The sequence below is a fragment of the Bombina bombina genome, chromosome 5 (genome assembly GCF_027579735.1).
Source record: "Bombina bombina isolate aBomBom1 chromosome 5, aBomBom1.pri, whole genome shotgun sequence".
Lineage (NCBI taxonomy): Eukaryota > Metazoa > Chordata > Amphibia > Anura > Bombinatoridae > Bombina > Bombina bombina.
Window position 1 is genome coordinate 1037251604 of NC_069503.1, and position 72089 is coordinate 1037323692.

Here is a 72089-nt window from a genome sequence, read left to right on the forward strand (position 1 = left end):
TCTGAACATTTTGGTAAGCCAATCAAAATGTGCAGCCACCAATCAACAGTTATTTCCAGGCTCCTGAACCTACCTAGGTATACTTTTCAACAAAGGCTACCAAGAGAACAAAGCAAAATAGATAAAAGAAGTAAATTGGAAAGCTATTTAAAATGACATGCTCTGATTTATAAAATAAAAAAATTGGTTTCATGTCCCTTTAATAGAGAAAAAACATGTATATGAAAACAGAGGAGATTGTACGGTACTATACGCTGAAAGCAGAGTAATGCAATTTGTATTGGCTGAAAGATTTAATTTTTAAAGTGTGCCCCTGCTAACTTCTCGCTCCCCAGTAAAGTCTTTCTCTCCAGTGAGCTCCATTGCTTTCTATCGAAACATCTCGCAATTCGCAGGAACAGACCCTTTTTTTATAGAATTCCCTGAGGTCAGCACCTGCAAGTGTCAGTGTGGCTTTTCACATCTGACCCAGCTAAATTGTAATAATCAGGTCAATAGTAATCAGTGATTATCTCCTTTTTTGTCATCCATGTAAGGAGAAGTGATTATCTTATTCATACTTGGCCCACAAAGAGCAGGTAATTCATAGAGTAGTAACTCATTTCCACATGTCAGAAATACAAAGCAGCGATTAAGTCCTACATATGCAGAACAAAAATAGTAAGTAACCCCTGAGATGTGAATATATAGAGGTTATCAGCCATTTTAACCAATCACATGTACAGCAAGGCTAAGCTTCTCCTTCGCAGAGTACAGCTAGTGGGAGGAGCTTTCTTGCTACTCTAAAGTACATTAATATTAAATAATAATTAATTCATGATTCCTTCTTCCCTTTCAAAATTCAGTCGAACAACTTGATGGAAAATGATCTTAAATATAAAATCTTGGTATAGCTCAGAATAAAAAACAATTGTAGCCCTTAAAGCTCAAAGTAAATAAATAGCCTATTTTATGTCTACCAATTAACTAACTATGCAACTCATGTTTCAGACAGGCAGAAAGCAGAAAATAAAACTTTCCATCACATCTCATCAAACAAACCAACAGCAATGAGTTATCCCTCCCAGTGCAAACATCACAAACAATTCTTCAACTTATTATTTTGAGAACATGCAGAAAATAATGGTACATTTCAGTTTACATTAAATGTAGCTTCTATGGACATTCATTTATTTCCTCTTTTTCATATAACATAAAAAAAACTAAATGCAATAAATATTGTATAGATTAAATATATTCAAAGCGAGGGCATGAACTTTTGTTAAAGCTTTCTGATTGAAATCACCAAGACAACTAACTGAACCCTTTTAGGCATCCAATGCATTTGTTCCTATCCAATAGCCTAATAACATCAGAAAAAAAACCACATTCCTTTAAATATGAGCACAGCAAATACCCCAGTGCAATTTGTAAGATATTGAGATATTTCCAATGTTGTTACAGTTAATATTTTTGTTTATTATATTACAAGAGTAGATACTATTCTGGTCATTTTATATTTTCTTTTCCAAGGCTTTATAAGAAACAATTGTTCTCATCTGTTCTTCTATGTGCTTAGAGATCTACAGTGGATTAATCTATTATCCTCTCTGTGGACTCTGATTCTCTGACTTGTTTTATTGCAAGTTTGAGATCCTTTCAACCCATAGCATACATTGAAAAAAAAAGTGAATCTACAGCTGACCCTGCTCAGTGTCACGGTCCTACTCTCGGTTTGCTTCATTTTGTTTATAGTGACTTAAAGAGAACTTTTTTGTGTGTGCATTAAGTAGGCAATTAAGTAATGCATCGCAAAAGATCTGTATATAAAAGAAATGTGTTAAAATGTTTTAAAATCATTTAACACTTTCATTTTGTTTACACAATTTACAAGATTTGTCAAATCAAAAGCTGTTGAAAAGCAATCATTAAAAAGTAATCATGATGCTCTGGTCTTCTTTGATGTTCGGGCAAATGTAAAGGAGCTTTTGCTCTGCTCAAAGCAATCACTGTGTAGAATGTTGCATGAATAATACATTTTGAAATACTTAAGTACGATGAAATACTTGTATCGTCGGAGTTAAAAAACAAAATTTTCAGAGGTATTTTACAGCAAGACATGCAAAATAATACATATTTTGCAATGTTGTTTTATTTTTATTCATTAAGGACTAGCACCTAGATTACAAGTTTTGCACTGTAGAGGGTTACATTATTTCACCCTTAATAATGCTGCATTGCAAGTTTCTAAAAAGCTGCCTTGTGCGTGCGATATGGTGGTGATGAGCTCCATACCACACAAAATTTAAGGGCTGAGAATACGTGCTTGTGCACGCTTTCCCCATAGAAATCAATAAGGAGAAGGTGTTAGAAAAAAAACCTAACACCTGAAGTGCGGAATGGCAATCTCCGTAACGCAACCCCATTGATGTCTATGGGGAAAAAAATTAAACCTAACACCCTAACATAAACCCAAAGTCTAAACACCCCTAATCTGCTGCCCCCGACATCGCCGACACCAAAATAAAGTTATTAACCCCTAATCTGCCACTCCCGACATCGCCTCCACTAATAAAAGTTACTAACTCCTCCCCTGCACCCCAACATCGCTGACACTATAATAAAGATATTAACCCCTATTCTGCCACTCAACGACATCGCTGCCACTAAATAAAGTTATTAACCCCTAAATCTTTGGCCTCCCTCATCACCACCACTAAATAAACCTATTAACCCCTAAGCCACCAGCCCCCCACATCGCAAAAAACTAAATTAAACTATTAACCCATAAACCTAAAAACCCCCTAACTTTAAATAACATTATAATATTAGATAGAAGATGCCGCCTGGATGAATATAGAAGACGCCGCCTGAAAGGATGAAGACTTCTTGCTGCCTGGATGTCCAGACTTCAGAAACTGTAAGTGGATCGTCGGGGGTTAGTGTTTAACTTTTTTTGGGTTGTTTTTTTTTAGATTAGGGTTTGGGCTTTTTTAAAAGAGCTAAATGCCCATTTCAGGGCAATGCAAAAAAGCTTAATGCCCTTTTAAGGGAAATGCCCATACAAATGCCATTTTAAGGGTAATGGGTAGCTTAGGTTTTTCGTTAGAGTTAGGTTTTTTACTTTGGGGGGTTGGTTGGGTGGTGGGTTTTACTGTTGGGGGGTATTGTATTTTTTTACAGGTAAAAGAGCTGATTTATTTAGGGCAATGCCCTACAAAAGGCCCTTTTAAGGGTTATTGGTAATTTATTGTAGGCTAGGGTTTTTTTTTTGGGGAGGGGGGGGTTATTTTTATAGGGCTATTAGATTAGGTGTAATTGTTTTTATTTTGGATAATTTTGTTTGTCATTTTTCATAATTTAGTGTTCGTTATTTTTTGTAATTTAGTGTTTGTTATTTTTTGTAATATAGTATTTGTTATATTTTGTAATTTTAGATTTTTTTTTTTTTTAATAGTGCTAGGTTTTATTTATTGTGTAATTTAAACTCACCATTCCTGAAGTCAGGCAGAGAGGGTCTTCTTCCTGGCGGCTCCATCATCTTCTATCTTCATCTGGAGTGAAGGCGGCGGAGAGCGGAGGTGCGGAGCTGTGTTCCCGATGCCTGGATCCTGAGCGGCGGCAGTCCTCAGCTGGCATGGAGGCTCCCCTTCATGCAATCGTCCATCGCACACTGAAGATTGAATGCAAGGGACCCAATATGTATTGCTGTATCTTGCATTCCTATTGGCTGAACTTTTTAAATCAGTCAATAGGATGAGAGCTACTGAAATCTTATTGGCTGATTTGAACAGCCAATAGGGTTTCAGTAGCTCTAATCCTATTGGCTGATTTCAAAATGTCAGCCAATAGGAATGCAAGGTACCCCAAATTGATTTTGTTAGCTTTAGTGTACAACGGATATCGGATGAAGAGGAGCCTCCATGCTATCGAGGACCATCGCCGCCGAGGACCGCCGTTGAGGATCCACGCTTATTTAGGTTGTTTAGGTAAAAGAGCTGTTTAACTTAGGGCAATGTCCTACAAAAGTCCTTTTATGGGCTATTGGTAGTTTAGTATTAGATTAAGGGGTGTTTTTATTTTGGGGGGGATTTTTTATTTTTATAGGAGTATTAGTTTAGGCTTCATTTTTTAATTTGGATAGCTAAAAGAAAACAGTCACATCTGTAAGATTTAGGATTTTCATAAAGCAGTATTTGCTCATACCTCAGGAGTAATAACACTTTATTTAATGGGAAGTTTGAGGATTTTAATCAGTAATTTAATATAAGGGGTAGACTTGATTTATATTCTAGTAATTTTTATGTCTAGTTTCTGTGTACATGATCCAGGGTTCCCAAAGTTCGATAGGCTGTTCCCTAGTGGACATTAGGTCCACAGTTGAACTAGACATCCTGTAAAAGTAATCTATTATCTACTCTACTAGGTGGAAACTTGGAGGTACTGTCTTCCAGAATCTAGCAATGACTAACCTTACTGCCGTACATGCTAATGCTATTAGTTTGTTTTGTTTGGAAGTGAATCTCTCTATCGGAAACTGTAGAAGTGCTTGTTCAGGCAGGATATCTACTTCTTTCTCAAATATTTTACTTAATAAGGAAGCTGTGTTTTTCCAGTATGGTTGGATTTTGTTGCAGTGCCACCACATATGAGTGTAACTACCCTCTTTTCCACATCCTCTAAAGCAGAGGTCGTTATTTATACCTCCCATCTTGCAAAGTTTAGATGGATAAAGGTACCATCTAAATGATGATTTAAGATAGTTTTCTTGCAGTGAATAGTTAAGGGAGAAGGAAGTGCCCCACTTTAGTGTTTGAAGCCAGAGTTGAATCGACCATTCTTTCCCTAATTTATTTTCCCATTTATGCATCAGGGGTGTTTTAGTGTTGGGGTCAATTATGTTAAACACAGTATATAGTCAAGCTATTGAACCTTGTAGTATATTGTTTGCTAAGCATATAATTTCAAAGGAGCTAAGGTTATGTAGAGGTGAATTTCCTAAAGTCTCTAGCACTTTGGATCTTAATTGCAGATAGTGGAACCAGGTGTGTCTGTCAGATGGGTCTAAGTCATTGTATTGTTGGTTGTTAGAAACTTCCCATTAACAAGGGTGTCTGCTATTTTTTTAAAAAAGGCCTCTGTTTGCCCATTTGCTTTGTACAATTTTATCTTTCAAAGTATTAAGATCTATTATTGGGGTAGCTACTGAAGTGGTGTTTAGTAAAGGAAATGTTAGTGTAGTTTTGTCCCATATAAATAATGTGTGAGAAATCGCTATGACATTTTTCCCTAGTCGTGGTCTATTTATTTGAGGGGTCCACAGTAATTTAGCAATATCATCTACTCTAATGAAGTCAGCATCTATGTGTATCCATTGTATATCACTAGTAGTGTTATGCCACAGTGAGGTCTGTGCCATTCTTGCGGCATTGTAGTAGGAAGTCAGGTGAGGGATACACATGCAACCTCCTGTTCTGTCTAGTCATTATATGTTTATTGATCCTAGCTATTTTATTATTCAATATAAAAGTTATATGGCTAACTTTTATTGTGTTGATTCTATAGAACTACCTGTAATATCTGGGCAATCCCTAATCCTATTTGCTAGAGGTTCAATACATAGGGCGAATAACAGAGGGAATAAAGGGCATCCCTGCCTCGTTCCATTTTGGATTGCTATAGTTTTGGATTGGTAACCTGCCAATCAAACATAAGCTGCTGGGGTAGAGTATAAAGATTTGATGGCGTTATAGAATTCTCTTTTGATTCCGACCTATTCTAGTAGGGCACGCATATACCTCCAATCTACCCTATCGAATACCTTCTCCGCATCTAATGAAAGAAGCAGAGAAGGCACTCTCTTTATCGAAGCAAAGTTTATCAGGTCAAAAACTTTGCGGACATTAGGGCCTATCTATCAAGCTCTGAATGGAGCTTGATGCCCCGTGTTTCTGGCGAGCCTGCAGGCTTGCCAGAAACAGCAGTTATGAAGCAGCGGTCACAAAGACCACTGCTTTATAACCTGTCCGCCTGCTCTGAGCAGGCAGACAGACATCGCTGGAAATCAACCCGATCGAGTACGATCGGGTTGACACCCCCAGCTGGCGGCCCATTGTCTGCGAGTCTGCAGGGGGCGGTGTTGCACCGCCGTATTCAGCGAGGTCTGGCAGACCTGATCCGCACTGTTGGATCAGGTCCGCCAGATCTTGAAAATAGAGGCCATGGTCTGGTGTTTCTCTTGGTTTAATAAACCCCACTTGGTCAGAATGAATTAGTGATGTTAAGGGTCCATTTAGTCTATTATCTAGTATTTTTGTGAACAATTTGATATCTTGGTTTATTAGTGATATGGGTCTATAGTTTTGCAATGTTGTTTATTTATTTCTGGTTTGGGAATAACTGAAATTCTTGTTAAGAGCATTTCATTGGGGATTTTGCTACCTTGCATGATGGCGTTAAAGATTGTGACTAGTTGGGGGGCTATTACATTTTTGAATGCTTTATAAAATATTCCTGTATATCCATCTGGTCCAGGTATTTTATTATGTTTTAAGTCTTTAATGACAGATAGTACCTCAGCTAAAGTGATTGGTGAGTTTAGGGTTAGTGTATCCTCAGAGGGCAAGGGGAAGCTTACTATCCTTCATAAATTTATCTAAAGCTGGTGTTTTGTTAGTCTCTTTGGAATGATTAGGCAAATTATAGTCATAGGAGTCTGCAAACAAATTGGCTATTTCTGACCGATCATTAGTCATAATTCCATTTGTGATTTGTAATTGAGGAACTGCAGTGGCTCTCATGATTTCTTTTAATCTATTTGCCAGCATTCTGTCTGGCTTGTTCACATTTATGAAATAGTGGGTCTCTAATATTTTGATAGCTCTAGTAGCATCTTCCGTTAGTAAGTTATCTAATTCTTTATTTTTGTTTCAGCAATTTAGCTGTTTCTCTGTTTGGGTAATTTATTTCATGTTGTTTTAAGTCTTTAGTTTCTCTTTTTAATGTCTCTAGTTTATGTCTATGGGCTTTATTATGTTTTGATGATTCTTCCAGAAGGTCACCCCTTAAGAGCTCCCCACACAAATATATATATATATATTTCTATGGATTGGGTCATGTTTGTTTGTAATTTCTAAATGATTAGTTTATCCCCTAGTAATCTAGGGTTAAGGACCCACCCTCGTGTTCTGTTATGATTAATGATGCCTATAATGGTTACTTCAACCAGAGCATGATCTGACCAGGAGCATGTATGAATGTTTGCCTTAGTTAATAGCAGGATTAGTATTTGACTCAACAGTACATAATCTATTCTGGAATAGGACCCATGCACCAGAGAGTAGAATGTATAGTCTCTTGTGTTTTTGTTAATCATCCTCCAGGCATTTACTAGGTTATGGTATAAAAGAATATCGCCTAGGGCATTTTGGTTGTGTTCACACCTTTGTTGCACTTGTGTTGTGTTTTTGGACCTATCTATTTGGTTATTAAGAGTTAGATTAAAATCCCCACCTATGATCATTTTATATTTTTTTATATCTAAAGTAAGTTGTTTGCTTACTTTAGACATAAAAGAGGATTGGTTTTCATTAGGTGCATATATATATTGCCTAGAATTACTGGTGTGTTGTGGATTAATCCCCTAACTATTAAGCACCTCCTCTCTCTACCTGTAATTATTTCCTCCTCCTTAAAGTTGAGAGATGCATATAGTAGAATAGAAACACCTCTGTGTTTCTTAGGGCTAATAGCATGATACTGTTGTGGATCTGATTTATCTCAATATTTGGGAGTGCTAACTTTGGTGAAGTGTGTTTCTTGGAGCATTATAATTTGTGCGTTTAATGATTTATATTCTGTAAGTGCTTTTTTGCGTTTAATATTAGAATGCAGATCTCGTACATTATGGGAAATTATTTTAATGGATGTCTTAGATAAAACGTGAAAATTGTTGCACATATTGAGCTTTCAATATCCTAGGAAAATGTGTGTTAATAAAAGATTTTTCTGGCCTTGACCCAACTTTTATTTGTGTTGGCAAAGAGACAACAAAGATGGAAAGTGTGACTTGAGTATAAATTATTAGTGTTAAACTCAGGTAAAGTGTATTCCTAGTCCTCTTAATAGTAATTAAATGTGACATGACACTGAGTATATCTTCTCTATTATGGTCTGTAAACATTATAGTAATCATTCAGAACATAAACATACATAATAACAGTTTTTTAGAAAAACAACGAATTGCACCACTCATATATCCGTGACCAGCCCAATTTAAATTCCCTGATTATTCAGTATATATCAGGAAAGATAGTGCTTGGGGGGAAAAAAGGTGTATAAATTGTTTTATGAAACAGGAAACTGTAAGACCATTGGCCCACATTTGTATCCCCTTGTCCAGCACCAGAGCATAAGGTCTATTGTATCCTAATCGTTTTCCCAGTGATAGAAGAGACCACAAATTATGGTTCCCTAAACCTCCTAAACAACTTAACAATTATACATTGTTACAATGTTAAAAATAAGATGAATACATTAATATACTAAGCAAATACTTTAAATTAGAAGCCAAACAGCTCAAAAATAGATTTAGATTAAGAGGTTATCCCCAAAATAGCCTGAAAAAAGCATACACAGTAGCCTTCAAAAATAATAGGGATGAATTATTATACAAAGCTCAAGATGAAGATACAACCAACATGATCAGATTCATCTCCACATATAATAATAAATGTCAAAATGTAAGGGCAATTTTACAAAAGCATTGGCCAGTTCTAACAATTGACAAAGACATTATTCATTTTGTGGGAGATAGACCTCTCATGACAGCTCGAAGGGCCCCCAACCTCAAAGATATACTGGTGCATAGTCACTACACAAAAGATGTAAAAAGATAATGGCTACAACAATACCATGAGAGAGATTGCAATATCAGATGTAAGAGATGCTCAGTATGTACGAACATGCAAGAAGGCAGATTTTTTGTTGACAAATATGGTAAGACTTTTAAAATAAAAGGGAAAATTAACTGTCGAAGTGAAGGTATTAATTATTTAGTCTTTTGTAATTGCCCGATGTATTACGTTGGGAAAACCTATAGGGAACTCAAGGAACGTATAAAAGAACAGAAAAGGGACATATCAAATGAAATTAAAACTAGTAGCATAGCTAGACATTTAAAAAAATTTCATGAAAGTAATGAACATAAACTAAAGTTTTTGGGTCTAGAAAAGGTGGACCTGTCCATTAGAGGGGGGAACCTTGATAATTTACTCCTACAAAAGGAGTGTAGGTGGATATTTGACCTTAAATCTTTAAAACCATTTGGGTTAAACGAAGAAATTAATTACGCTCCATTTCTATAAAAAGTGTAAGAGAACAAAATAAGGAATCTGTTAAAATTATTCCCAAATTATTACTGACTTAGAATTATTAAATATTTAAGTCTGTTAAAATTATGCAAAGAAAAAGAATCGTGTGCAATTTCATATCAGAATAAGTATTAATTTTCCTTTGTATATTTTTGCAAAATCATATGGGATTAAAAAGTATTCAAAAATTCTTATGATTTGTTGGTAAAAGTAGAATTACTATAAAATGATAATTCTTAAAATTGTACATGATTGCAAGATTGTATAAAACTTCAAATGCTAATGAGTGTATTTTTTGACTTAAATAACTCCTAAAACAAATAGAAGATTGGATATCTGAACGGACATATACTAAGGTGTCGTTTTCATTTCACCTGTATGGGCGGAGAAACTATACGGCTTAAAAGTCAGGTAACTGACGAATGAGAAACAAGCCAGATGAAGCCCTGTTCTTTGACATACCAATGAGGGTGAAACGCGCGTCGCAAGCTAGAAGCAATCAGTTTCTGTGAGAGTAACAGCTGAACCCTCCATGTTGTTTGCTAACCGGAGACAGTAAATCACAGGAGTGGTTGAGTAGCAGGTACACTCACGGATGGGAAACCGCCACAGAAACGGAATGGAAAGGAGCTGGCCGACTACAGCTGCATTGTAAGTAGGAGTGAAAGCAAAGTCACTGAGGATCTACAATCAAGGTAAGCACAGTAAAATAAAAGCTGCGTTCTCTACTTGCTTGAAATAATAAGCAGGGAGGAATACTATAAGCCTACCTGGTGAGGCGTTGTCTGCATGCAATACAAGCAAAGATTTTAAGACAAGTGATAATGACTCAGAATTTGCATATACCTACAATATAACTAATACCTGTGAGCAAAATACCCGTGAGTGTTTTATAAATACCTTGCAATTATCTCCCACTGAAGATTGCAACAAAGTAAATGTGGAGCATAAATTAGAAGTTAAAAGTATGGGACTTTAAACATCAGAACCCTCTATGAAACTTCCTCTTTTTTTCTCCCAGTCTACTGGGATTTTTTTCGGTATACCGATAATTTAAAGTGGGCCCACATTGAATACTTTGTAATATATGTCTGTGTTTTCTCTTGTAGCAATAAAGTATTTGCTTCGTTTATTAATTTATTCATCTTATTTTTAACATTGTAACAATATATAATTGTTAAGTTGTTTAGGAGGTTTAGGGAACCAAAATTTGTGGTCTCTTCTATCACTGGGAAAATGATTAGGGTACAATAGACCTTATGCTCTGGTGCTGCACAAAGGGATACAAATGTGGGCCAATGGTCTTACATTTTCTTGTTTCATAAAACAATACATAATAACAATTTAAACATAACAAGTAAATAGTCGAACAGCAGCAGTGTAGTGTTTGCTACTAACTTAGTAACCAAGGGTATAAAGGAGAGTTGGGGATGAGAATAGGGAAGGGAGGGAATGGGAGGGAGGCAAAATGATGGAGGACTCATTTTCTGTGAGAAAAAAGAGGGTTGGTGGGGGTTGAGTATATCTCATAAAGCATATATTATTAAATATATACCAAGATAATATAACAGACAACAATAGAAGATTAATTGTCTAACCATTCTGTACAACTTTGGAAATTATAGAACCTTACTAGTATCCCAAAACACTAGGAACTCATAATTAGTTAGAGTTTAATAAACTGACATCAGATACTTCATTCAGGTAACTTGTGCCTCAACTTCTTGTGTCTGGTCTGCCCAGTCTATGGATCTTAATTCTCTGAGGTCTTTCCTCAATTTCTTCTATTTTCCCACTGGTGTCCATTCTTGCTGAAATGGCTTTCTTTGTGGCTTTGGTTGGGATGCTGGGTCTGGCTGGTCTGATAGTAGTCACAATTTTTTGAAGAATGTATTGGCCCTCTTCTAGAGTGGAACAAGAATATGTGGTGTTTTGGTGGGTAAACATAAGTTTAAAGGGAAAGTTCCATCTGTACTTAATCTGTGTGTTGGTAAGAAATGTTAATATAGGTTTTAGTTCTCTGTGTCTTCTGAGTGTGATTGGAGATAGATCAGTATATATCTGTAAGTGATGGCCTTCATATGTGATCATTGGGGCAGATCTTGCAGCTTTAATTATCTGGTCCTTGATGTGAAAATAATGGAGTTTCACTATAACATCTCTAGCTTGAGACATTTGTGGAGGATTGGAGAGGGTTCTGTGTGCTCTATCCATTAAAAAAATGGTGACATTAGTTTTAGGTAGCAGATGCTGGAACATTTGTGTGAGTGTGTTTGGAAGGTTAGAGTAGCTTTCTGGGAGATTTCTAATACGTAGATTTGATCTTCTTGATCTGTTTTCAAGATCTTCCAATTGATCCTCTAGTCTTTTAATCTGAGATGATTGGTCCTGAATGGAACTATGGATGTTGGGTATCTCTTCTACTATTTCGTCCAGTTTTTCTTTAATATCTGTAGTTCGCCCTCCTATCTCCGGTATGTCATGTTTTAGATCAGCTAATGCTGTTTTCAGCTCTTCTTGAAAAAGGGCCTTTATCTGTACCAATAGTTCTTTATTTGGAGTGGTTAGCTGAGTAGGGTCCGTAGGTTCTTCAGTTGTTGATGGAGTCTGACTTCCAGCTGGTGATAATGAAGCCTCCATTGTTCTCTGTTTAAGTTGGGAGGGAAAAAGGCTACCTTCACCGTCTGTGATTTATTCTTCGTTTATGAGACAGTGGTAGGCTCCGATATTCTAGCGATGTTGAGGAAGTATAACTGCTTATGGTTGAAAGAGTCCTCAGGAGTGTTAAATTAGATCATGTACCTGTCAGAAGGAACATTGGGTGGTAATTATACCTTGGAATTAAACTTTACATAATGTTGCTGCTGTTCCACTGCTCTACGGTTTAGGGCATATTAAGGCATTTGGGCTTTTTTAAAAGAACTAAATGCCTTTTTCAGGGCAATGCAAAAGAGCTAAATTCCCATACAAACGCCCTTTCCAGGGCAATGGGTAGCTTAGGTTTTTGTTAGAGTAAGGTTTTTTACTTTGGGGGGTTGGTTGGGTGGTGGGTTTTACTGTTGGGGGTCTTTGCATTTTTTTTACAGGTAAAAGAGCTTATTTCTTTAGGGCAATGCCCTACAAAAGGCCCTCTTAAGGGTTTTTTTTCATAGGGCTATTAGATTAGGTGTAATTGTTTTTATTTTGGATAATTTTGTTTGTTATTTGTTGTAATTTAAGGTTTGTTATTTTTTGTAATTTAGTGTTTATTATTTTTGTAATTTATTATTTGTTATGTTTTGTAATTTTAGAATTATTTTTTTTAGTAGTGTTTGGTTTTAGTTAAAGTGTAATTTGAACCCAGCGTTCCTGAAGTTCGGCGTAGAATGTCTTCTTCCAGGCAGCTCCATCATCTTCTATCTTCATCCAGAGTGAAGGTGCGGAGCTGTGTTCCTGATGCATGGATCCTCAGCAGTGGTGGTCCTCAGCGGCGTGGAGGCTCCTATTCATGCGATCATCCGTCGCACACTGAAGATTGAATTCAAGGTAACCCATATTTATTGGTGTACCTTGCATTCCTATTGGCTGAAATTTTTAAATCAGTCAATAGGATGAGAGCTGTTGGGGGTAATTGGTAATTTGTTTAGGTAAAATAGGTAATAAAACTGAGGCAATGCCCTACAAAAGCCCTTTAAGGGCTATTGATAGTTTAGTATTAGATTAAGGGGTGTTTTTATTTTAGGGGGCTTTTTATTTTTATATGGGCATTGGTTTAGGTTTAATTTTTTTTTTCGACAGGCTTATCGCCTAGTTTATATATATATATATATATATATATATATATATATATATATATATATATATATATATATATATATATAAAGATTCCAGTTGAGCCCAGCACACTTCAGCATTTAACAACTACCGGCTATGCATTTCAATATAATAACAAAGAGTAAATATATATATCTCCCCATCACTAAATAAAGTTATTAACCCCTAAACCTCTGGCTTCCCACATCACCGCCAGTAAATAAACCTATTAACCCCTAAACCGCCAGCTCCCACATCACAAAAAACTAAATTAAACTATTAACCCCTAAACCTAAAAAACCCCTAACTTTAAATTAAAATGTCAATAAAAAATAGAAGACACCACCTGGATGGATGAAGACATCGCCACCTGGATGAATAATTCTCACCGCCTGGATGTCCGGACTTCAGAAACTGTAAGTGGATCATCAGGGGTTAGTGTTATGGTTTCTTTTAACTATTTTTGGGTTTAGGGTCTGGGCTTTTTTAAAAGAGCTAAATGCCCTTTCCAGGGCAATGCAAAAGAGCTAAATGCCCTTTTAAGGGCAATGCCCATACAAATGCCCTTTTCAGGGCAATGGGTAGCTTAGGTTTTTGTTAGAATTAGGTTTTTTATTTTGGGGGGTTGGTTAGGTGGTGGGTTTTACTGTTAGGGGGTCTTTGTATTTTATTTACAGGTAAAAGAGCTGATTTCTTTAAGGCAATGCCCTAGAAAATGCCCTTTTAAGGGCTATTGGTAGTTTATTGTAGGCTAGTTTGTTTTTTTTTGGGGGGGGGGGGGTTATTTTTATAGGGCTATTAGATTAGGTACCTTGCATTCAATCGGATGATGATGAGTCTCCATGCCGCCGAGGACAGCTCCGCACCTCCGCGCCACCAGTGAGGACCGCCGCTGAGGATCCACAGCTCCGCACCTCCTCTTTGCACCGCCTTCGCTCAGGATGAAGATAGCCGATGATGGAGTCATCTGGAAGAAGACCTTCTCCACCAGACTTCAGGAATGGTGAGTACCTATTTGGGGCTTAGTGTTAGGATTTTTTTTTTTTAAGATTAAGGATTTAATGGGCTGGAAATTAGCGGATTGCCCTTTTAAGGGCAGTAAAAGAGCTGAATGCTTTTTTAAGGTCAATGTCCATACAAATGCCCCATTTAGGGGCAATTGGTAGTTTAGTTTTTTTTTAGTTAGTTTTTTATTTTGAGGGTTTGGTGGGTGGGGGTTTTTACTGTTGTGGGTAATTGATAATTTGTTTAGGTAAAAGAGCTGTTTAACTTAGGGCAATGCCCTACAAAAGCTATTTTAAGGGCTATTGGTAGTTTAGTATTAGATTAATGGGTGTTTTTATTTTGGAGGAGATTTTTTATTTTTATAGGGGTATTAGTTTAGGTTTCATTTTTTTATTTTGGATAGCTTTGTTTTTTTTCTATAATTTTACATTTTTAATTTTTTTGTAATTTTAGCTTTGGGGGTTGCAGTTTTTTTTAAAATAGACTGCTTAGTATATATATAAAAAGATTCCAGTTGAGCCCAGCACACTTCAGCATTCAACAACTACCGGGGTGCATTTCAATATAATAACAAAGAGTATATTATATCTTAAAGTAAAATAAAGTTTTTTTTTTAAAAGAAATATTTTACAAGTGATTTAAAGGGATATGGTATATGATAAGGTGTTGGACTGTGAAGGATTCAAAAGTGTATATGTATATATGTGTGTGAGTACATATGTATGTATGTGTGTGTGTGTGTGCGTACATATGTATGTATGTGTGTGTGTGTGTGCGTACATATGTATGTATGTGTGTGTGTGTGAGTACATATGTATGTATGTGTGAGTACATATGTATGTATGTGTGTGTGTGTGTGCAGTTTTCTAAACTTATATCTCAATAGAAAATCATAGTTTAAATGTTAATGAACTCCACTATTTGACCTTTGGGTTAGCGCACCTTTAATTTAGAGCACTTTTGGCTTAGGACACCTAGCATATAGCACTCAACCATATCCAACATTTCCAAGTATTTATACGTACCTGCATAGAAGTCTATTATGTGAGATATTTAGCTTACCTGTTCTATCTGACTTCCAGACGTTAGGGCACCCTAGCTTTACTCAAGCACTAACATATTACTTTTAACTTCAAATATGAGTGCTCCACTTGTAATCTAGACTATTTTTTTTTTAATTATGCACTAGTAAGGTTACTGCTTTTGTCTAAAGACACCCTTCTCAACAGTGTTTTGATATTAAAATGTCACTATGGACACAGGTGTCATAAAAGTTCCAGCAGTCAATAAGCAGCATTTATAAATATAGGTAGCTGTTCAAGTTAACTTAACCCCTTAGATCTCAGAGAAAACTGAAATTAATTAGTAAAGAATGCAAGGTAGGCCCTACTTAAAGGCACAGTCAACACCAGAATTTTTGTTGTTTAAAAATATAGATAATCCCTTTATTACCCATTCCCCAGTTTTGCATAACCAAGACAGTTATAATAATACACTTTTTACCTCTGTGATTACCTTGTTTCTAAACCTCTGCAAACTGCCCCCTTATTTCAGTTCTTTTGACAGACTTGCATTTTAGCCAATCAGTGCTTATTCCTAGGTAACTCCATGTGCATGAGCATAATGTTATCTATATGACACACATGAACTAACACCCTCCAGTTGTGAAAAACTGTCAAAATACATTTAGATAAGAGGCGGCCTTCAAGGTCTAAGAAATCAGCATATGAGCCTACCTAGGTTTAGCTTTTAACTAAGAATACCAGCAGAACAAAGCAAAATTGGTGATAAAAGTAAATTTTAAAGATGTTTAACATTACACGCCCTATCGGAATCATGAAAGTTTATTTTGGTCTTGACTGTCCCTTTAAAAAGGCAATCAATTCAAAAAGTAATTCTTTGTTCAGCTATGCATGGAAAAAAGAAAACAAACATGAAAAATAGATGTGAATTTCTTTCATTATTTTACTTGTTTACTTTCAATAACGTTTGTCAAACGCTACACTTTTTAACTATTTAAAACACATTTTTATATTTTGTGTGGATTTGACAGTTTTTTTTTTTTTTGAAAGTCTGTTTTGTTTTTTTACCATAATCCATTTGCCTAGTTTAATAGAAAATAAAAAATTAAAAATCATCACACTTCAAATCATACTTTTAAACCATAGGTTTTATAAACAAATGAAATACAATCATCTAAATGCTCATTTATGATTGCAATGAAGGATTTTCATTTTCAAAGAGTTAGATTAATACTAAATCGTAAACATATGAGAAGGAAAGAAATACAGAAAAAGAAAGACAGAAAAACAGAAAAAAAGAAAGAAAGAACACAATAGAGAAAGAACAAATACAAGAAAGAATAAAAGAAAGAAAGGAAAGAAAGAAATATAATTTTTCATACAATTAATCAATTCAAATTGAAATATAGATGCACCTATATTCAGGGAATATTGCTAATATAAATAAGTTATATTCTAGTCCTTGCAAAGCCCTCAGTGGAATCTTCTTGCTGCTCTCCTAAATCTTTATGAACAGATTATCTAGCAATTAGATAAGAATAGATACAGCTCAGGTTATTAAACAGATTTGGAGCATCAGCACAACAAATCCATATCCTGAAATCTGTAAACTGCTAATTGATTTAAATAAAAACAATTAAATGAAAGGCCCCTAATCAACGATAAATTAGGGAACATAAGGAACCATTAACTATAAATTAACATAGGTAGATAATAATAAAATTATTATTGTCATCAGGGACATCTCACAGTGCATGAATACTGCAGTAAGCTTTTACAAAAGCTACAGTAATGCTTACTAATTGAATTATATAGAAATGTGCATGTGTGTAGATTGTAGAAAATATATGAAGGTAAACTATTTTAAAAACAGAGTTTTATTTTTAAGACTGAATAAACAATTTTTAAAATGATGTTTACTGAGTGGGTGAGTGTTATTTTATTTACAGAACATTGCTATATCATTTAGTGATGATTTCCCTTTAAATTCTAGCTATAATTGTATATTTCCTGCAATTCTCAAAGACATGAACCAGATAAGAATTAAAAGCCAACTATAGTGTGATATTTCCTGAACTTTAAGTTTAATTAGTTCTTAGGATAACATCATGCATTTATCCTACAATATAAACCCTCTTACAGTTTTTGTCCTTACAACATTTATGGGATGTGTATCTCATTACTCAACAACCCCCTACTGTAAATAAGTGCTATTGCAAATTATTAGGATCCTACTACCCACCAAATTGAGATCATGGCCCCATGTTCTGGTGTTGTAGTATATTTTCCAGAATTTACTTGAGTTCATCTCTTATCAGGGAGGCAGATTATCCTAATGGGACTCCTCAGATTCTATAGGTCCACTAGTTATTCTGTTCGGTAAAGAATAAAGAGATGCTTTAGGGAATTACATTCACAGTAACATAAAAAGTGGTGAAGTTGGAAAGGCAGCTGAAGCCAATGAATTTGGAGCAGCAGGATAGACCTATTATTGAGTAAACTTAGACACTTCACAGATGCTAAGGAGACACTTTTTCCATGTCAAGTACAATGGGAAGCTTTTTTTTAAAGCTAAATTACTCTTATATGTGGATTTCCTGATAGAGAGTGAGAAGTTTAGACAGTCTCTGTTACAGAGAGGATATCGGCCCAAGACCATTAATCAAGCTCTTTTAGAGGTCACTCGTATGGATCAGGCCGCTTTGATAAGTGAGAAGACCCCACATAGACAAAGTATGTTTGACCATGCAATACCAGATTTTTCTACTACTTTTAGCCCCCAATTCAATGAAATATGTGGCATTATCAAAAAGCATTTGCTCATAGTCTCGGCCGAGGGTAGCCTGAAGGACTACATTAATGGGGGTTGCAACTTCGTACGTACAAGAGGTTGCACCTTAGGCAACAGTCTGTCTCCTAGCCAACTGAGGAAAACAGAAATACAAACTAGTAGTTGGCTTTACAGTAAAGGGTCATTTCAAATGCAATTTTGGCAACTGTGTTGCCTTCTCTTATGTACAAACGGGATCAACTTTTCAATCCAAAGCTTCTAACAGAGTATATCGACATGAGTGCTGCAGCACTTATGTAGTTTACCTAATTGAATGTGTGAGCTGTAGGCTCCAGTACACAGGATGTACTACCAGGGAGGCCAGAACACGAGTTAGGGAACACTTAGATGATATTAAAAACAAAGTCGAATGTTCAGATTTATCACAACATTTTATTAATTATCACAATCAAGATGTTTCCTCTTTTAGCTGGCAAGTCATTAAGATAGTGCGTCTTAAGCAAAGAGGAGGCAACAGAAATAGCTGGCTTCTCTACAGAGAGGCATTTTGGATCTTCCAGTTGGAAACAAGAAGACCACTAGGATTAAACATTGAGGGGGATGTCATTAACATTTGGAAGCGAAACTGAATGATTAAACCCAATGTCCCTGTATCACATGAGATACCTTAAAAAACAAAGTTCTTCTTTTTTTATACTGACTAAACTTAGAGATAATTGTATAACTGTTCAAATGCAATTCCATAAGTTAAATCTATTTATAGTACCATCTGTTCTTATGTGTGAATATTTTGGTTTGTACCTATTGTCTACAGGCAATTGTTCAGTGTTTACATTTAATGACTTATTTGAGCATATGCTGATATTTATAAGAAACATACATCTTTAGAACTTTATGTATAAAAACACATGCTCTTGGTAATCACTTGACATTGTTTTTTGTTTTTTTTTACCTAATGGTTAACAAGAATGTTCACACTGAAGAATATTTACTTTAAGGTATAGATTTAATGGGTATATGCTGGGTGAATACATGTATAGCCTTAGAACCCTATGTGCAGAAATATACAATGCTGATAATTGTTTATTTCACTGTGTTCTATATTATCTAACAGTTAGCAGAAAGTTTGTATATAAAAATGTTTTTTCTAAGGTATATACTTATGAGATGTGTTGATAGTATATATGTAATTGCATGAAACAATGTTACAAGTTAACTCAACAGACCAATAATACCTTATATAAACGTAACACTCCTGTTTTACATCTAATATGTCAGGATGGTAATCCATGAGTTAAATTTCACAAGTAGTTCCAATCAGAGCAATCAATGGATCAGCAAATAAGACTTCAGCTTATCCTATAGCCATTTTGTCTATTAAGTATTTAAGGAGGGCAGTAAAAAAAAAGTTTTTTTTATGTCTATGAATAAGGCCAGGGGGCCGAAACGCGTAAGACATTACAAGGATCGCTGATGTTCTATGGCTTTTACTCTTATATGTGGTCTAATAGTTGAGTATCAGCATGTCTTTTATATGAAAAATCAGTTTGCTGAACTTTAAACTGATGACAATGGTTGGGTTTAGATTGTAGTGGACAGAGATAAGACATAATTTCATTATTGGACCCAGGCATCCCAAAGTTTTGAGCCAGCTCTGAAAGGGATACAGACTAAAAAGAGAATAAAAAGAAGAGATAGAAAAAGTGGAAAGGAGGAAGAAGCTATAGCTCAAGGTTGCCTACAGTTTCTTTTATGCAAATTCTCATCTCTCTCTACTACATAGACATTTTCTCACATTTCCAGGTGTCTCTTTTCAGTATTCTCTATGTAAATACAACATATACTGTTTATCTGCAACTTTATATGCATAACTCTAGATTACAAGTGGAGCGATACACTTTACGTAAGTGGATTGGCTGATTGGAACAGCCAAGAGAATGCCAGCTCAATCCTATTGGCTGATTGGATCAGCCAATAGGATTGAACTTCAATCCTATTGGCTGATTGCATCAGCCAATAGGATTTTTTCTACATTAATTCCGATTGGCTGATAGAATTCTATCAGCCAGTCGGAATTGAAGTAACGCCATCTTGGATAACGTCATTTAAAGGAACCTTCATTCAGTGTTAGCCGTCGGAAGGAAGAGGATGCTCCGTGTCGGATGTCTTGAAGATGGACCCGCTCCACGCCGGATGGATGAAGATAGAAGATGCCATCTGGATGAAGACTTCTGCCCCTCTGGAGGACCACTTCGCCTGGCTTGGATGAAGACTTCTCCCAGCTTCGTTGAGAACTTCGGCCCGGTTGGATGAAGACTTCTCCCGGTAAGATGATCTTCAAGGGGTTAGTGCTAGTTTTTTTAAAGGGGTATTGGGTGGGTTTTAGAGTAGGGTTGGTTGTGTGGGTGGTGGGTTTTAATGTTGGGGGGGATTTGTAATTTTTTTTACAGGTAAAAGAGTTGATTACTTTGGGGCAATGCCCTGCAAATGGCCCTTTTAAGGGCTATTTGTAATTTAGTGTAGGGTAGGGCTTTTTTATTTGGGGGGGGCTTTTTTATTTTGTTAAGGGGATTAGATTAGGTGTAATTAGTTAATCTTGTAATTTGTTTATTATTTTCTGTAATTTAGTGGGTTTTTTTGTACTTTAGCTAATTTTATTTAATTGTATTTAATTGTATTTAATTTAGGGAATTATTTTAATTATAGTGTAGTGTTAGGTGTTAGTGTAACTTAGGTTAGGTTTTATTTTACAGGTAAATTTGTATTTTTTTTAGCTAGGTAGTTAATAACTATTTAGTAACTATTCTACCTAGTTAAAATAAATACAAACTTGCCTGTAAAATAAAACTAAAACCTAAGATAGCTGCAATGTAACTATTAGTTATATTGTAGCTAGCTTAGAATTTATTTTAAAGGTAAGTATTTAGTTTTAAATAGGAATAATTTAGTTAATGATAGGAATTTTAATTAGATTTATTTAAATTATATTTAAGTTAGGGGGGGTTAGGGTTAGATTTAGGTTTAGGGGTTAATAAATTTAGAATAGTGGCGGCGATGTTAGGGGTTAATAAATATAATGTAGGTGGTGACAATGTTGGGGGAAGTGGATTAGGGGATCATAAGTATAATGTAGGTGGTGGCGGTGTCTGGAGTGGCATATTAGGGGTCAATAGTTAAAATGTAGGTATCGGCGATGTCGAGGGCGGCAGATTAGGGGTTAATAAGTGTAGGTAGGTGGTGGCGACATTGGGGGCGGCAGATTAGGGGTTAATAAATATAATGTAGGTGGCGGCGATGTTGGGGGCAGCAGATTAGGGGTTCATAAGTATAATGTAGGTTGCGGCGGTGTCCAGAGTGGCAGATTAGTGGTTAATAGTTATAATGTAGGTGTCGGCGATGTCGAGGGCGGCAGATTAGGGGTTAATAAGTGTAAGATTAAGGGTGTTTAGACTTGGGGTTCATGTTAGGGTGTTTGTTATAGACATAAAATGTATTTCCCCATAGTAATCAATGGGGCTGCATTAAGGAGTTTTACGCTGCTTTTTTGCAGGTGTTAGGCTATTTTTCAGCCGGCTCTCCCCATTGATTTCTATGGGGAAATCGTGCACAAGCACGTTACACCAGCTCACTGCAAACGTAAGCAGCGCTGGTATTGGAGTGCGGTAATTAGCAAAATTTTGCTCAATGCTCACTTATTGTCTGGTTTGTAATAACCCGTAATACCTGCGCTGTCTGTAAGTGAGCGGTGAGCATAAACTGCTCATTAGCACCGCACAGCCTCTAACTCAAAACTCGTAATCTAGGTGTTATTTAGGTAATTTGAAAATAAACAGTAGAGAATGGATGTTTATGTAGACATCCGGTTCGAAACAAAGCTCTGTGCAAAACATATTAGGGGGTGCAGAGACTTAGTAGTCTCTCTCCATGTTCTCTTTTTTAACTTGCAGTATGAACATCCTGACCACTGCATTCATTTGAACCTCGCTGTAGCTTTATTTAACCTTTACCTTAAATTTAAATTTGATATTGGTTGACAAATGGTGTCACGGTAACGTAATCCAGTTTAATTCTACTTGCAGCTATTGGGATCTGCTCATAATTTACTCATATACACGCTTAGTCCTTTTTTATGTAGCACCTGCTATTTTTAAATGATGTTGGCTGACAATTTGTGTCGCCATAGACTAGTTTTCAGCACTTTTACTCATTGCTAATTGGGAAGTTAGGATTGTTATTCCCCGGCGACATTGAATCCTTTAGCTAATATTTGGATTTGCTAACCGTATGACTTAGGGACTATTTGATCCAGACACTCGTGAACACTATTATATGTTCCTACCAGTTAGTGGACAATAGAGTACGGCCAGTTTGGTGAACCATATAGATATTCACACAGCATATGTACTTACGGCCCTTCATAGATGGGTCTGAGTCACGCCCCTTGTTACATTCCAATACCCTGTACTGCACTATATCAAATTTACGAATAGGGATGTACTGATAATGGGGATGACCAGATGCCTTCAACTACATTCAGTAGTAGTACATTACATGCACTTGGGAACAACATAATTTATGTAAGAACTTATCTGATAAATTCATTTCTTTCATATTGGCAAGAGTCCATGAGCTAGTGACGTATGGGATATACAATCCTACCAGGAGGGGCAAAGTTTGCCAAACCTCAAAATGCCTATAAATACACCCCCCTCACCACACCCACAATTCAGTTTAACGAATAGCAAAGTAGTGGGGTGATAAAGAAAGGAGTAAAAAGCATCAACAATGGAATCTGGAAATAATTGTGCTTTATACAAAAAAATCATAACCACCATAAAAAAGGGTGGGTCTCATGGACTCTTGCCAATATGAAATAAATGAATTTATCAGGTAAGTTCTTACATGAATTATGTTTTCTTTCATGTAAGTGGCAAGAGTCCATGAGCTAGTGATGTATGGGATATCAAATACCCAAGATGTGGAACTCCACGCAAGAGTCACTAGAGCGGGAGGGATAAAAATAAACAACAGCCATATGCTGAAAAATTAATCCACAACCCAAAATATAAGTTATTCTGATAAAGAAAAGAAACACTTAAAACATCAATAGAAGAATCAAACTGAAACATCTGCCTGAAGAACTTTTCTACCAAAAACTTATTCTGAAAAAGCAAATACATCAAAATGGTAGAATTAAGTAAATGTATGTAAAGAAGACCAAGTTGCTGCTTGCAAATTTGATCAACTGAAGCTTCATTCTTAAAAGCCCACAAAGTGGCGACTGATCTAGTAGAATGAGCTGTAATTCTCGGAGGCGGTGCCTAACCCGACTTCAATAAGCTTGAAGAATCAAAAGCTTTATCCAAGAAACCAAGGAAATGGCAGAAGTCTTTCTGACTTTTCCTAGGACTAGAAAATGTAACAAATAGACTAGAAGTCTTCCTGAAATCTATAGTAGCTTCAATATAATATTTCAAAGCTCTCACCACATCCAAAGAATGTAAAGATCTTTCCAAAGTATTCTTAGGATTAGGACACAAGGAAGGGACAACAATTTCTCTACTAATGTTGTTAGAATTCACAACCTTAGGAAAAAATTGAAATGAAGTCCGCAAAACCACCTCATCCTGATGAAAAATCAGAAAACGAGATTCATAAGAAAGAGCAGATAGCTAAGAAACTCTTATAGCAGAAGAGATGGCCAAAAGGAACAATACTTTACAAGAAAGTAGTTAAATGTCCAAAGAATGCATAGGCTCAATATGGAGGAGCCTGTGAAGCCCTCCAAACCAAATTAAGACTCCAAGGAGGAGAGATTGATTTAATGAAAGCTTAAATATGAACTAAAGCCTGTACAAAATAGTGAATATCAGGAAGTTTAGCAATCTTTCTGTGAATAAAACAGAAAGAGCAGAGTTTTGTCCCTTCAAGGAATTTGCAGACAAAACCTTATCCAAACCATCCTGAAGAAACTGTAAAATTCTTGCACTCTAAAGAATGCCAAGAGAATTTATGAGAAGAACACCATGAAATGTAAGTCTTCCAAACTCAATAAAAAATCTTTCAAGAGACAGATTTACGAGCTTGTAGCATAGTATTAATCACTAAGCCAGAGAAACCTCTATGACTTAGCACTAAGTGATCAATTCCCATACCTTCAAATTTAATGATTTGAAAATCTGATAGAAAAACGGACCTTGAGACAGTAGGTCTGGCCTTAACGGAAGTGACCAAGGTTGGCGGCTGGGCATCCGAACAAGACCCGCATACCAAAACCTGTGAGGCCATGCTGGTGCCACCAGCAACACAAACAATTATTACATGATGATTCTGGAGATCACTCTTGGAAGAAGAACTAGAGGCGGGAAAATATAAGCAGGTTGATAACACCAAGAAAGTGTCAGCGCACCCACTGCTTCCACCTGAAAATCCCTGAACCTGGACAGGCATCTGGGAAGTCTCTTGTTTAGATGAGAGGCCATCAGATCTATCTGTAGAAGACCCCATGTCTGAACAATCTGAGAAAACACATCTGGATGGAGGAACCACTCCCCAGGATGTAAAGTCTGACGGCTGAGATAATCCGCCTCCCAATGTCTATACCTGGGATATGCACCGCAGAAATTAGACAGGAGCTGGATTCTGCCCTAGCAAGTATCTGAGATACTTCTTCATAGCTTGTGGACTGTGAGTCCCACCCTGCTGATTGACAAATGCCACTGTATGTGATATTGTCTGTATGAAAATAAATGAACAGTTCTCTCTTCAACAAAGGCCAAAACTGAAGAGCTCTGAGAATTGCATGGAGATCTAAAATATTGATTGGTAATCTCGCCTTTTGAGATTTCCAAACCCCTTGTGCTGTCAGAGATCCCCAAACAGCTCCCCAACCTGAAAGACTTGCATCTGTAGAGATCATAGTCCAGGTTAGCCGAACAAAGAAGCCCCTTGAACTAAACGCTGGTGATTTACCACCACGTCAGAGAGTGTCAAACATTGGTATTTAAGGATATTAATTGTGATATCTTAGTATAATCCCTGCACCATGGATTCAGTAAACAATGCTGGAGAGGTCTCATGTGAGAACGAGCAAAGGGAATTGCGTCCAATGCTGCAGTCATGAGACCTAAATTTTCCATGCACATAACCACTGAAGGGAATGACTGAGACTGAAGGTGCCGACAGGCTACAACCACTTTCAAACGTCTCTTGTCTGTTAGAGACAGAGTCATGGACACTGAATATACCTGGAAACCTAAAAAAGGTGACCCTTGTCTGAGGAATCAAAAAACTTTTTTGGAAAATTGATCCTCCAACCATTTTTCCGAAGAAACAACACTAGTTGATTAGTGTAAGATTCTGCAGAACGGAAGGACTGAGCTAGTACCAAGATATCGTCCAATTAAGGAAACACCACAATACCCTGCTCTCTGGTTTCCATAAAGTAGGGCACCAAGAACCTTTAAAAAAAGATTATTTGAGTGGTTGCTAGTCCAAAATGGAAAAGCAACAAATTGGTAACGCTTGTCTAGAAAAGAGAATCTCTGGAACTGATAATGATCTGAATGAATCGGAATATGAAGGTATACATCCTGCAATCTATTATGGACCTAAAATGTACTTGCTGAATAAAAGGCAGAACAGTCCTTAAAGTCACCATTTGAAAATTGGTACTCTTACATAACGATTTTAAATTTTCAGATCCAGAATTGGTCTGAATGAAATTTCCTTCTTTGAGACAATGAATAGATTTAAATAAAACCCCAGACCTTGTCCCTCCCTGAAACTCCAGGTCTGAAACACACTTCAGGAAAGCCTGAGCTTTAACTGGATTTGCTGGGATGCGTGAGAGAAAAAAATCATCTCACAGGAGAATTTACTCAGAATCCTATTCGAAACCTCTGAGAGACAATACTCTGAAACCATTGATTTGGACCGAATTTATCCAAAACATTCTTGAAAAAAACCTTAATCTGTCCCCTACCAGCTGAGCTGGAATGAGAGTTGCACCTTCATGCAGACTTAGGGGCTGGCATTTTAGTTTCTTTAATGGGTTGGATTTATTCCATTTAATTAAGGTTTCCAATTGGAAACAGATTCCATAGGGAAGGATTAGGTTTTTGTTCCTTATTTGAAAAAAAAAAAAAAAAGAACAAAAACGATTTAGAAGCTTAATGTTTACCCTTAGGTCTCTTATTACCTTGAAAGAAAGAGATAGCAATAAAGACTTAAAAAGTCATATCAGCATTCCAAGATTTAAGCCTCAAAACTCTTGTAACTAAAAATAGCTAAAGACATAGATCTAACATCAATCTTGATGATATAAAAAAATGGCATCAGAACTGATTAGTATGTTGCAGAAAGCGAACAATACTAGATAAATCAGAATCCAATTCTTGTTGCACTAAATCTCCAACAAAAAAGTTGATGCAGCTGCAACATCTGCCAAAGAAAATGCAGGCCTTAGACGACCTGAATATAAATAAGCTTTCCTTAGATAAGATTCAAGTTTCCTATCTAAAAGAACTTAAGTACTATCTTCCATAGGAAAAGAGGTACGTTTGGCAAAAGTAGAAATAGCCCCATCAAGTTGAGGATCTTTTCCCAAAACTCTATAGAAATTGCTGGTAAAAGGATACAATTTTTTAAACCTTGAAGACGGAATAAAATAAGTACCCGGCTAATTCCATTCCTTAGAAATCATAAGAGAAATAGCATCAGGAATGGAAAAAACCTCTAGAGTAACCACAGGAGGTTTAAAAACAGAATTTACTACTTCTAATAACAAGAGGACTAGTTTCCATGATATCCAAAATAATTAACACTTCTTTAACAAAGAAAGAAAATACTTAATTTTAAATAAATAAGTAGATTTGTTAGTGTCAATATCTGAGGAAAGATCTTCTGAATCAGATAGATCCTCATCAGAAGGGGATAATTCATTATGTTGTCGGTCATTTGAAATTTCATCAACCTTATGAGGAGTTTTAAAAGACCTTTATATTAAATAGAAGGCAGAATAGCAGACAAAACCTTCTTCTGAATAGAATCAGTAACAAATTCTTAAAATTTCATATGTATAACATGTACATTAAAAATTGAAGGAACAACAACAGGAAATGTACTATTAACTGATGGGCACAATATCTGCATGTAAAAAGTTTATCATGATAACCAATACAATGACATTCGGAAATATAATGCACTTAGCTTTAGTAGAACCGACATCAGGCAGCAAAGTTCCAACAGATACTTTTGAGGCAGGATCAGATTGAGACAACTTGCAAAATGTAAAATAAAAAACAACATATAAAGCAAAATTTCCTTATATGACAGTTTCAGGAATGGGAAAAAAATGCAAATAGCATAGCCCTCTGACATAGAAAAAGGCAAGAGGCAAAAGCAACGGGGCAAATAAATAATGACATTTTTTTAGCGCCAAGTATGATGCACAACGTAACTGAAAAATATTTTTTGGCGCCAACCATGTCCGGAAATGACACACTCGCGTCACTAACGACGCAACCCTGTGTGAACCTGTGCGTCAATTATGACGCCGGAAATGACAAACTTGCGTCAACGGACGTGCCTTTCGCGCCAAAAAATTCTCATGCCAAGAATGACGGAATAAAGTGTAGCACTTGGTGACCTGCAAGCCTAAATCAGCCTGCAATTTGAAACAAAGTAGTCATTTGAAAAAAAGACTAAACCCCAGGTAAGAAAAATATTTCTCAATATTAACTTTCCCCAAATATGAAACTGACATTCTGCAAAAAGAAATACATGAACCTGACTCATGGCAAATATAAGTACAATACATTTATTTTGAACTTTATATAAATACATAAAGTGCCAAACCATAACTGAGGTGTCTTAAGTAATAAAAACATACTTACCAAAAAGACACCCATCCACATATAGCAGATAGCCAAACCAGTACTGAAACAGTTATCAGTAGAGGTAATGGTATTTGAGAGTATATAATATCGTTGATCTGAAAAGGGATGTAGGAGATGAATCTCTACGACTGATAACAGAGAACCTATGAAAAAGACCCCCGCTAGGAAAATCATTGCATTCAATAGGTAATACTCTCCATGTCCCTCTGACATTCGCTGTACTCTGAGAGGAATCGGGCTTCAAAATGCTGAGAAGCGCATGTCAACGTAGAAATCTTAGCACAAACTTACTTCACCACCTCCATAGGAGGCAAAGTTTGTAAAACTGAATTGTGGATGTGGTGAGGGGTGTATTTATAGGCATTTTGAGGTTTGGGAAACTTTGCCCCTCCTGGTAGGATTGTATATCCCATAAGTCACTAGCTCATGGACTCTTGCCAATTACATGAAAGAAACTAGAGTTTTAGTCTCACACACAATACTGAAAATCCTTTCTGTTCCATCCTGAGCCCTTATTACAGGGGCTGTAGTAACGACTAACAGCTAATATCAATATACTGTGTTATTATGAGCACCATAAGTATTTTCTGATTTGAACAACTAATAGCGATTAGTACTACCCTATATATATCTGGGAATATTGAAGTGTTGAGTCTTCTAACATTGATGATTGCCTCTACTGTGTCCTGAGTTACTATTATACGGGTTACACTGACGGCAAACTGTTAATTTTAATTTATTGTGCTTTCGTGGGCACCACAAGCAGCGGGTTATCTGAAGAGCACTGCGGAATCTGTTGGCGCTCTACAAATAACCGATAATAAAAGAGCTACTAATATTATAATCCTGTTTGACTTTCTTACTTAGTAAATTAATGAAGAAGGTTCGGACAGTCCTTGGTTAAAAAACAAACTTTATTTACCAAATAAAACAGGAACAGGTAGCATCCAGAGAGTAGGCATACCACCTAGACTGGCTTACGCGTTTTGACGTTTGCCGTAATCATAGCCATAGGTGTTAGGACTCCTCCCAATCCTTATATAACACAAACTTAAAAACAATTGGTTAAACATAATAGATAAAACCAGAAGCACGCCTACTCTTGTAGTGCTGAACCAGTACACTTAACACTATCATATGCTATAATTAACTACATAAATTCTCAGTAGTTAAACATGGTGAAATCATAATATAGTTACAAAATATGAGATGATTTGAAAAAAGCTATGTAAACGATAATATTATAATATGTTGCCTTGTAACTTATAACCAAATATTGTTACCACGAGGTTTACTTTATACAATTGCAGTAATAAACATATCAACATTATCATAGCAATATTCATCCTACTAGCAATGACAACATAGTACATTACCTTATAACTTAGAACCTATTTATAGTACCAAAGGGTTAATTTTTCTACAATAAACTTTACAACAAAAATGCAGCAATCTACTTTGCAATAAATGGTATTTTTCAGCAAACAGTACTCATATATGCATGAGAGGACTGGACACAGATTGAACCTCACAGGACATACCATAGCTAACTACATAACATTATTAAAAGGATAATATGAAGATATATGCAAATCTAACAATGAACAACATAATTTCATAGTACAATGGGCTGTTCTATGAATAGTAATTAGTAAATGGCATGTTGAAATGGTTTATACAGAATAGAATTTCGAAAATAGATAGTAATATATGCAGAAAGTTGTGTTTATAAATTGTAAGATACACTAAAAGAGCAAGATAGACACAATAGATAGATATATATAATAAAATAATTATGTATATACTATTCCCAATAATTGATAAGGTCGTATTTGGAATTAAGACCTCTTGGGATACGTGTCCCCAACTTAAAAACCCAATACATCTCCCGTTTGGCCAGAATCTGCTCTAAATCCCCCCCCCCCTATGGAGGTTTTATTTTTTCAATGGCACACCATCTCAGTGAATCTATTTTGCCACCATGACTTGCAGCAAAATGTTGCACCAATGGTGTGGTTAATCTGCCTTGTGATAATGTGGAAAAATGTTCATGGATACGTGAGTTAACATCCCTTCCAGTGAGACCCACATATTGAAGTTGGCAAAGTGTGCACTCAAGGAGATATATAACAGACTCGGCCTTACAATTTAGACAGGATTGTATGTCAAATGTCTCTCCTGTCACATAAGAAGTAAAATTCCTTGTGATGAAAACAAAATCACAAGGCTTACACTTCCTATGTCCACATCTGAACATACCAAGATGCCTTAGCCACAAACTAGTAGGATTACTGTTTATTGGCCTGAGCTGTGTAGGTGCCAACAATGACCCCAGAGTGTGACTTTTGCGATATAAACATCTGATACTTTTTTTAACTGTCTTATTTAGTCCATCATCGGCTGCAAGGAGGGCAAAATGTTTCTTAATGATCGAACAGATTTGTATATACTGGGAACTGTAACCCGTTACAAAATATATAGCATCATCAGTTGAAGATTTACTGATTAATCTGTGGTCTGAAATCAACGTATTTCTATCTATGGTGTCCACTTCATTACGTGCCCTTTTAATCTCTCTTTGTGGATATTTCCTCTCCAACAACCTCCTTTCAAGATCATCAGCCATGTGTACCATGGAGATGGGCTTATGGTACACACCCGAGACAATATTACCATCTTCCTTACCAGTCAAAGTCAAATCTAAAAAATTGATGGACCTGGCATTGTACTCAAATGTAAACCGCAAACCCATATCATTGTTATTGAGATGCCCAACAAAATCAGCAATCAAATACTCAGGTCCTGACCAATCAATAGCAAATCATCAATGTAACGTTTATATATCTTTATATAAGATTTAAAGGGATTTCCCTCTCCAAAGATGTGCATCATCTCCCACCATTCTAGATATAAATTAGCAATTCGGAAAAAATTATGGGTTAGCAAAAAATTTGGCTACTCTCAAAATACATTTTTGGAAATCATCTGAATATTGAGTAAAGTGAAACAGAAAAAATTCTAGTGCCCTTAAACCACTATCATGTGGGATAGATGAATATAGAGATACTGCATCTATGGTAAGCCAAAAGTATTTTACATCCCAGGTAATGTTTTGATTATATTAAGAACATGTTTGGTGTCTCGCAGATAAGTTGCTAATGAGGAAACAAGGGGTTGAAGCAATGCATCAAGCCATTCAGAGGTGTGTTCCAGGAGAGAGCCAATGCCACTTATTATAGGTCTGCCTTGAACATTGGTCAGGGACTTATGTACCTTAGGTAAAAAATGGAACCAAGGGGTCTTAGGATAATTGACTATTAAATAGTCCATAGTTAGTGAATCCAAATAACCCTCATGTGTTCCATCATCTAAAAGTTGCATTAACTCCCTTCTGAAAACACCAGTGGGGTCTCCAAGCAGTTTAAGATAATCTTGCGCATTGTCTAGCTGTCTATGAGCTTCATCAATATATATACTCTGATCCATAACCGCTACTGATCCTCCCTTGTCCACTGGACGGATCACCAAAGTGGTGTCAAGTTCCAGCGAAACAAGGGCTTCATTTTGTGATCTGGTAAGATTATGTTTGTACTTAGTTCTGTCATTGTTGACACGCTCTCCTAATGCTATTAGTTCACATTCTACACGTGCATGAAACGTTTCAATGACAGGACCCCTAGTTTGAATTGGATAAAAGGTGGATTTTTTCTTAAATTTAGGTACACTGCTAATATCTCCTGAGCGAGCTCTGGCTTCAGACCCCAAGATTTGCAAAGCAACCAAATCACACGACTCTGAAAAGTCATCATAGATAGAATTCGCAGTTACTTGTGAAGTATTTTGAATATTGGAATAATAGTGTTGTTAACCAGAATCTCTGAAGTACTTTTTCAATGTTATATTTCTAACTAAATGGTTAACATCAAGCATTGTTTGAAAGATATTGAAGTTGGACGTGGGGGCAAAGCCTAAACCCAGACTAAGTACATATTCCTGATCAGCTTTCAAAGATACACTAGACAAGTTAATGACATTGCAGCAGAGAAGAAAAAGAAAGCGCACATCCGATTCAAGGTAGGGGTATTTTATTCAACGCAGCACACGCTAGTAATGAACTTACTAGATGTAAAGTATAAAACAGCAGAGTTAATATTTAGAAAACAGCTTCACCAAGACCCAAGGCAACGGTAGATACAAGGCGTCCGTCTGAAGATATTCAAAAGTTCCCGGCAAAGTGAGCGATGCTTTCACCAAAGGGATACGTCATCAAACCGCCTTGCGTCTGTGTCTACGGATGCCCAGAACAGCCACAATACCTCAACGCGTTTCGCCGGTGACACCCCGGCTTTTTCAAGACTCTTGAAAAAGCCGGGGTGTCACCGGCAAAATAAAATACCCCTACCTTGAATCGGATGTGTGCTTTCTTTTTCTTCTTTGCTGCAGTTTCGGTGTGTTTGTCCGTGGATGAGAGACCTTCGGACTTTGATATAGCAGCACTCCCTCAAGATTCAAGTTTGTTCCTGTATTGCTCCTTGGGACATCATTGTGGAAGTATCTACTACTACTACTACTGATGTTTCTAACATACTCCGTGAATCACCCAGTCTGGTAAATTATTATTATCTTTTACTTTGTGATTTGCAGCGCAGCCTTTCTATTGTTGTTTTTTTTATGTGTCCAAGTTAATGACATTGTTTACTTGTACTTGCTTTGGGGACGACTCCCTCTGAGCTGATACCTTTCTTGACTTACTGAAGTCGGTTGATTCGTTCCACCCCCCATACTCTCCTGAACCATGGGGAAAACCTGATCTATTTCTCTTTGTTGTAAATCTGGTTGTAGTGAGGCACTGGAAGACTGATTAGGAGTAATGCTTGAAGTTTTTGGCCTAACTACTGGTTGACTGGATATTATATCCCTCTCGACTTGTGTAGACAATGTGACTGTTGTATCTTGTGTAATGACAGCATTATTAACTGTCGCAACAGTTTCAGCCCCTGAGCCCTTACTATCATCAGAAGAGCATTCTGTTTCAGTGTCAGAGAAAGTTACAGACTTGTTACCCCTTCGATGTATAATCTGACTTATCTCTCATAAATTTCAGGTGTTTATTCTCCATAATTTGAGGTTACCCCTTCGATTCCTCCTACCCTTATTGTTTCTGTTGTTCTTAGATTTTTGTTGATTACGTCTAAATTCATATCTTTTCTTTCTGTTCCAAATATATACAGTGTTAGATGTATAATCTGACTCATCTCTCATAAATTTCAGGTGTTTATTCTCCATAATTTGAGATTTACCCTGTGCCACTGATTGTTGCAAGATATTATCATATTTACCAAAATTGGGCTCCATACATCTTTTGTTTAATTCAATCTGTAAATCTCCTATTTCTTTTCTAATCTTATTTAAATCTTGGGATTTATATTTAACCAACATAAACATCAAACGAGATGAACACTCTGACAAGATATCATTCCAGGTATTAACAAAATCTTTGTCATTAATATCAACCTCAAAAGTGGGTACACTTGGAGCCCCCTTGGGATCATACCCGCTTTCATATATTTCTCAAATGTCCATACATCCCATTGTGCTTTCAGTTCTTTTAATAATAGTATTTCAATTTGTTCAAAAAGTGTCCCTAGAGTAAGAGCACCTTTGTTTTCTGAAAAAAATAAGATCAGCATCTAAAGTGATATTATAGTGTGCTGTGTCTGGTCGCAAATAGAAAATTTTTTGAAGTGATGCACTCAGTGTTCCTTCCATAACCCACTGGAAAACTTGGTTATCCACGAGTATCGCCAGTAATACCCAAATATGTATAAAAAAGGAAAAAAGAGGATAAACCATTATAGACCACTTTCAATAACTTAGGGTCCAATAATAAATCGAGTACCAATTGTAGTCGGTATAACAAACAGTTTCTTTATAGACACACCACAAACATCTGTTCAGTTACCCCACATTGACAGAGAACACATGTCCCAAAGCAATCCACAATATGTAGAGACCAATGTACACCAACCTCCAAAAGAAAGTGCTGACAAAGCCACTTCAGGTGGGACCCAGGCGGCTCATATTAGCCTTTTTAATAATGTTATGTAGTTAGCTATGGTATGTCCTGTGAGGTTCAATCTGTGTCCAGTCCTCTCATACATATATGAGTACTGTTTGCTGAAAAATACCATTTATTGTAAAGTAGATAGAAATATTGCTGCATTTTTGTTGTAAAGTTTATTGTAAAAAAATTAACCCTTTGGTACTATAAATAGGTTCTAAGTTATAAGGTAATGTACTATGTTGTCATTGCTAGTAGGATGAATATTGCTATGATAATGTTGATATGTTTATTACTGCAATTGTATAAAGTAAACCTTGTGGCAACAATATTTGGTTATAAGTTACAAGGCAACATATCATAATATTATCGTTTACTTAGCTTTTTTCAAATCGTCTCATATTTTGTAACTATATTATGATTTCACAATGTTTAACTAATGAGAATTTATGTAGTTAATTATAGCATATGATAGTGTCAAGTGTACTGGTTTAGCACTACAAGAGTAGGCGTGCTTTTGGTTTTATCTATTATGTTTAACCAATTGTTTTTAAGTTTGTGTTATATAAGGATTGGGAGAAGTCCTAACACCTATGGCTATGATTACGGCAAATGCCAAAACGCGTATGCCAGTCTAGGTGGTATGCCTATTTTCTGGATGCTACCTGTTCCTGTTTTATTTGGTAAATAAAGTTTGTTTTTTAAACAAGGACTGTCCGAACCTTCATCATTAATTTGCTATACACCAGCAGGACAGATCGTTGGCACATGCACTACCATAGCTGGTTATATCGTTAGCAGTTATTTGCTGTCTTGGGTTGAAATATACCGGCATCTTTCAAATTGACACACCTTCACCCCCATTGGCTAGCTGAGACACAGGATCATCTACTACGGGATTATGTCATCACGGAACTTCGCCCAAGACACCAGGGATGTACCTCTCCTCTTACGGAGCAGCGAGGAAGCATGCGGCCTTATTGTGGTGAGTGAACCTAGCTTACGGTATATGCAACACAGCGTTTGGGGTTAATTCCAGCCGGCTGGGTCCCACCTGAAGCGGCTTTGTCAGCACTTGCTTTTGGAGGTTGGTGTACATTGGTCTCTACATATTGTGGATTGCTTTGGGACATGTGTTCTCTGTCAATGTGGGGTAACTGAACAAATGGTTGTGGTGTGTCTATAAAGAAACTGTTTGTTATACCGGCTACAATTGGTACTCGATTTATTATTGGACCCTAAGTTATTGAAAGTGGTCTATACTGGTTTATCCCCTTTTTTCCTTTTTTCTTACTTAGTAACCCAGAGTTATATGTAATTATGGGGTATCTGTCCAGGCTACCCATTTGACCTCTGTTTAAAGACATTTATATGATATTATAATTGACATATATAGCCAGCTCAAATTATTTGAGCTTCAAGTTTGATATAAAATAACAGAGAATCTTAATGGTATTTTACTAAACCCTTACTATCAGACTGTATGTCACCTAGTGGGTAACTCCAACCATCTGTACCACTCAAGGCACCACCAGCCATTTATAAATACCTAAGCTGTTAGTACATTAACCCTATAAGCACTCAACCCCTAGTTCAACATCATCTACAACGGGCACTACTATCTACAACGGGCACTACTATCCCCAACCTAGGGGAATACAATTACAATAGTATCCTTTATTTTGAAACATTTATAAGTGTGCATCGACATTTCTGGTAGTTGTATATACTAGTATGACCCAATACCTCTGTAGATAATACAGTGTTACAATTAGCAGTGTCAGGACTGTTCCTAACTGTGTTTTTTTTATATTCTATTTTTAACTATGAATTTTTAATTTGTATAACCAATAAAAGTTAAGTTTTACCCAATCCCCTCAAACTGGGTGTCTACTTAAAGGGACAGTAAACACCAGAATTTTTGTTGTTTAAAAAGGTAGATAATTCCTTTATTACCCATTCCCCCAATTTTGCATAACCAACACAGTTATAATAATATATTTTTTACCTCTGTGATTACCTTGTATCTATGCCTCCGCAAACTGCCCCCTTATTTCAGTTCTTTTGACAGACCTGCATTTATAGCCAATCAGTGCTGGCTCCTAGGAGCTTCACGTGCCTGATCTCAATGTTATCTATATGAAACACATGAACTAACGCCCTCTAGTGGTGGAAAAACTGTCAAAATGCTTTCAAATTATATGCAGTCTTTAAGGTCTAAGAACTTAGCACATGAACCTCCTAGATTTTGCTTTCAACTAAGAATACCAAGAGAACAAAGCAAAATTGGTAATAAAAGTAAATTAGAAAGTTGTTTAAAATTACATGCCCTATTTAAATCATGAAAGTTTTTTTTTACTGTCCCTTTAAACATCCGTTCGCTACTGTTTATTTTCGAATAACCTAAAAAATTGTTGTTGAGTGCTATATATGTACACTCTCCGCCAGCAAATTACTGGTTTTCATGTAACATACATTGACAACTGTTGGAGGTAAAAGAGGAAAGATCACTATTAGGAATTTGACAATGTGCCTTTCTTAGCTGAAAATGAAATGTACCAAAATTAGCAAAGCAGACCTATTAAATCTATTTTTATTGTTACAACTATAATCATTAGCCAAGTGAAAAATCACACCTTTTGATATTAACCTTATAGAAGGAAAAAATATATATTATACAGGATGGGGTGGGAGTAAGTGAGGACAAGGCACAGCAGGGTTAATTAAGAATACTCCAGACTCCCATGTATCAACTCCTTAACCATATGGTAGAAAATAGCTGTATCTATTAATGTTAGATAATGCGCAAACAATATTAATCCAATGTATAGAATGGATACAGCATTACACTTCATGACATATATAGTTGCACAAATATGCTTTTACATGTTTTCAGCTACCGAAAAGGCTCCAGTGCACTTATATATATGTCTATATATGTATAGCTATATATTTATGTGTTTATATGTGTGTATATATATATATATATATATATATATATATATATAAATATATATATATATATAAATACATATTTATATACACACATATAAACACACATATATACATTTAGATTAGTTTTCGTTAAACAAATTTTTCAAACCTACAGGAGAAAAGTTTCCCTGTAGCTACAATACTTACCCTAACGTGCTCTGGATAGCGTGTTAACCCAATCCTCTTCTTGCCAGAGCCCTGGCTGTGCTAACAAGAGGCTTATGGTTAGTGTAGGTCCTGAGTGCTGAGGGCGCTAATCCTCCTGTTAGCACAACCAGGGACCTGGAAAGAGGAGAATCAGGTTTGACCTCCAGAGCATGTTAAGGAAAGTATTAAAGCCTGTAAAGGTAATTTAACAGTAAAGTTGCACTAATGATAACACTGTCTAATAAAAATTATTTTAAAAAAATATTGAATTAAAAAGTTATAAGGGCTCAAAGATATGAGGTCTCGGATGTTAGAAATAAAGGCATGCAGAGGACTTTAACACAGAGATACATATATATAAACATCTATAATTATGTATATGTATGTGTGTATACGTATACATATACATATACAGTATATGTGTGTGTGTGTCTGTGTATTTATATATTTATGGGGTTTACTGTACATATTTAACATTCCAATGTTCTTCACTTACAGGATAATGTACTTTTAATTCTTAAATACATATATTTATATATACCTATACCTGTATATCTATTCCTATAGATATATAGGTATAGATATGTATTTTACATGAACATTATCAAAATAAATATATTTATAATAATAAAAAGTACATTATTGTCTATGTGAAGAATATGTATTTTGCACATTGTGTTTCACAATTTAGATTTAAAACCAAATTGCAAAACCTGATGCACAAAATGCAAACTTTACATTCCTATGTACTTTTTATTATTAAATATATATTTCTATATGTATCTGATACTCTTAATGTAACATACATATATATATATATATATATATATATACATATATATATATATATATATATATATAAAACATGGCCCAGCACTCCTTCCACTCAAGTGTAATTACCGCCTGGGTGCTATCCTCTTAGGGACCATGTAGAACTATGTAGATGAAGGAGGGCACTCACAGGACTTTTTAATCATCAAAAAACAGTGCAAATTTATTATCCAAATGCGTTACAACATTAAATTGAATGTCGACGTTTCAACCCCGTTACGGGCCTTCTTCAAGACAATTATGATTGGTGCAATGCAGCGTGCATCCACACATGATGGCGTCTTAGCCGAACTCCCAGAAAAGCAATGATATCGGTGATATCAGTGAACTTATATATATATAAGTGCATTTGAGCCTTTTGCAGTCAAGTAGATGAAAAAAGAAAATATCATATTTATGCAATATTCATATTAAATAAAGTCTTATACTGTTTATCTTGTTTATACTCATTTTCAGTGACACATGTTGCACCTTATACATATTACTGGTTTACTTAGCTATGGCTAAAAATTGAGAATGTGAAATGTTGTGCTTTCTGAATTTTTATGATATTGTTTTTTTTTTTATAAGATCTCCTGCCTTTGAATATTCTATTTTTAGATATTAGACTGGAATGTAGTGTTAGGAGTGTGTTTAGGCTTGTTAATGCAAATTGCCCCTGTGGTTCTTGGACCTGCATGCAGAGGGGAATTATAATGTATTCTACATTTTCATTTTAGTGATTGACTAACATGTTCTCCCTTTATTGATATGTTATTAGAGTTTATATTTGTGTAAGCTCAATAATTTTTAAGCATGAATTATTGTGAGTCTGATGTCCCTTTCTGCGCTGTGCATGAGTGTCTTGTGATGTTGAGGTACGGTTGCTAAAAAAAAATTCTGTGTATAAGTGACATGTTAGTGATTCAAGTTTGTTTTCCCACTCACTAGCTTCTGTGGGTGAAGTAATAATCTGTATCCATACTGTTCTCTAATCTTCTCACAGCCTCTGGTGACATGGCTTTGAACAACATCTCCTCCAACTAGGTCAACTGCATATTGAAATGATCACCTCCACCAGTGTTAGAATGTAACAATTTCTATTTTTTATTGTTTCATTACAAGTGTCGGCATTGTAGCTTGTGGTTTGCACCTCCCTCTTTTCCACCTGTCTCCCTCTGCCATTTGGTGTTTTTGTTTAGTTATTTTCTCAGCTTTGTATAGGGTACCTGTTTTTGTGTCCTTTATGCCTTCACCTATTGGGGCTGATTTATGAAAGTGTGAATGGACATGATCCGCTGTAGCGATCATGTCCGCCGCACATCGATAAATGCAGAAAGCATACACTGTCGACATTTATCTGGTGAACTGCTTGTGCAATGCCGCCCCCTGTCGATTCACGGGCAATTGGCCGCTAGCAGGGGGTATTAATGAACCTGATCGTATGCGATCGGTCAGATTGCTGTCCGCCGTCTCAGAGCAGGCGACTAGTTAAGGAGCAGCAGTTTTAAGACCGCTGCTTCTTAACTCCTGTTTCCGGCGAGCTTGTAGGCTTGCGCAGAAACAGCTACATCAAGCTACATTTGGAGCTTGATGAATCAGCCCCCTAATGCCTTTATGATCTTCTTTGGCCTCCCTCTTATCCCCCACTGTGACTGATTTGACTTCCCCTTTGGCTTTCCTTAACCTTCTAAGACTATTCTTGTGACTCCCCTTAAGATTGCCTCCTTGACTCCCGTGGTAATTCCTTCAGAACTGCCTCTTGGATTCCCACCTGTTAATCCCTCTAGGACTGCCTCTTTAATACCACTTTGATTCCCCCCAGGACTCCCTCTTTGGCACCCGAGGACTCCCTCTTTTACTCCACCTGTGACTCTCCCTAGACTGCACCTGTAAGTCCCCCCTTGAGCTCCCCTGTGGACAAGTTTTTAATGTTTGTGATTGTTTATGAAGTTCATAAGGATTTGATTTAACTTTTTAGTTTATCGATTTGAGTGATTGACAGCCATTATTGGTTGTTAACTGTGCTGATGTGAGGAAATTGAGTGTGAATATCATGGGAATTATCAAACTCGGCTTTGTTTGACTCTGCAAGATTGTGATCATTTTGATGAGAAAAAAATACTTGCCAAAATTTGAGAAATGGAATCAAGGACAATATATTTTCTAAATAAGATATAACCACATTCAAAATAAAATGCCTTTATAAGAAAGACTGATAATGCAATTATTCTAACTGTATTTGAATTTGAGGAACAATTTTAAATATGAAATTACTTCAATGTTGGGATTGGATTATTTTTAAGGTAGCTAGTTCCTCTTCCCTTCAAGGTTACTTAGTACCCCATGGGAAGTTCAATAGCTCAAACTCTTCATGTAATAAACAGTATGCATAAATCAATAAAAAATGGATCTCTTAATTCGACAAAAACATGGAAAATAACAGCAACATCATTACATAATCACTGCTGACAATCTTTGGCCACAGGCAGATAGGTTTCTTGGACTTTGGTAAATATTTTTTTTTGTCTGCTTTGATTCAGTTCAGATCCAGCTGTCTGTTTGTCTTCTTTTTCTCTTTATGGTTACTCAAATAAAATTGTTCTCCTGACCTTATTTTAGCAGAATGTAAGCAGTAAAAAAACATCAGCCCAGGGTATGTATCCATCTGCAGAATAGTAAAGGAGCAACATATGTGTACCTTGTCTGTGGTGAAAGATAGCAGACATCCAAGTAAATGAGAAATGCCAAATTAAAGAGAAATATACATAAGTGCATTTGACTTTACAAAGTAGAATTTATATAATTCTTTATATTTCTTTATTTGTATGCAGATACAATCATTTATGTTCAATAACTGTCTTAATTCAGACATCCTAAAACATTTAATGTGAAAATGGCTTAATGTAGCTTAATGAGTAAAAAAGTGTCCAAATGTTAATCAATTGCTGCATAATTTTGCACAGCCCTAAATTTCCACTATCCAAGCCTATTCTAGAAGTTTCATGGATTTTGGTGTCCCACTAGGCAAATGAGTGAAATTAAGCTTGTTTTTTGGGGAGCTTAATGTGGCTTAACGTAGAAAAAAGAACTTAGATCTTAACCAATTTCCCCCAAACTTACCACAATACATTAATCTATCTATTCAAACATATTCTGAAAATGTCAGGACATTTGATAAAACATACCAAAAGTTATTCACATTTAACAATTTTTTTGCAATCCTAAAACCTTTAGGGGCCTATTTAAGAAGGTGCGAGTGGACATGATCCGATATTGCAGATCATGTCTGCTGCACATCAATAAATGCCAACAGCATACTCTCTCAGCATTTATCATTGCACCAGCAGTTCTTGTGAACTGCTGGTGCAATACCGCTCCCTGCAGATTTGCGGCCAATCGGCCGCTAGCAGGGGGTGTCAATCAACCCGATCGTATAGGATCGAGTTGATTTTCGGCAATGTCTGTCCGCCTCCTCAAAGCAGGCAGACAGGTTATGGAGCAGCTGTCTTTAGACCACTGCTTCATGACTTCTGTTTCTGGCGAGCCTGAAGGCTCGCCAGAAACACAGGGCATTAAGCTCCATATGGAGCTTGATAAATATGCCCCTTAATGTGAGCAGCTTAATGTAAAAAGCTTAATGTACCAAAATGTGCTTAAGCATCAATCAATTGCCTTGAAACTTGGCAAAATCGTTTTTTTTCTGTATCCAAACCTATCCTAGAAGTTTCATGGATTTTGGTTTGCCACAAGGCAAATAAGTGACATTAAACTTGTTTTTTGGGGAGTTTAATGGGGCTTAACGTACAAAAAAGAACTTAAATGTTAAACAATTTCCCCCAAACTTCCCACAATACATTAATCTATCTATTCACACAGAGGGGCCCCTTTATCAAGCCCCGTATGGAGCTTAATGCCCCGTGTTTCTGGCGAGCCTTCAGACTCGCCAGAAACACCAGTTATGAAGCAGTGGTCTAAAGACCGCTGCTCCGTAACCTGTCCACCTGCTCTGAGGAGGTAGACAGAGATCCGGTGAAATCAACCCGATCGAATACGATTGGGTTGATTGACACCTCCTGCTGGCGGCATTGCACAAGCAGTTTACAAGAGCTGCCTGTGCAATGCTGAATGTGGAGAGCGTATTGCTCTCCGCGTTCAGTGATGTCTGTTGGACATGATCCGCTGATGGGATCATGTCGGACACACATTTCATAAATAGACCCCAGATTCCAGGACATTTGATAAAACATACCAAAAGTTATTCATATTTAACTATTTTTTTACAATCCTAAAACATTTAATGTGAGCAGCTTAATGTAAAAAGAGCTTAATGTACTAAAATGTGCCTAAACATCAATCAATTGTCTTGAAATTTGGCACAACCTCAATTTTTCACTATCCAAACCTATCCTAGAGGTTTCATGGATTTTAGCTCCCACACGGCTTGTTTTTTGGGGAGCTTAATGTATCTTAAAAATTAACTTAGATGTTAACTAATTTTCCGCAAATTTCCCACAATACAATAATTTATCTATTCAAACATATTCTGAAAATTTCAGGACATTTGGTAAAACATACCAAAAGATATTCATATTTACCTATTTTTTTATAGTCTTAAAACATTTAGGGGCATATTTATCAAGCTCCGTATAGAACTTGATGCCACTTGTTTCTGGTGAGCCTTCATGCTCGCTGGAAACAGAAGTTATGAAGCAGCGGTCTAAAGACCTCACGTCCATAACTTGTCCGCCTGCTCTGAGGCCGCGGATAGAAATACACCTGATCGACTACGATCGGGTTGATTGACACCACCTGCTAGCGGCCGATTGGCCGCAAATCTGCAGGGGGCAGCTTGGATAGTGAAAAACAGAGGTTGTGCCAATTTTCAAGGCAATTGATTGATCTTTAAGCATATTTCGGTACATTAAGCTCCTTTTACATTAAGCCGTTCACATGAAATGTTTTAAGATTGTAAAAAAATAGTTACATGTGAATATTTTTTGTTATGTTTTACCAAATGTCCTGGAAATTTTAGAATATGTTTGAATAGATGTATTATTGTATTGTGTGAAGTTTGGGGGACATTGGTTAACATCTAAGTAATTTTTTCTACATTAAGCCACATTTAGATCCCCCAAAAACAAGCTTAATGTCACTCATTTGCCTTGTGGGAAACCAAAATCCATGATACTTATAGGATAGGCTTGGGTAGTGAAAAACTGAGGTTGTGCATGGTTTCATGGCAATTGATTGATGTTTAGGCACATTTTGGTACATTACGCTCTTTTTAAATTAAGCTTCTCACATTTTGGGGTCAATTTATCAATGCGTCAATGCTGCAGTTTCAGGCTCGCCGGAAACAGGAGTTAAGAATCAGGGGTCTTAAGACCGCTGCTCCTTAACTCGTCTGCCACCTCTGAGGCAGCAGACAGCAATCAGACCCTGCTAGCAGGGGTTGGCATTGCACAAGCATTTCACGAGAAATGCTTGTGCAATGATAAATGCTGACAGCGTATGCTGTCAGCATTTATTGATGTGTGGCGGACATGATCCGCTACAGCGGATTATGTCTGCTCGCACTATGATAAATCGGCCCCTAAATGTTTTAGGATTGTAAAAAAATAGTTAAATGTGAATAACTTTTGGTATGTTTTACCAAATGTCCTGAAATTTTCAGAATATGTTTGAATATATATATTATTGTATTGTGGGAAATTTGGGGGAAATTGGTTAACATCTAAGTTATTTTTTGTACGTTAAGCCATATTATGTTCCCCCAAAAACAAGCTTAATGTCACTTATTTTCCTTGTGGGAAACCAAAATCCAAGAAATCTGTGCCAAGTATCAAGGTAATTGATTGATGTTTAAGCACATTTTGGTACATTAACCCCTTAATGACCGGACCATTTTTCAATTTTCTTACCCTTAATGACAATGGCTATTTTTACATTTCTGCGGTGTTTGTGTTTAGCTGTAATTTTCCTCTTACTCATTTACTGTACCCACACATATTATATACCGTTTTTCTCACCATTAAATGGACTTTCTAAAGATACCATTATTTTCATCATGTCTTATAATTTACTACAAAAAAAAAATAAAATATGAGGAAAAAATGGAAAAAAACACACTTTTTCTAACTTTGACCCCCAAAATCTGTTACACATCTACAATCACCAAAAAACACCCATGCTAAATAGTTTCTAAATTTTGTCCTGAGTTTAGAAATACCCAATGTTTACATGTTCTTAGCTTTTTTTGCAAGTTATAGGGCCATAAATACAAGTAGCACTTCGCTATTTCCAAACCACTTTTTTTAAAAATTAGCGCTAGTTACATTGGAACCCTGATATCTGTCAGGAATACCTGAATATCCCTTGACATGTATATATTTTTTGTTAGAAGACAACCCAAAGTATTGATCTAGGCACATTTTGGTATATTTTATTCCACCATTTCACCGCCAAATGCGAGCAAATAAAAAAAAAACTTTAAATTTTTCACAATTTTAGGTTTCTCACTGAAATTATTTACAAACAGCTTGTGCTATTATGGCACAAATTGTTGTAAAAGCTTCTTTGGGATCCCCTTTGTTCAGAAATAGCAGACTTATATGGCTTTGGCATTGCTTTTTGGTAATTAGAAGGCCGCTAAATGCTGCTGCGCACCACACGTAAATTATGCCCAGCAGTGAAGGGGTTAATTAGGTAGGTTGTAGGGAGCTTGCAGGGTTAATTTTAGCTTTAGGGTAGAGATCAGCCTCCCACCTGACACATCCCACCCCCTGATCCCTCCCAAACAGCTCTCTTCCCTCCCCCACCCCACAAATGTCCCCGCCATCTTAAGTACTGGCAGAAAGTCTGCCAGTACTAAATAAAAGGAGTTTTTTTTTTTTTTTTTTATAAAAAAAATAAAATATTTTAGCTGTGATGGACTCCTGCCTTAGCCCCAACCTCCATGATCCCCCCCCCCAGCTCTCTAACCCTCTCCCCTATCTAATTGCGGCCATCTTGGGTACTGGCAGCTGTCTGCCAGTACCCAATTTGCCCAAAAACAAAAGTATTTTTTGCTCTTTTGCTTTTTTTTGGGGTTTTCTGTAGTGTAGCAGCCCCCCACAATACCCCCTCCCCCTCCCAGATCCTTTTATATTATTTAAAAAAAAATCTTTCCCCCCTCTTCCCTCCTCATTGGTGTCAGTGGCCAGCTAATGCACACGCACGCGCACGCGCGCCCCCCGCACGCTCCCGGCACCCGGCGTGCACATTGCACTTCTAGGAACCGGATGCCGGGTAGCGATGGGCCGCCCACCCGCCTCCCTGTTGCGCTCCCACCCACCAACGAACCGGCACCATCGCTACCGGTGCAGAGAGGGCCACAGAGTGGCCCTCTCTGCATCAGAGTCTTCTAAAAAGGTATTGCAGGATGCCTCCATATGGAGGCATCACTGCAATACCCTGAGAGATGCTGGAAGCGATTGCGATCGCTTCCAGCACTCTCTTAGACAACTGACGTACCAGGTACGTCCATTGTCATTAACTACTTGTTAATGCATGACGTACCTGGTACGTCAGTTGTCATTAAGGGGTTAAGTTCTTTTTACTTTAAGCTGTTCAAATGAAATGTTTTAAGATTGTAAAAAAAATAGTTAAATGTGAATTTCATTTGGTATGTTTTACCAATTTTCTTGAAATTATCAGAATATGTGTGAATAGATAGATTAATGTATTTTGTGAAGTTTGGGGGAAATTGGTTAACATCTAAGTTCAATTTTGTACGTTAAGCCCCATTAAGCTCCCCCCAAAAAAAGCTTAATGTCACTCATTTGCCTTCTGGGAAACCAAAATCCATTAAACTTCTAGGACAGGCTTTGTGCCAAGTTTCAAGGCAATTGATTAATGTTTAGGCGAATTTTGATACATTAAGCTCTTTTTACATTAAGCTGCTCACATTAAGGGGCATATTTATCAAGCTTAGTATGGAGCTTGATGCCCCTTATTTCCGGCGAGCCTTCAGGCTCACCAGAAACAGAAGTTGTGAAGAAGTTATGAAGCAGTGGTCTAAATACCGCTGCTCCCTAACGTATATGCCTGCTCTGAGGCCGCGGACAGAAATCAACCCGATCTAATACGATCGGGTTGATTGACACCCCATGCTAGCGGCCGATTGGCCGCGAATCTGCAGGGGGCGGTATTGCACCAGCAGTTCACAACAACTGCTGGTGCAATGATAAATCGATGTGCAGTGATGTGCAGCGGACATGATACGCTACTTCGTATCATGTCCGCTCACACATTGTTAAATAGTTAAATGTGAATAACTTTTGGTATGTTTTGTCAACTATCCAGAAATTTTCAGAATATATTTAAATAGGTAGATTAATGTATTTTGGGAAGTTTGGGGGGAATTGGTTAACATCTAACTTCAATTTTGTATGTTAAGCCACATTTAAGCTCCCCAAAAAACAAGCTTAATGTCACTCATTTGCCTTGTTGGAAACCAAAATCAATGAAACTTCTAGGATAGGTTTGAAAAGTGACAAACTGAGTTTGTGCCAAGTTTCAAGGCAATTGATTGATGTTTAGGTGAATTTTGGTACATGAAGCTCACAAAATGGGGCCTATTTATTATGGTGCGAGCGGACATGATCCAATATAGCGGATCATGTCCGCTGCACATCGATAAATGCTGACAGCATACGCTCTCTGCTTTTATCATTGCACCAGCAGTTCTTGTGAACTGCTGGTGCAATGCCTCCCCCTGCAGATTCGTGGCCAATCGGCCGCTAGCAGGGGGTGTCAATCAACCCGATCATATTTGATCAGGTTGATTTCTGTCGATTTTAGTCCGCCGCCTCAGAGCAGGCAGTGGTCTTTAGACTGCTGCTTCATAACTTCTTTTTACGGCAAGCCTTCAGACACGGGGCATCAAGCTCTGTACGGAGCTTGATAAATATACCCCTAAATGTTTTAGGATTGTAAAACAATAGTTAAATGTGAATAACTTTTGGTATGTTTTATCAAATGTCCTGAAATTTTCCTTATATGAATAGATAGATAAATGTAAGAGCATAAAGAAGAAAGTAGAGACTGCTTACACCTAGGTGGATGGGAGAACCAGATTGTTTTTGGCGAACATGCGGATGTGGTTGGCGCACATGTAGCCCTTTGGATTAGATATGCAGATGATATTTTGCTGTTATGGGATGGCACTGAAGAAGACTCACATTCATTTCCCTTTTAAATAGTAACGATCGCAATATTTTCCTTACCTGTAACTATGACTTGAATTCAATTAACTTTTTGGATTTGAAAATTAGCAAAAAAGATGGGAAAATAGAGACAGAAGTTTTCCGAAAATCCACGGCAACCAATGGCCTCCTCCTGGGATCGAGCCACCACCCCGACAATTTGAAAAAATGTATTCCTTATGGGCAACTCTTGCGGTTACTCAGAATATGCTCTGATGATAAAACCTTTAGAACACAAGCAAAAGAGATGGCGGCCCGATTCCATGAGAGAGGCTATTCAAAAAGGAGTGTAAAGAGAGCACTCTACAGAGCCTCCCAACACCAAAGAAAAGATCTCTTATATAAAAGAAAAAACACAGATGACAAAACTGAAGAAAATAAGGTCAGGTTTATAACAAAGTATAATGCCCACTGGAGTAAAGTGAAAGATACTTTAAATAGAAACTGGCATTTACTAACTAATGATACAACACTTCACCAATATGTGGGAGATTATCCTCAAATGACTGCGAGGCGTTGTAGTAATTTAAAAGACATCCTTGTTAAAAGTGAATTTAATAAAGTTCCAACATATAATTGGCTGGAACAAAATGCTCAAAAAATTGTAGGCAGTTCACCATGCGGCCACTGTGTGTGTTGTCAGTTTATGCAGAGGACTAAAACTTTCAGCACATATACAGGATACATATATAAAATTAATTCCTTTATCAACTGCTCCACCAAAGGGGTAATTTACTTACTCTACTGCTCTTGTAAAAGTTTTTACGTTGGGAAAACTTTCAGAGAACTACGTTCTCGAATTACAGAACATAGGGACGACATTAAAGACTGTAATATTGATAGCCCAGTAGCGAGATACTTCGCTCAATTTCATGAGTCAAAAACCGATGATCTTAACTTCATCGGAATGGAATCAGTTAAATTGAGTATGCGTGGCGGGGATATTGATACTATCCTGTTACGAAAAGAAACAAAATGGATATATAAACTTAATACTTTATCTCCCAATGGTCTAAATGAAAAATTAGAGTTTGCTTCATTCTTAGGCTAATCCTCTATTTCTGTTTGTACACCTCTTTGCTTTAAAAAGGCACATTACTAAACGTTATTGTGAATATTAAGAATATGTGATTACATACATTAAGCATGTAATAAATAGCCCATACAATTCCAATGTGAATGTATAAGAATTAATAAATTTATAGATAGTAAGAAATTAATAAAAATATTGAATGAAAATTGTTTTAATTGAATGAGTGAGTGAGTACAATTAAATTGTATTTATACAAATTGATTTCTTTGGTAGTTATTTTTCCGTTTACTAAGAGAACAACTTGTTGCTAAAAGTATATAACACTTTGGCATTGAAACCGTTATGATTGACAGACTTTTCAACGAATTGCAGCAAGATCTCACAAAGCTAATTACCAATTAAATGGCCCTGTAAGTGACGTGACGTCAGAACCCGGAAGAAGCTCCATGCTGCTTCAAGGAAAGGAGTGAAACAAGCTTTTGGTATTCGTCGGTTTGCAGCACCTTCCAGCGGATCCTTGGTTTGCCCCCAGTCTACCCCAGAAGATGCTACGTTATGGGAGCAACCTCTAAGGGAAGAGCGACTGCGTGAAAAAGACAGGTACCGATGTAAACTGCTATCTATCACACATTTGTTTGGTACACAAGTATACCTGTGAAAAAGACGCGGCGACGCACAACTCCCCCTGGTTTCAGACGCTCTAACGTAGTTATACTGTTGTTTCGTATAGGGGTATAGACTTTACTCACCTGGCTTTGAGACTATTTGGGGATGGTTCCTCTCTCTCTGGATTACAATTATATGTTATACCTCAATGACAATTAATCCTGTTGAATACTGGTGCACCAGACTTATTCACGGACTTATTCACGGCCAGTGTATCTCCTTACATATCATCCAGGGATCCCTGTATGAATTGAATGCTTGGATGTATGATGCTATGTTTTATTAAACTTTTTGTACTTTAAGATTCCCTTGAATATCTTTATTTTTACAGTTGTGCAAATTTTTTTGCCTAGACTTTTAGAAACTTCGTATTTTGAAGTCTCTACTTTCTTCTTTATGCTCTTACTATTCATTATTCTAGGATGCACCTGTATAATTTTTATGATTAATTAGAGTGCTACTTACCTGCCTGTTGTTACATGTAGATAGATACATGTATTGTTGTAAGTTTGGGGGAAATTGGTTAACATCTAAGTTCAATTTTGTACGTTAAGCCACATTAAGCTCCCCAAAAAACAAGCTTAATGTCACTCATTTGCCTTGTGGGAAACCAAAATCCATGAAAATTCTAGGATAGACTTGAATAGTGGAAATCTTGGGTTGTGCAAAATTATGCAGCAATTGATTAACATTTGGCCACTTTTTTTACTCATTAAGCTACAATAAGCCATTTTCACATTAAATGTTTTAGGATGTCCCCTTAATTCTGCATTATTCAGAATTCAGGAATAGTTATGAAATATCCCCAAAATAAAGAAAAACAACAATTATTAAAAAAATACAATTTTTTTTATGTATCTGGGAAATTCAGCTCATTAAGATAAATTATGTTAAAAATTCAGTGGGCTAGATTCATAAATGTTCATTATACTGCAGAGGGTGTGGTTGTCATGTTCAAAGACTACTGTGGCTTATTTCACCTATATTTTCTCGCTAATTGCTATTGGGCCTTCCTACTATTAACATATATATTTGTTTGCATATACAAAAAGAGAGAAGTGCTCAACCTGGGAATGAACAATAGCATAATAGCTTGTTCTATGGCTAGTTACCACCCTAGAAGCAGCCTCTTTTTACCAGCATGTGCCTTTCACAGAGAAGAACATTCCTGTAGTATATCAGTCTGCTCCTGACTAAACAGTACAGTCCAGTCCTAAAATACCAGGAAATCCCTCTGAACGAAATGGCAAAACCTCAGGCTTACATGTTGGTCTAGTGTGGGCCTTGTCAGTGAGGGGCAGCCATATCCCTCTAGGCACATTGAGCAGCGTGTCCACATTTGTTTTCCTTCATCATCCTTACAGAGACTTCCCTCAGGGTCATAATTTAAATATACAAAAAGAGAGAAGCACTCAATCATATATAGTTGAATGGCCAAATACATTATGTTGTACACATCAAACATGAACTGCTAGACACATGTAAAATCAATAAATACAACAACAATGTATTACATACAAAACAAAATATGTAAGTTTGAATACATTTGAAATATTGTCATGTTAAAGTAGATAGAACAATATTTGTGTCAGAAATGAAACAGGCACAAAAAAAGAGGCTGATGATGGGCATTCTGGGGTGTTCTAGGATATTCCCACGGCATGGTCAGCATTATTCAACTAAGCCACAAATGAGCATATAGGATTTAAAAAGAGGCAATTGCCAGTGTAAATATTGCCTGGTAATGTGTTTCAATCTATCAAAGCTGATAAAGTTGTTTCTTTTTTTCTTGAACTTAAGCTTTCTTTATTGCCCATATTAGAGTCAGCTGTTTATAGACGCAATAGTTTGTTTTTTGTTTTTTATGAATTTTTAAAAAAATATTTTTTGTTATTCTGCTATCCTTGATAGTGGAAGTATTTATATGCTGCAGAAATTTCATCATTACCAGCAGTAAAGTTTTGGTGATATTTTTTACCTCAAGTGGATTTCATTCCATTTTGTAAAAAAATGTTTGCTTGTTTTTGTTTGTTTTTGTGTGTGTGTGTGGGGGGTGAATATTATTTTACACATGATGCAGGGGTATCTTTCAGGTTTTATAAACATGAAAACTGTACAATAGCTCTTCTGTGCACTAGAATTTGTATTCAAACAAAAAAGTTGAAAAGCTTTTTGTAGCTAATTGAAGACGTACATTTGGCACAACCAAAACACAATTAGTTTTGTGGTACATTTTATTCAATTTAGACCGAGTTCTACATACTTGATTGATAGCTTCCAATATAGTATAATCCATTGCAGGGATATTAAACTGAAAATGTAATTCCTCATTAACTTGAAGTATGTCTTAAAAAAGCAAACAAACACAACAAACTGTATTGTCATCTTGTAGTTCGCCTGCTTTTCTTAAAAATATCCTACTGAGGAAACATGCAGAAACAGGGCAAAATGAAACTGGAAGAAGCGAGAAGCTTTAATACCAGGAATCTGAAATAAATACTCAAATATCCAGATAGTGAAAAGTGCAACATCAAAGAAAATACATGACATACATTTGCACCAGGCATGATATGTAGTTTAAACCAAAGTATCAAAGGTTTGCAAAAAGCAGGCTTGTGCGGGCGATATGGTTACGTTGAAATCCATACCTCACCCAAATTTCCCCATAGACATCAATGGGGAGAGCCGGCAAAAAAAAAGCCTAACACCTGTGATCGGGGAAACAAAAGATCCGTAACGCAGCCCCATTAATGTCTATGGGGAAAGAAAAAGTTACCTTTAATCCTAACACCCTAACATAAAAACCACATCTAAACATTCCTAATCTGCCGCCTCCAACATCGCCACCAACTGCATAATGTTATTAATCCCTAATCTGCCGCCCCGACATTGCCGTCACCTACATAATGTTATTAACCCCTAATCTGCCGCCCCCAACATCGCCTCCACCTACATAATGTTATTAACCCCTAATCTGCCATCCCCAGCATTGCCGCCACCTACATAAAACTATTAACCATTAATCTGCCGTCCCTAACATCGTCGCCACTTACATTACAGTTATTAACCCCTAAACTGTCACCCTCCTTCATCGCTAAAACTATTTAAAGATTATTAACCCCTAATCTGCCGTCCACCCACACCGCCGCTATAATAAACCTATTAACCCCTAAACCTAACCCTAACGTAACCCTAACCCTAACACTCCCTAACTTAAATATAATTAAAATAAATCTAAATAAAAACTATTATTACCTAAATAATTCCTATTTAAAAATAAATACTTACCTGTAAAATATAATTTAAGATAGCTTCAATATAACTAATAGTTACATTGTAGTTACCTTAGGTTTTATTTTTATTTCACAGGTAAGTTTGTATTTATTTTATTTTATTAGTAAATAGTTATTAACTATTTACTAGTTACCTAGTTAAAATAAATACAAAGTTACCTGTAAAATAAAACCTTACCTGCCTTACACTGAAAACTAACATTACAATAAAATATAATAAATTAAATTAATACAATACAATTATCTAAATTACAAAAAAAACCCACTAAATTACACAAAAAAACGAAATTATCAAAAATAAAAACGAATTACTCCTAATCTAATAGCCCTATCAAAATAAAAAAGCCCCCCTAAAATAAAAAAAAACCTAGCCTACAGTAAACTGCCAGTGGCCCTTAAAAGGCCCTTTTGTGGGGCATTGCCCCAAAGAAATCAGCTCTTTCACCTGTTAAAAAAAAACACCCGCCAACAGTAAAACCCACCACCCACACAACCAAACCCCCCAAAATAAAAACCTATCTAAATAAACCTAAGTTCCCCATTGCCCTGAAAAGGGAATTTGGATTAACATTGCCCTTAAAATGGCATTTAGCTCTTTTACTGCCCAAACCCTAATCTAAAAATAAAACCCACCCAATAAACCCTTAAAAAAAACCTAACACTAATCCCTGACAATCCACTTACGGTTTTCAAAGATCGGACATCCATCCTCATCCAGGCGGCAGAAGTCTTCATCCAAGTGGGCAGAAGTCCTCTTTGAAGCCGGCAGAAGTCTTCATCCAAGCGGGCAGAAGTACCTTAAAGGGAAACTTCATTCTTCGTTGACCATCGGAAGAAGAGGATGCTCCGCGCCAGATGTCTTGAAGATAGACCCACTCCGTGCCGGATGGATGAAGATAGAAGATACCGGATGGATGAAGATAGAAGATGCTGTCTGGATGAAGACTTCTGCCACCTGGATGAGGATGGATGCCCAGTCTTCGAAAACTGTAAATGGATAGTCGGGGGTTAGGTTTTTCTAAGGGTTTATTGGGTGGGTTTTATTTTTAGATTAGGGTTTAAGCACTAAAAGAGCTAAATGCAGGTAAAAAAGCTGATTTCTTTGGGGCAATGCCCTGAAAAAGGCCCTTTTAAGGGCCATTGGTAGTTTACTGTAGGCTAGGGTTTTTTTATTTTGGGGGGGCTTTTTTATTTTGATAGGGCTATTAGATTAGGAGTAATTCTTTTTTATGTTTTATAATTTCGTTTTTTATTTTGTGTAATTTATTGTTTATATTTTTGTAATTTAGATAAATGTATTTGATTAATTTAATGTATTTTATTTTATTGTAATGTTAGGTTTTAGTGTAAGGCAGGTTAGGTTTTATTTTACAGGTAACTTTTTATTTATTTTAGCTAGGTAGTTAGTAAATAGTTAATAACTATTTAATAACTAGTCTACCTAGTTAAAATAAATACCTAACATAGATACAATGTAACTATTAGTTATATTGTAGCTATCTTAGGGTTTATTTTATAGGTAAGTAGGTATTTATTTTTAAATAGGAATTATTTAGGTAATAATTTTAAGTTTTATTCAGATTTATTTTAATTATATTTAAGTGGTGGGGGTGTTAGGGTTAGGGTTACGCTAGGGTTAGGTTTAGGGGTTAATAGGTTTATTATAGCAGCGGTGTGGGCAGATGGCAGATTAGGGGTTAATAATCTTTAAATAGTGTTTGCGATGTGGGAGGGCGCGCGGTTTAGGGGTTAATAATTTATTATAGTGGCAACGATGTCGGGGAGCGGCGGAATAGGGTTAATGCATTTTTGAAGTGGTGGCGATGTCCGAAGGGGCAGATTAGGGGTTAATAATTTTATTTTAGTGCTTGCGATGCAGGAGGGCCTTGGTTTAGGGGTTAATAGGTAGTTTATGGGTGTTAGTGCACTTTGTGACCGTTTAGTTATGAGTTTTATGTTACAACTCTGTAGCATAAAACTCATAACTACTGACTTTAGATCGCGGAACAGATCTTGTCATTTTTTGGCCTCACAGCAAAACTTGCAATACCGGCGCTATGGAAAGACTTTTCTTAAAGTGTGGTACTGACATTCCATGATGGCCAAAAAGGTATGCGGTGCAGCTATTCTGACAAGACTTGAAACAGTGGCGTTAGTGAAAAAGCATCGTTATGAAGCATAACGATGCTTTTTCACTCATAACGCAAAACTAGTAATCTGGCTGTCAGATAGGTAATACAATTTTAAACAACATTCCAATTTACTTCTATTTAATTTGCTTTATTCTTTAGATATCCTTTGTTGAAGAAAAAAAACAATGTACATGGGTTAGCCAATCACATGAGCCAGACACCAATCAACAGTTACTGAACCTATTTAAATATGCTTTTCAACAAAGGATATAAAGAGAATGAAGCAAAATGTCATGCTCTTTCTAAATCATGAAAGAAAAAACTTGGGTTTTATGTCCCTTTAAGTCATGTAGGTGGCTACATTGAAAAGTAAGGAGGTATTTTGTTTAGCAGAAGGGAAACCCATAACAGTGACAAAGTGTTACATTTTTTGTAAAATTATTAGAAATGATAATAATACTGTCAAATCTATTGGATGGAGGTAATTTGTCTAAAGGTCCTTAGAGACTCTGGACCATAATGCTATGTATGAGAAATTGAATTAGGGTAGCTACAGGTATGTTATAATTGGATCTAGTGTATATCTTACTTGATGACACATAAGAATTCATGTCTTGGCTCATAGTTTTTAATTATGTCACGGCAAGCTATTGGGAAATCATGACAATGGTTCAGTACTTTCATCAGAAGAGAAATAAATTTCAGTATCAAAAAGTGCAACAGCAGAATGTTGCTCATTTTCTGTCTGTAAGGAAAATTGCTATTGACTTGATTTTTTAAATGTATTTTTGGCTTAGTATTAGTAAAGTCTGTGGACTCCATTTATCAAGCTGTGAAATAGCATCGCAGCCCCAATGTTTTAGGCTCGACCGGCAGTAATAGTTAAGTATTAGCAGCAATCTTAAGACCACTGCTGCTTAACCGGTTTGCCACCTAAAATCTGGCGGATTGAAATCATACTGATCCTATTGGGATGATTGACAGCCCCTGCAAGCGGCTGATTGCTTGTGTAATGCTTGTGCAATGTCTGCCCGACTTTTCATAAATGAGGTCATATGACCTCTCAGCAAATGTGTATGTTAGAAAGTAAAGACTTTGAATTATTAAAAGAACAGTAAGAATTACAATTAAATGGACTGGATAGAGCATGAAAATATAAACAACTTTCCCATTTATTTCTAATTGTAATTTAGCTTAGTTATCTTCATATCCTTTGTTAAAGAGTGATACTAAGTGAGTTCAGGAGTGTGCTTGTGTCTTTAACCATCTGGCAGCCATATCCCCTAGAGGGATATGGCTGCACCTCACTGACGAGGCCCACAATAGGCCTAAACGTACGTCTGGGGTTTTGCCGTTTCTCTCGTTCAGAAAGGAATTGCCTGGTATTTCGTGGCTGGACTGCACTGTTAAGTAAGGATCAGATGGATATGCTACAGGAAAGTTCTTCTCTGTGAAAGGCACATACTGAGCAAAAAGAGGCTGCTTCTAGGGTGGTAACTAGCCATAGAACAAGCTATTATGCTATTGTTCGTTCCCAGGTTGAGCACTTCTCTCTTTTTATTTATGCAAATTATGACATTTGGGGAAGTCTCCCTATGTGTGATGCGGGAATCCAGACGTGGACCCATTGCTCAGTGTGCCTAGAGGGATATGGCTGCACCTCACTGACGAGGCCCACAATAGGCCGAAATGTACGTCTGGGGTTTTGCCGTTTCTCTCGTTCAGAGAGGGATTGCCTGGTATTTCGGGGCTGGACTGCACTGTTAAGTCAGGATCAGACTGATATGCTACAGGAAAGTTCTTCTCTGTGAAAGGCACATATTGAGCAAAAAGAGGCTGCTTCTAGGGTGGTAACTAGCCATAGAACAAGCTATTATGTTCTTGTTCGTTCCCAGGTTGAGCGCTTCTCTCTTTTTATTTATGCAAATTATGACACTTAGGGAAGTCTCCCTATGTGTGATGCGGCAATCCAGACGTGGACCCGTTGCTCAGTGTGCCTAGAGGGATATGGCTGCACCTCACTGATGAGGCCCACAATAGGCCGAAACGTACATCTGGGGTTTTGCCGTTTATCTCGTTCAGAGAGGAATTGCCTGGTATTTCAGGGCTTGACTGCTAAGTCAGGATCAGACTGATATGCTACAGGAAAGTTCTTCTCTGTGAAAGGCACATACTGAGCAAAAAGAGGCTGCTTCTAGGGTGGTAACTAGCCATAGAACAAGCTATTATGCTATTGTTCGTTCCCAGGTTGAGCGCTTCTCTCTTTTTATTTGTGTTTGGAATAATGTTTATTGCAATGTTATACCTATTTGCAAACACTGCTGCATAGATTGCTAAAGGCACGTGCACACTCCTAAACTCCTACCAGTCTACCTAGATTTACTTTTTAACAAAGAATATCAAAAGAACAAAGGAAATTTGTTAATAGAAAAACAATTGGAAAGTTGCATAAAATGACTACCTGAATCATGAATGTCTAATTTTGACCTTACGGTCCTTTCAAGGTCTGCTTTTATTTAAGTAATTTTTTCTGAAACTGTATTAATGGATCAAAGCCAGGGTAGTTGTTTCATTAAATAAACTTCCATTAGATGTGGTAGAGACAAGCAATGTGGGTCAAGAATGCATTGGGATACACATAAGGCTGCAAACTAATTAAGTTTATACTTTAAAGGAAATGTATGCTCCACATATACTAAAGGGCAGACACTAAAGGATTCCAACTTGGGAACCTGTCCGCCAGACTTTATCATGCAATGCTGCTCCCTGCACTTGTGCGATTGGGCCTACCAATCATCCTGAACAAATAAATTGCTGCATTTTACATTGTGGAAGACATGCTTGCATGAGTTAGCCTGTCCTACAAGGTCTCAAAAGCAGACAACTGAGCCTAAAAGCCTGTGATTGCTTTGAATAGTGAAGACTAATTAATTAATTTGGACAACAGTTCAGTGGCTTTATAAGATGTTCCACATATAATCCATGTTGTTATTCATAGTTACATAAAAATGTAATGCTCTAAAATGTTCCTGTAGACCTCAATTATGGAAACTCAAAGTTTTCAAGCATCTCCAATTCCATAAAGTACTGCTGTGTTGAGCCAATAAACTTTTACAGTTTTTCTTCTTTAATTGAAAGAGTTATTAAAAATAAGCAAACATTGAGCTAGATTACAAGTGGCTATTGTTTGCATGAGTTGTGATAACCAATATTATGACCATGTTAACTTGTGTGCATTTACAACTTGAATGATTGAAGTCTATGCGTGGTTGCATGATCTGAAGCTCTAAAGTTAGCGCGCATCGGGTTTCGCTTATACACAAATATTTTACTTTCAACTTGCAATAATATTCTGGCAAACCTGCACATGAAAAGTTTACTTCTAGGGGCCGAATTATCAAGCTCCGAATGCAGCTTGATGTCCCTGTGTCCGCGTGAGCCTTCAGGCTCGCCAGAAACAGCAGTTATGAAGCAGTGGTCTAAAGACCGCTGCTCCATAATTGATCCGCTGCATTTGAGGCTGCGGTCTTCAATCCGCCCAATCCTATACGATCGGACTGATTGACACCCCCTACTAGTGGCCGATTGGCCATGAATTTGCTTGTGCAATTGGTGAACTGATTGTGCAATGATAAATGCTGACATCGTATCCTGTCGGCATTTAGCGATGTCTGTCTAACATGATACACTACAGCCTATTTTCCTTCCCCTTCTCTTCTCCCTCCCCTCTTTGCTTTATAGGTGCCTATGTCTCTTCTGGGTAGGAGTTTAACTATTGTACACTTATCTAGGTCTAAACAATAGGTGACTTTAAACCTACTAGATCAGACTTTTTCCTATTGAGCCGCTAGTACAATACTTACCTCTAGATTAAATATAACTATTCACATAGTAATACACTACCCCTTGCATAATGATGCATGAAATTCTGTAGCAAGGCATGTCTGGTATTTATGGTGTACATTGGTTAGGTTTATCCGTTGGATGTTTATATAGTCAATATGTTTTCATAGTCTATTTGTCAGATGGGGCTCACAGATTACGTTTCATACTTTGTATACTTATATTTTGTATTCCTTGTGTTTATATATGTTGTGCTCATTTTCTGTGCTCATATCTTGTGCACATATTTAGCACTTACAGTGTAGATCCCATCTGTGATCTATTTATTTCAGGTATCTATGTTGTCATTGCACGCCTAATTTATTTGCCTTATCCTCCCCTATGCTCAGCTTTGATGTTTGTGCGAGCAATATATAATTGAACTGGTGTTCTGTCGAGAACTCCAATTCGTCAAAAACTCCAATCTGGCGTCACTTCCGGAGACTCTTTTATTTTAATATCTGTTTTGCCTCTGTCTGGGGGGCCACCGCAGACCCTTTGGCATACACCCCAAGTAAACCTTGGGGAATGAGGTTTACAAGGGAGGCTTCGCCCCCCTTGAAACCCCCAGGCGGAGGCGAAATAGATAGTGAAGATAGGCGATTACAGGGCCTATCTGATTGGTTGGGAATCCTGTCACTCACTGGACACAGACCAATCAGATGTATGGAAATACCGGAAATGACATCAGATTGGAGTTTTTGAAAGATTGGAGTTCTTTCCCATGGCAATTGCTTGTCAACAACCCTGGGATGTCTCGTAAGTATGACGTGAACTGTTTGAGCCTGAGTCACTGCACACCCAGCGATGTTGCACGCTGCTGAAATGGTAAGTTTGAATCTGCAGAAGCGTTATAGATTCTCCACAAGGTAACCTCTTTCATTGTCCTATGCCTCACAGCTTGCCAGCAACGATCTCATAGTCTGTTTTAAGGTTGACATATAAATGAAAGTATAAATGCCAATTTGTTTGCTGGTCTAATAGGTCTGTTTAATATGTCTGTTTTATATGCTTGTTGGGATACTTTCTGTGATCACCTGTTCTTACTAAGAGAGCAGAGTACTGCTGATTAGACACATTTTCACAGTTCATAATCACTTATTCACCCCAATGCATATGATACATTTCTCTTGTATACGTTTTATATACATATTATATAGGTATCATTAGCTTTGAACTTTGTAATACATTTATGTGCACTGTATATGATTTATTTAGTTTATCTAATATGGATTTATTCATTTTGTATAACATGGATTCACTGAGGCCATTGTTATTGCTATTGCTTGTGGGCTGCCAGGACTACGGTTTTGGTGCAATGTCACTTCACTGTGTGTGGGGTTTATTCAGTATACCAAGCCACTTATGGTTTGTGTTTGGTTGTCTGAGGAAGGGGAGTGTGTCCCTGAAACGTCATGCTTGTTCTATTAAATTACAGTTGAAAAAGACCAGTGAGTGCCTCCTCATATCCTTTGTATTTAACTGTTGGCACCCTGGTAGCTGATTGTAAGGTGAGAGTGCTCTCTTCTGGACTCTCACTATCTCTCTCTCTCTCTCTCTCACTATCTCTCTCTCTCTCTCTCTCTCTCTCTCTCTCTCTCTCTCTCTATATATATATATATATATATATATATATATATATATATATATATATATATACTGTACATATCTATATCTATATATATATATATATATATATATATATATATATATATACTGTACATATCTATATCTATATATATATATATATATATATATATATATACTGTAAATATCTATATCTATATATATATATATATATATATATATATATAAATATATTGAATGTGTCTTGTATGATGCAATATTTTAGAATATGAGTGGAGTGCTGACAGTTGCGCACAAGTTATAAGGAGTTTATTGCAGGTGCTTGTACGCTTTGTCTTCCGCTCGTATTACAAGTTGAAAGTAAACACGATTGTTGAGCACAATTGAGGTTAAAGTGCGTCAGGTTAGCTTATCATCAGATCTCTGGTTAACTGTTTTGAGAAACATAAAAGCTGCACAAAACATCAAAAATGCATTACAAAGTACATTTACACTCATAATAACACCATTTAATAAAAATATTAAAAAGAAATATAAGGACTAAAAGATATGAAGTCACAGGTGTTAGAAAAGAAAATGCTTCAAAGGACTTTAAAGGGACACTAAACCCAAAATCTTTCCTTCATGATTCAGATAGAACATACACATTTAAACAACATTACAATTTACTTCTATTATTTATTTTGCTTCATTTTTTAGATGTCCTTATTTGAAGAAAAAGCAATGCACATGGGTGAGCCAATCACATGAGGCTTCTATGTGCAGCAACCAATCAGCAGCTACTGAGCATATCTAGATATGCTTTTAAGCAAAGACTATCAAGAGAATAAAACAAATTAGATAATAGAAGTAAATAAGAAAGATGTTTAAAAATGCATTATCTTTCTAAATCATGAAAGAAAAAATGTGGGTATCATGGCCCTTTAACATAGAGATATATACATATCTAAAGATGTATATGTATGTATATATATATATATATATATATATATATATATGTGTGAGTCTAAATATGTGTACATATGTTTTTATGTATTTCTATGTTTATATTTGTTTCATATTTTAACATATAAACACATAAATATATATGTACACATATATAGACATATATAGGTGCATTGGAGCCCTCTGTCGTTAAAAAGATGAAAATGTATAAAAGCATATTTAGGCAATATTGATATTTAAAAAAGTGTTAGGGGTCCATTTATTAATGACCTTGTGAACTGCTGGTGCAATACCACCCCCTGAAGATTTGCGGCAAGCAGGGGTGTCAATCAGCCCGATCGTAATCGATCGGGCGGATTGCTGTCCGGCACCTCAGAGGTGGCAGACGAGTTAAGGAGCAGTGGTCTTAGGACCGCTGCTTCTTAACTTCCGCTTCAACCAGAACTGAAGCGGAGTGGATTGGAAGCAGCATCCACTGCTTCTTAAATAGACCCCTTATACTGTATATTTACTCTAAATATTTAACATTTCAATGTTCTGCACATAGCAGAATATGGTCTATGTATTTATAAAAATATATATTTATCTGTATATAGCTATACCTATATATTCTAGTGGAGTTAAAACTTGAGCGGGAACGTTAAATAGCGCTCTACTTTTAATCTGGCCCATAATTTCCTTTTCTGTAAATTCATGTGTGTTGCACTTGGCTTACATTAACCATTTCTTATTTATCTGAATATTGTTACATTTCATTTAAATGTTCCACCTTTGAAGTTTCCTTTCCCTAATGCGTATTGTCTTGGGATATGAGCCTAAAATAAAAAAATAAAAAAAAATAATTGTAAATAAAATTTTCATTAAAAAAAACTGTACCAAGCAGAAGTTAGATTGCTTGTATGGGTGGGTAGGATGAGTAGCTATATGTATTGTATTATAACAACCCCCACTGCATACCCCTCCTCACAGCTAAACTACTCTCTGCTTTTAACCCCTAAAGCGCTACAACTGCCTTTGCTAAAACAAAACACACTAACAGCTATTAATGCCTCAACTTCCACAATCCCAGTTAAAAAACAAAAAACTTACCCATTGTAGTCATTAATCCTATCAGTTGATTTGAAATGCAAAACCATCCAAAAGTAATGCCCATTGATCTAATCAGTTTTAAAAATGTGAATTTTAGGATTATGCTAGGGGGTCTTGAAGTAGGGGGGTGGTCTTGCGTAGGGGTTCAGAGGTGAAGAGAGGCTTTTTTTAGATTAGGGACATATTACAGTGGGTGTGATTAGCAGTCAAAGAATTACACTTTATCTTCAAAAACTATATTAAAAATTGACTATCACATGTATTAGGCAAACTTCAATTATAATATTAAAGTAATGGTAAACTTTAGATAATCAACTGCCACATATGTAATATTTGCCATTAAAAAAGTATTTATGTAACTTATTTTTATTCTATCCTTGAAAAGCGTTACATTTGTGCCTATAGTAAAAATGCTTCTATTACAATGTTATGCTGGTCCAATGGGATTAACTCTTTTTTTTATGACAATTCCAATGAATATCCAATGTGTGTGTCATATGACACTCTGGAAGTCCAGCCCTTTAAAAACCATTAGGAAGCCTATGTAGAGACTGGGTGGGACTGCCAAAAGAAGAAATGAAGGGGGGCGGAGGAAGGTGGGAAGACAGCTAAACTCTTGAGGCATTAGGCGGAGGAAGGTGGGAAGACATTTTTGTGGGAAAGTGATTTTCCTTGAGCACTGACCTTATGATGTATTGAGGTTCACAATATACTTGTATTAGCAAAAATATGTCAAATAAAAGCCATCACTGCTTCAGTGGCATACTCAGAAATGCTGTGCCTACCCATTAAACCCTTAGAGAGTTAATTGTAGTGTGTTATGTCAACGATGACTCAATGGGGCCTAGCTATCAAGCTTCGAAAGGAGCTTGACGGCCCGTGTTTCACAAAGACCGCTGCTCCATAACCTTGTCCGCCTGCTCTGAGCAGGCTTACAGGAATCGCAACAATTCAACCCGATCGAGTATGATCAGGTTGATTGACACCCCCTACTGGCGGCCCATTGGCCGCGAGTCAGCAGGGAGCGGCGTTGCACCAGCAGCTCTTGTGAGCTGCTGGTGCAATGTTAAATGCGGAGAGCGTATTGCTCTCCGCATTCAGCGATCTCTTGCGGACCTGATCCGCACTGTCGGATCAGGTCCGCAAGACATTTCTTAAATATGCCTCAATTTGTGTAATACAAGCCACCACTGACTCGTCTGAGTTTTAAATACATATGTGTATAGCTCTGAAAAGGTAATAACAAAAATGCATCTACTCAAAATCAAAATTCCCTTATGCACTTTTTATTTTTTACTATTTGACCCTTTAAAGGGATATTCCAGCCAAAATTGGAAACCACATGGGTGCATTAAGGTATTGAACAGAAACAATTTTGTAATAGACATGCATTAGCAAAAATGCTTCTAATAAAAGCTATAGCTGTTTCAAAAGTGTATTTAAATATGCACCGTGTACCAGCATTTTAAACACAGCGCTAGCTCAGAGAGCCTAAGTTGCTTGTACCATCTGGTAATGACTCAATTTGTTAATTGTTGACATGATACAAGCCCCACTGAGGATCTGAGCAGCTGCAGTATTTAAAATGTCGGTGCAGTGACAATATCTAGTTATGCTTCACATGCACGTGCAGAGAAAAATGTTAACACTAAAACAGTGATAACTTTTACTAGAAGCATTTTTGCTAATAAATGTATATTGTAAATATGTTTCTATTCAAAGATGTAATTCATTTATGTGCATTTAAATTTTGACTGGAATGACCCTTTAAGATCAAATATTGAATTTTATTTGTCAGGCAAACTAGCAAGGCGATAATTAAATTTAATTTTATTTTTTTTGCATCTAAGGCCTGCAACTGTTGATATTAAAAAAAAGTATATTTTAAAGCAAATTACATTCATGTTTTTTTTGTTTTGTTACTTAGTGCACTATTATTGCAATTCAGTTTTTTTGTAGACATACACATAATGCAACTCTTGTGTATTCTCTGTGCTACTCAAGATTTCAGTTTTATGTTTTACATTTGCATAAATGTAAACTCTTTTTGTTTTGCCTTAAGCAATGTCTCTATTTGCAAATCCACCTAAAGGAAATATGTGTTATATAATTATCTTCCCCATTGTTCCAAACAAGAAACCAGTATAAATATAGAATGAATCTTGATGCATAATATGCACATGATTTTTCCTTCCTAGTTCTTGAAAAAAATATGTTTTCAGTCTTTATTTTTCAAACTATTTTGCAGTTTTACTCTCATGGAATAGCTGATTAAAGCTGTCGGTTTCATATACACCAGAGGATTAAATTCCGATAGAAGTGAGGCTACTGTTTCAAGCTTGAATAGTTCAGAATTTTCAAACAATTATGAAGCAGCAGGCTGGGAGACAGTTTCTAATACTAATATTCCTATTGGACTTGGGGTATTTTCTTTTACAGTGAAAAATGTTCAAAAATTTAACTGCTTTAATTTTTAACTGAAACTATCTGATTACTAATATTGGAAATCCATTCATCATGTAGCAAGAAATAGGCTTCAATCTTAACACCTATCTCTAGGGTAATGTAGAATTTCACAAGGTAAAGGTATAGATCATTTGATATTGAGACACCAAATCAATTCAAGAACATTAACAGTTTGTTTTTGATAGACTTAAAACTTGTCATTGTTTAAAGGGACACTGGAATAAACTTTCAGGATTCCCATTTTTTCCATTATGAAACTGTGCACACATTTGTTGAGGCACCAACTCCTACTGAGCAAGTCCAAGTCTGAGATTGGTTGATGGTACTGAAGGCCGGTAAATTAAAGTTCATTTTGAGATTTGTAAGAAAAAAAACTACTGCTCATTTAAAATTCCAGCATAATAGCTATTGAATTGTCATTATATTATGCACTTGTTGATTATGCAGCTATATAGTTTTTTTAAAGCTATACAAGGTTTACATTTGGTGCTTGGTTATTCTATTTGTGATGAGCCTGTCATTCTTGATCTCTAATCCCCACATTCTGGTGTGACCTCGAACTGATTCCCGGATTAAAGTTTGTGCCTAACCCTTTGCAATGTTGCCTGAGCCCTGTCTTCTGATTTCTAAATTGACATTGTTTTTGACTATTCTTCTGGATCTCTCCTATGCACTACTGTCTGTTTATTGATGGATATACTAATTCCTGACTTAGAATTGTTCCAGACATTGGATCTCAAACAATCTCTTGCATATTAGAATCTTAAAAATGTAAAACGTTTCTCCTTTTACCTTTACATAGGCAGTGATCAGAAAGTGATGTCAACAAAGTACATTCAGTTCAAGCTTTCCATTATCTTTGATCCCTGTTTTTTTTTTTAAAGCCTACCAATTGAACTAATAGTTATTTAAAAATACCTACCCAATTAACAAAATCAACCTTAGATTGTGTTTTAACCCAAAATATATCTAAGCACTTTCAAAATATATCTATTTTATTGGCAGTCACTACTTCCTCATGCAAAGAGTTCCACAGTTTGATTGCTGTTACAGTAAAATTATTTTTTCATTTCTGGGTATTTAAACCCTTTTACTCAAGGCTGAAAGTGTGATCTCTTGCCACAAAAAAGTATTATATCACCTCTAATGAGTTCTTTTATCTAGTGAATATGCCTGATCTGGATAACCTCTTCTTATAACTTAAATCCTACAATCCCCTTGGAACACTTTCTAGTTCTACATTAGGTCATATCAATTTGCTTGTATTGAAAACTTATTTTTAATTTTCTGTCTACAAGAAGCCCTAAATGTTTTCCCCCCTCTGTTTTGCCAAATCTTGTTAAGTAAAAGGAATATTGCTTATTTTTTTAAACAAAATGTAAAATCTTAAATTTTTTAGTATTAACCCTTAATTGTCATTTACAATCAAAGTCTTCCAGCATTTTCAGATCCCCTTGCAGGGCAACTAGATCTTACTGTAACCTAACAACCTTAGCTAATTTAGTATCATCTGCAAAGATAAAGAATCATCTGCAAAGATAAAGAATCATCTGCAAAGATGTAGATGTTGCTGTCTAAAACTTCCTCTAGGCCATTTGTAAACATATCATAAAAAGGTGGCTTAAAGGGACATAAAATCCACATTGTTTTCTTTCATAATTCAGACATAACATATATTTTAAACAACTTTACAATTTACTTGTATTATTTAATTTGATTTCTTCTCTTGTTATCCTTTGCTGAAAGGTTTATCTAGCTAAGCTGAGGAGCAGCAAAGAACCTAGGTTCTAGCTGCTGATGGGTGGCTGCATATATATATTGAATGTGATTGGCTCACCCATGTGTTCAGTTAGAAACCAGTAGTGCATTGCTGCTCCTTCAACAAATTATACCAAGAGAATGAAGCAAATTTGATAATAGAAGTAAACTGGAAAGTTGTTTAAAACTGTATGTTCTACCTAAATCATGAAAGAACATTTTTGGGTTTCATGTCCCTTTAACCCCTTGGCGTGTCAGGCAGTCCTACAAAGGGTGTCAGTTAAGGACCAAGGATGTGCCTGACACGTCATCGGGTAATCAGAGCACTGGAAGCGATTGAGATTGCTTCCAGACGCTCAAACAGTATTGCAGTGATACCTCGATGTTGAGGCATCCTGCAATACTGCTCCTGACTGCCGGGCTCTGTTTTGCTCGCTCCCATGGAGTGATCACTTCCGGTTTCACTCCATGTGGAGCCCAGTAGTCAGGCAGAGCATCGGAAGCCATCGGAAGGCTTCTGATGCTCTGTAAGTCTGCTAAGTGCCTCGGTGGGCCCCATATTGCCCCACCCCCATCTAGCCCCCTGCCACCCTCCCCCATGTGGCTTCAAAGATGGCAATGCCCAGTGCATCATGGGGCTTCTGGGGGTGTCCCTAGCCTGCCTCATCATAGAGGCATGCTAGGGTCATCAAATCTGAGCTTGCCACAACAGCAAAAAATTGATAATAAAATATTCCATTTGTCTGATCATGTCAATATTAGTAAATATTGACTCTGACCAGTGTGGATCTCCTTAGCTAGTTTTAATTCATCTTTGTAAAAAATTGTGAGACCCAAAGGCTCTTTTCAAAGCCATTAACCCCTAGCTTGCCAGTGATCACTATAAATCACTGGCAGTAGCACAGCAGCATTTTTTTGCTCTCTGTGCATTTTTTTAGGGGTTCATTTTTTTTAGTATTTTTTATGAGACCCAGAGGCTCTTTTCAGTGCCATTTAGTTAATTTAAATTTTGTGTTGATTATTTTTTTTTAGTAATTTTTCTTTGTGACAGATAAAAATAAATCATGTCACAGAGAACATATAGTGCTGAGGCAGCGTATGCCATAATTGCGTCACAGTCAGATGCCTCTATGCCTGACTCAGACCCCAATTTTGACACTGTCATATGCTCAGATACATCATTAGATATAGGGGCCGAATTATCATTGTGAGAGCGGCCAATCAGCCGCTAGCAGGGGGTGTCAATCAACCCGATCGTATTCGATCGGGTTGATTTCTGGCAATGTCTGTTCGCCACCTCAGAGCAGGCGGACAGGTTATGGAGCAGCGGTCTTTAGACCGCTGCTTCATAACTTGTGTTTCCGGCGAGCCTGAAGGCTTGTTGGAGACACGGGGCATCAAGCTCCATACTGAGCTTGATAAATATGCCCCACAGTCTCAACTGATAGTGATGTATCTGTCGCTGCTAGACCCCCTGCAGAAGGAGACGTGTTGCTCCAGCTGCCATTGCTGCTGAAGAGTGGGTATCACCTCATCACCAGAGGCCAGATATCCCAGTCCTCACTGCAAATCCTGGCATCAATGTAGATGTGGCAGGATTTAGCCCGTAACAGTTTATGGAGGTATTTCTGAGCGATGATGTATTGGGGAACATTGTTGCCCAAACTAATTTATATGCCCATCAGTTCCATGCTGCAAAGCCTGACACTTTTTTGGCAAAGCAGCAATGGGACCCCATCATCTGGGCATTGACTATGCTTATGGGCAACATAAGGTAACCCTCCATTCGCTCCTACTGGAGCAGTAGACCCGTTTGCTCTACCCCCATTTTCTCCCAGAGTATGTCGACAAAGAGGTATGAAATGATTCTACGTTTCATGCACTTCAGCGACAACATCCTGTGCCTCCCTAGGGAGCATCCCCAGTTTGACAGGCTGTATAAAATCCACCCCCTGATTACCCATTTTACTGACAGGTTTGCAGAGGCTTATACACCTGGAAGAAATATATGTGTGGATGAATCTCTGATAAAGTATAAGTGAAGGCTGGGATTCAAGCAGTATATTCCTTCCAAGCATTCCAGGTATGCAGTAAAGGTGTATAAACTCTGTGAGAGCGAGACTGGGTATACTCAGGCCTTCTGGGAGTATGAGGGAAATGATATCCACCTTGACCCTCCAGGCTTCCCAGAACATATGGGAACCACTGGCAAGATTGTCTGGGACCTGGTTTTACCCCTGATAAACAAAGGATACCACTTGTATGTAGATAGTTTTTATACAAGCGTCCTTTTGTTCAAGCTACTGTATTATTTTAATACAGTAGCTTGCGGTACATTTCGAAATAAACGCACAGGTTTTCCAGGACAACTTGCATGCACCAGACTATGAAGGGGGGAGACCTTAGCTCTGTTCCAAGAGGAGCTGTTGGCAGTTAAGTACTACCTTTTTACCACCATCCACACAGAGATGACTGTGGAGGTCTCTGTATGTGGCAGAGCTGAGAGCACAATAAAGCCAGTGTGCATCAAGACTTATAACCGGCATATGGGCGGGTTTGATCTAGCAGCTCTAGCCAATTTTGCGGAACAAAAAGTCTGCAATTTAATTAATGCAGATTGCAAGCCAAAATGCTTTTTTGTTGTTCAAAAAAGCAAACCCCAAAATTAAACTGACTTTTTTACAGTTTCAGCTCCAGATGATTTTAGGGATTTTGTACCAAGATGCACCTGCTCCCAGGGCAGTGATGGTAGAGAACAGAGTTGGGGCTACCCATTTTATTTTCAAACCCCCCTACTGCGGCAAAGCAGAATCCTCAGAAAAAAATGCAGAGTCTGTACAAAGAGAGGGCAGAGAACGGACACCACTTTTTACTGTCCTGATTGCCCTGGACAGCTTGGACTCTGCATTGGGGACTACTTCAAGCAGTATTTTCCATGGTGTTTTTTTTGGGGGGGGGGCGGTTTGGTTATGTTTACTGTTACTGAGGTTTTTTTTTTGTTTTGTTTTTTACTTTTACTGAGCCAGATTTTTAAATTTTACTGTTCTATTTTTTATAAGTTCTAAAATTGGTGCTGTATTTTACCAAACCCCTGTCAAACCTATGCATGGGGGATATGGGTGTACTCATGGGGTAGCAATAGCATATAACACTCTCTCCTACATCATAGTCAAAAAGCAATGTGTGTGTAAAAATGAAAATTGAAAAATTACCACCATACACTTTCTCCAATTTTTTTGGCTAAAACGGTTAAATCAAAGGTATCAAAGCACTCCATATACAATACCTTGGGGTGTCAACATTTTAAATATATATACTTTCATGGCAATAAATAAAACTGGGGTATGTGATAGGCCCCAAACTAAAGATAGGCCTATCAGAAGAAATACTCTCACTTTCAACTCAAATTACAAGTTATACAATTGGAACGGAACCTTCCCAAAATCCTGGCAAACCTATGAATGGGGGGCATGGGTGTCATCAGGGGGTCTAGCAGAAAACAACCTGGAGTGTTTTCTTGCCATAAATTCTTGCAATAACTTAAAACAGGCTCTCCGAAATCATAGTCAAAAAGCAATGTGTGTGTAAAAATGAAAATTAAAAAATTACCACCATACACTTTCTCCAATGTTTTTGGCTAAAACTGTTGCATGAAAGGCATCAAAGCACTCCATATACAATACATAGGGGTGTCAACTTGTCAAATATATGCACATTCATGGCAAAAAAATACATTTGGTGTATGTAAAAAGGCCCCAAAAAAGAAGATAAGCAAAAAAGATATGTTAAATGTGAATAAAATCACAAACACATGTCAGAAGTTGTGTCATTGCACCCCAAAAAAGCCAACAAACCATGCATAGGTGGTATCACTGTACTCAGGAGATGTTCTTGAACACATATTGAGGTGTTTTTGTCAGTAACACATAACAGGAACTGAGAATCCATGCCTAAATTACAATGTGTGTGAAAAATAACACCAAAAAAATGACTACCCAAAAGTTTGTTTAAGACTGGTGGTTGAATTAGTTAATTGAAAGTGTTAAAATACCAGCATGTCAAATACCCTAGAGTGTCTCCTTTTTAAAAATATATGATTTGATGAGGGTAAATTACAATGGCCTGCTTCAGAACCCCCTACAAATTAGGCCTTTTAGATCCCTGAGAACCTGAAAAACCTATTCATCTGTGATATCAATGTACTCAGGAGATGTTGTTGAACACATGTTTGGGTGTTTTTGTCAGTAACACATAACAGGAACTGAGATTCCATGCCTAAAGTACAATGTGTGTGAAAAAACATAATTTATGCTTACCTGATAAATTCCTTTCTTCTGTAGTGTGATCAGTCCACGGGTCATCATTACTTCTGGGATATTACTCCTCCCCAACAGGAAGTGCAAGAGGATTCACCCAGCAGAGCTGCATATAGCTCCTCCCCTCTACGTCACTCCCAGTCATTCGACCAAGGACCAACGAGAAAGGAAAAGCCAAGGGTGAAGTGGTGACTGGAGTATAAATTAAAAAATATTTACCTGCCTTAAAAACAGGGCGGGCCATGGACTGATCACACTACAGAAGAAAGGAATTTATCAGGTAAGCATAAATTATGTTTTCTTCTGTTAAGTGTGATCAGTCCACGGGTCATCATTACTTCTGGGATACCAATACCAAAGCAAAAGTACACGGATGACGGGAGGGATAGGCAGGCTCTTTATACAGAAGGAACCACTGCCTGAAGAACCTTTCTCCCAAAAATAGCCTCCGATGAAGCAAAAGTGTCAAATTTGTAAAATTTGGAAAAAGTATGAAGCGAAGACCAAGTTGCAGCCTTGCAAATCTGTTCAACAGAGGCCTCATTCTTGAAGGCCCAAGTGGAAGCCACAGCTCTAGTAGAATGAGCTGTAATTCTTTCAGGAGGCTGCTGTCCAGCAGTCTCATAAGCTAAACGAATTATGCTACGAAGCCAAAAAGAAAGAGAGGTAGCGGAAGCTTTTTGACCTCTCCTCTGCCCAGAGTAAATGACAAACAGAGAAGACGTTTGTCGAAATTCCTTAGTTGCCTGTAAGTAAAATTTTAGAGCACGGACTACATCCAGGTTGTGCAGTAGACGTTCCTTCTTTGAAGAAGGATTTGGGCATAAAGAAGGAACAACAATCTCTTGATTGATATTCCTGTTAGTAACTACCTTAGGTAAGAACCCAGGTTTAGTACGCAGGACTACCTTATCCGAATGAAAAATCAAATAAGGAGAATCACAATGTAAGGCTGATAATTCAGAGACTCTTCGAGCCGAGGAAACAGCCATTAAAAATAGAACTTTCCAAGATAACAACTTTATATCAATGGAATGAAGGGGTTCAAACGGAACGCCCTGTAAAACATTAAGAACAAGGTTTAAACTCCATGGTGGAGCAACAGTTTTAAACACAGGCTTAATCCTGGCCAAAGCCTGACAAAAAGCCTGGACGTCAGGAACTTCTGACAGACGTTTGTGTAACAGAATGGACAGAGCTGAGATCTGTCCCTTTAATGAACTAGCAGATAAACCCTTTTCTAAACCTTCTTGTAGAAAAGACAATATCCTAGGAATCCTAACCTTACTCCAAGAGTAAGCTTTGGATTCACACCAATATAGGTATTTACGCCATATCTTATGGTAAATCTTTCTGGTAACAGGTTTCCTAGCCTGTATTAAGGTATCAATAACTGACTCAGAAAACCCACGTCTTGATAAAATCAAGCGTTCAATTTCCAAGCAGTCAGCTTCAGAGAAGTTAGATTTTGATGTTTGAAGGGACCCTGTATCAGAAGGTCCTGTTTCAGAGGTAGAGACCAAGGTGGACAGGATGACAAGTCCACCAGGTCTGCATACCAAGTCCTGCGTGGCCACGCAGGTGCTATTAGAATCACTGATGCTCTCTCTTGTTTGATTCTGGCAATCAATCGAGGAAGTAACGGGAAGGGTGGAAACACGTAAGCCATCCTGAAGTCCCAAGGTGCTGTCAGAGCATCTATCAGGACTGCTCCTGGATCCCTGGATCTGGACCCGTAACGAGGAAGCTTGGCGTTCTGTCGAGACGCCATGAGATCTATCTCTGGTTTGCCCCAACGTCGAA